General features: G+C 43.3%; 5 protein-coding genes across 10 annotated transcripts; 4 read left to right on the top strand and 1 right to left on the bottom strand.

Moving 5' to 3' along the window:
- The first annotated feature begins 14,862 nt into the window (after positions 1 to 14,862).
- On the top strand, positions 14,863 to 22,016 carry CA14 (carbonic anhydrase 14). The gene is made up of 11 exons (XM_036768568.1): positions 14,863 to 15,265; positions 17,162 to 17,182; positions 18,329 to 18,508; positions 18,911 to 19,053; positions 19,264 to 19,359; positions 19,618 to 19,684; positions 20,420 to 20,577; positions 20,736 to 20,859; positions 21,062 to 21,082; positions 21,323 to 21,407; positions 21,546 to 22,016. Exons 1-11 carry the CDS (start codon positions 15,208 to 15,210, stop codon positions 21,613 to 21,615), a joined length of 1,023 nt encoding a protein of 340 aa, XP_036624463.1. The 5' UTR covers positions 14,863 to 15,207; the 3' UTR covers positions 21,616 to 22,016.
- A 491-nt stretch (positions 22,017 to 22,507) lies between these two features.
- On the bottom strand, positions 22,508 to 26,254 carry APH1A (aph-1 homolog A, gamma-secretase subunit). Of its 2 annotated transcripts, XM_036768569.1 has the most exons (7): positions 25,819 to 26,254; positions 24,970 to 25,140; positions 24,720 to 24,793; positions 24,382 to 24,504; positions 24,040 to 24,167; positions 23,679 to 23,802; positions 22,508 to 23,343 (listed from the first exon to the last, which is right to left on the bottom strand). In XM_036768569.1, the coding sequence occupies exons 1-7, from the start codon at positions 25,929 to 25,931 to the stop codon at positions 23,279 to 23,281; spliced, it is 798 nt and encodes a 265-aa protein (XP_036624464.1). In that variant the 5' UTR covers positions 25,932 to 26,254; the 3' UTR covers positions 22,508 to 23,278. The 2 variants fall into 2 exon arrangements, with proteins under 2 accessions (XP_036624464.1, XP_036624465.1); XM_036768570.1 differs by lacking the exon at positions 24,720 to 24,793 and having other exon boundaries at positions 22,653 to 23,343; positions 24,970 to 25,004; positions 25,819 to 26,090.
- Positions 26,255 to 29,996: 3,742 nt separating this feature from the next.
- C7H1orf54 (chromosome 7 C1orf54 homolog) lies at positions 29,997 to 38,186 on the top strand. Of its 2 annotated transcripts, none has more exons than XR_005010931.1 (7): positions 29,997 to 30,075; positions 32,288 to 32,383; positions 33,259 to 33,317; positions 33,765 to 33,860; positions 36,544 to 36,651; positions 37,081 to 37,232; positions 38,096 to 38,186. XR_005010931.1 is itself a non-coding variant. In XM_036768818.1 (7 exons), exons 1-6 carry the CDS (start codon positions 30,030 to 30,032, stop codon positions 37,177 to 37,179), a joined length of 504 nt encoding a protein of 167 aa, XP_036624713.1. In that variant the 5' UTR covers positions 29,997 to 30,029; the 3' UTR covers positions 37,180 to 37,182; positions 38,096 to 38,186. The 2 variants fall into 2 exon arrangements, 1 of the variants encoding a protein (XP_036624713.1); XM_036768818.1 differs by having other exon boundaries at positions 37,081 to 37,182.
- A 2,220-nt stretch (positions 38,187 to 40,406) lies between these two features.
- On the top strand, positions 40,407 to 43,952 carry CIART (circadian associated repressor of transcription). The gene is made up of 6 exons (XM_036768099.1): positions 40,407 to 40,474; positions 41,120 to 41,581; positions 41,789 to 41,864; positions 42,222 to 42,300; positions 42,436 to 42,550; positions 43,268 to 43,952. The coding sequence occupies exons 2-6, from the start codon at positions 41,213 to 41,215 to the stop codon at positions 43,799 to 43,801; spliced, it is 1,173 nt and encodes a 390-aa protein (XP_036623994.1). The 5' UTR covers positions 40,407 to 40,474; positions 41,120 to 41,212; the 3' UTR covers positions 43,802 to 43,952.
- A 4,230-nt stretch (positions 43,953 to 48,182) lies between these two features.
- On the top strand, positions 48,183 to 66,698 carry MRPS21 (mitochondrial ribosomal protein S21). Of its 4 annotated transcripts, none has more exons than XM_036765822.1 (4): positions 48,289 to 48,391; positions 48,524 to 48,644; positions 48,752 to 48,934; positions 65,924 to 66,698. In XM_036765822.1, the coding sequence occupies exons 3-4, from the start codon at positions 48,852 to 48,854 to the stop codon at positions 66,102 to 66,104; spliced, it is 264 nt and encodes an 87-aa protein (XP_036621717.1). In that variant the 5' UTR covers positions 48,289 to 48,391; positions 48,524 to 48,644; positions 48,752 to 48,851; the 3' UTR covers positions 66,105 to 66,698. The 4 variants fall into 4 exon arrangements, with proteins under 4 accessions (XP_036621715.1, XP_036621717.1, XP_036621716.1 ...); XM_036765821.1 differs by having other exon boundaries at positions 48,524 to 48,648; XM_036765820.1 differs by lacking the exons at positions 48,289 to 48,391; positions 48,524 to 48,644 and adding an exon at positions 48,183 to 48,279.
- Positions 66,699 to 68,886: the final 2,188 nt, after the last annotated feature.

The raw sequence follows: 68,886 nt of genomic DNA, 5'->3' as shown, positions 1-68,886 counted from the left end.
CAGAAAGAAAACAAAAAATTTTACTGTGCAAGCTTTATTAGTATCCTTACCCTCACTCTAAGATAGCGTTAGCTTATCTAAGGTCATTCTCAGGATAATTAGCACCTATACTGAGCAAGCAGTCACCTGAGATAACAACTATCTCCTAAGGTCATGGAATATGTGTCTTTCTTTAGATAATTATGAGGAACTGCCCAGTAAAATCTTTTCATTAATGTAATAGTTATTTGTATCTGTCCTATTAGGGTGTTGAAAGTGAATTAAAGATAAGTTGACCAAAAGACCAATCATAAGTTCAAAAAGTCTGTCCCCCAGGTAAGCCCTTGTTTCAACAATCCAGCTAGCAGCTTCTGTGGGGGTGTAAGATCCACCCACAGCCAGCACCCAGAAAGCTGCCAACAGCACAGGTTCTTTTGATCTGCTTAACTAAGGAAAGCAAGGTGAAGGGGTTGACAAGCTTACTTTAATTCAGCATACAAATATCATTCCCTTAGTTCAGGGGAAAAAGCCAGCACACTGAACTTCAGAGCAAAATATAAACAAATCACAAATATTAACAGACCAAATACAGATTCATAGTTACCAACATCTAGGTTCAGTCCGGGAGTTCAGAACAAGGGCTGGCCCAGAGTCACACACACGACCACTGCTGTAAGGAGGAGCTCCAAAGAACAAACAGCCAACCCCTGGTTTTTATATCTTTTTCAGTGTCAGGGGTGAGTCACTCATGCAACTCACCCACATGACCTAGAATTGTCACAGAGAGGAGGACTTAAATCCACGTGGTCTAAAAGCCTCTGCTCTCCCAGACATGTAAACTAGGCCCTCCCTGGAGTTAGCCCCACCTTGGACCCCACCTTAGTTGCCAATCCACACCCACTAAGGTTTTATACCTAATAGGGGTTTGGGCCTGGGGCTTAGCACCTAGTAAGACACTGAATTAATCAAAGGAAACAAAGGCCAAACTCTTCAAGGGCACTTGTTGAACTAAGTGCTAAGGAGCCCATTTTGATTACCAACACAGCCCTGCATAATTTTGTCAATCTGGATTCCAAAAATCTTCAAGGCAAAATCAAAATGAGACTTTCCTGATAACCATGTCAGAAGCAAAGCTTTTCCTCTACATATGACAGTAATCCAGTTTCAAATCACATTGCAGCTGAAAATGTGGCTTCTTGAGCATTTATTTCTGCCTGCCACCCACAGACAAAGGACCTGATATAGCTCCCATGGGTATAGGAAGGCCGACAAGAAATAATGGTTCATCAGAGACCTAGGAGTTACGTTGGAGGCAGCCACATAGCACCCTGATCCCTCAAATTGGGACCCAGGTAGCTGTGCTATATTCTTTAATATTTTCCTGTAACAATAATGTGGCTAGCAGCTGCTATAGGGGTGTAAGACCCAACAAGACCAGCAACAAGAGCTGCCAGCACAGGTTCTTTGATCTGCTTTTCTAAGGAAAGCCACTTTAAAGGGTTAACAATCTCATTTTAATTAAACATACATATATCATTCACTTAGTTCCGGGGAAAAAGCCAGCACCCTGAACTTCAGAGCAAATACAAACAAATTATAAATATAGACAAAATAAACAGACCAAATCACAATTCATAGTTACCAGAGAAGAACCAATGGGTCTGGGTTAGCAAAACCAGGGGGCAGTTACAACAGCTTGCCCAGAGTCTCAACACTCCTTCCCTGAGTGAGCCCCAAAGGCAAAATGCCAACCTCTGAGTTTATATACCCTGCTCAGGGTCAAAGGGCTTCACAACATGTGACTCAAATCCATGTGACCTTTAAAAGCTTCTGGCATCACAAACATGTGACTCAAACCCATGTAAACTAGGTTTGAGGTAAGCTGGTCATCAAAGACTCCTGATTTAATCAAAGAAAAAAAAGATCAGACTCATCAAGGGCACTTAATTAAATAAATACTCCAAAAGAGAAAAGAGTAAAAAAAAGTCGCACCTCAATTACTGATACAACTCCACTTGGATCCATCCTCTATGCATTGGGTTCTTCTTTGGCTTTTTAGGGGCATATTGGTAACATTTGCCATGAATCCATCTATTTAGAGAGCATTTACTAATAAATGTTGGAGAATGAGCAGGAGATCTTAGTCACCTCTCCAGCCTCTAAAAATTACCCCCTTCAAACTCAGGATAGAAGGCTAAATTCCAAGATTATTATGTCTAGGAAATCCCCTGTCTTCTAATAGGGAGGCTGGGGTTCAGAAACAACGTTGTACAGGAGCTCCTCCCTCCTATGTTCCTAAGGTTAGGGTTTAGGAGGGGAATCAGTGCTCCTTCAGAAAGCTGGAATTCAGGAACTCCTGTTGATTATTACCTCTCTAAGCTAAGACCACACTAAACGTAAGCCACTCAGTACAGTTGTGTAATATCCTCTGACTCTTTTCAGCAGCCTGTGAGGCAGGTGGTGCAAATAATCCAGGACTGTGATTTGGCAAGGAATAAGTAATAATATGGAAAAGGAGGTAAGGGATTTGAGTTGATGACAGTGTAGTGTGGAGCTGGTTAAGTATAGGAGTTTTTAAGAAGGGGAAAATTGAAGTCAGAGCAGGCATAATGACCTGAGAAAGGACAGAGAGATAGAGACTAGAAGTTTATGAGGGTGAATAATATGATTAAGAAGGATGAAACATAAAAAAGAGATATAATAAAAGACCATGGTCATATAGAGCAGAGGCATAAAACTCATGGTGGAAAACTCCTCAATGCCTTGAACTAGATTAAAATGTAATTGGGAAATGTTTAGCAAAATAAATAAAAATACAATACAACATAGATAATGTTAGTTTGTGATTTTCTAAGTCAATATGCAACCCACAGGGATCCCAAAGTTTATGACTGATGAAGTAGAATACTTATGGGTAATAGCGAGATCCAGGATGCGATAATTAAATATTCATTTGTTGTCCTCAGTTGAAAGGTAACAATAATATTTCAAATCCTATTAATTATGTCTCTCTGCAACAAAAACAAATATATATTAAGCAATCCACCACCACACAAAAGGACTGCTCAATCTGGGGGGGTGGTGTCTGGAGTATTCACTCTCTCCTTTACCCACTAAGGGCCCTTCTCCTCCCTGTGGTAATAAACATAGATTCAATTCAGTCCTGGGGGAAACTGGCACCTAAAGAGATTTGACTCTTTTTCTAGAACTCTCCAGTTCTTTACACCCTGGGGAAAATCATTTAAAGGTTAGATTTGGCTCAAGCCTAGAATCTCCCCCCACCCCCCAAAAAATGAGTTGAAGAGCACTAAAGGAACAATGTAAATGGAGCATAGAACAGCTATTTATTTCTACACAAAAGAAAGGCTTAGCACGAAAGACTCACAAGCATGCATTGACAAAGACTTAAACAAGCAACAGTAACTTATAACCACTGTTACACTCTCCTTAGTAGTTGATACATAAAACATTGAAATTTGAAGCTTTGTATAAGACTACTGAGTAGGCTCTGCACTGTGTCCCTCAAGGTCCATAGCTTCTGTCAAGTCAAGATAGGAGTTAGGCTCCTCCTTCTATCCACAGTCATTTTTTTTTCTTCCAAGAAGTGATATAGAAGCTGTAGAGGCCTACCTCCTATAGCTTTTGTTGTTGTTGTAGTTGTTTGTCCTTCGTTTTCAAAGAGGACCATGACATCAGCGAGGTGATGCCATTACTTGCAAGTGATTTAGGTGAGGAAGGGCTGTGCAAAGTCACAGCTTCACTTTCTCCTTCAGATTCATCTGGGTCCAGTGGCAAGATACAGATTAGAATGACTGGAGATGGTAGTGTAGCCAACCTTAATGGAGGGAATCAGGAGCTCTGGAATTCACAAGGTTACCTCCCAGGCTAGAAGAATCTATCTCAGGATTGCTATTCAGTAACCTATGCTCAGGAAATGAAACACAAAGTAAAGAGGCAGCCAGGGACCCAGATCACTTTCTACTAACTGATCCCCTGCTCTAGTGTGTGAGCACAGGCCATTTCTGCTGGGGTGGGTCCTCCCCTACCTCTCAAAGGAAGTCCCAGGAGGAGACAGAGTTAAAAATAATACATTCTGGAGAAAGAAAAGAAAGAAGACAACTTCTTTTAGGGTCTAATGAGTGGGTCATTTGCATCAGTTAATGTAGGTCTTCCCAGGTTTTTCTGAAATTATCTTGCTTGTCATTTCTTATAGCATAGTAGTATTCAATCACAATCATATGTCACACTTTGTTCATACCTTCCGCAGTTGATGGACACCTTGAGAAGGAAAGTTTCAAGGCTGATGTAGTATTCAAGTTAAATGAGTAGGAATTCAATAGGCCAGAAAAAGAGTAGGGAGGAAGGGAATTCTAGGCATGAGGCACAGCCTGAACACAAGTATGGAGACATGAGAGAGTGCATACTGAGGTGGCAGAGGAGAATTCTGTTTAGCTGAAGTGAAGAAGAAAGGAAGGAAGGGAGGAAGGAAGGGAGGAAGGAAGGAAGGAAGGAAGGAAGGAAGGAAGGAAGGAAGGAAGGAAGGAAGGAAGGAAGGAAGGAAGGAGAAAAATAGTATCCTTCTGTCTATATTCCCATTCCTCAGTTCTTTCTCTGAAGGCAGATAGCATTCATCGTGAGTCCTTTGTAATGAATTGTCTTGGATCATTGCATTGCTGAGAATAGCTGTTATTCATAGTTGTTCATCACACAATATTATGTGCATGTTCTCCTGGTTCCGCTTACTTCACTCTGCATCAATTCATGTAAGTCTTTCCAGGTTTTCCTGAAATCATCCTCCTCATCATTTCTTATAGTACATAATATTCCATTAGAATCATATACCTCAATTTGCTTAGCCATTCCCCAAATGATGGGCATCCCCTCAATTTCCAATTCCTAGTCACCACAAAAAGAGCTGCTATAAATACCCTTGTATAAATAGGTGCTTTCCCCCTTTTTTAATCTCTTTGGGATACAGACCTGGTATTGGTATTTCTGGATCAAAGAGTTTGCAGTTTTATGGCCCTTTGGGCATAAGAACTGAGTCTTGAAGGAAGCCAAGAAGACTAAGAGACCTAGAGGTGCAGAGGGAGAACATTCCAGACAGTTAGGATATAATTTCATTACTGATTACAGCTCAACTATAATACTAAGAACACTTAAAATATCTTCACTATTTAAGACAAAAGACATAGGAAGAACTATAATTCCCATATTGAAGATAATTGTAATTCTCTGACAAAAAGATGCAACAAAACCAACATCTCAATAAGACTATTATTTTAAACCTATGTATCATCATTTTAAACCAATATGTAATTTCACAATGGTATGTATATGTAATTAATATTTGAATTATATTAAAGAGATTAGCTGTATCAAAAATTGCAGGGGTCAAAGAGGATGAATACAGAACAGGGGCCATTGAAGTTTATGATGAGAAAAATCACTTGAAGACAGAAATTTCGTTAGCATGGGGACAAAAGTCAAATTGTAAGGGGTCAAAGAGACAAATAGGAAGCATTCAGGGAACATTAGATAACCTTTTCAAGACCTTTTACAGGAAAGGGGAGGAAAGTGATGAAAAGATAACTAGATGAGATAGAAAGAACAAAGTAAGGCTTTTCTTCTAAGGAGAGCTGGATGTTATATAGCAGAGGAGGAGAAATAAGTGGTAAGGAAGAGATTAAAGTTTACATGAGAGAAAGAGGATGACTGCTAGGAGCAAGCTCCCAGAGAGATCAGGAGGGAGTGGGATCAAGGGTACAGGTAGAAGGGTTTATCCTTATTCAAGAATAGAAGCAGGGTTGCATAGGGAATAGAAAACTGGTCTGGGAACCAAGGAGAGTCCTATCTCTGATATATACTGATTATATGACCCTGACCAAATTATTTAACCTCTCAGTGCTCTAGACACTTTCTCTAAAACCAAAAGTTTTTCAAAACCATATCCTTGCCCAGAGAACCTTCATCCCCAATTCACCTTTCACCCTCCATCCACTCCTATTTTCAGCTCCCTTTTGAGTGATTTTTCCCCCATCAGAACGTAAGCTCCTTGAGGACAGGAACTGTATTTCTTTTTGCTTAATTTGCATTCTCAGTACTTAGCACCTAGTGAACTCTTAATAAATGCTTTTTCCTTTCCTTTCTTCCATAAATTGCAGAAAAGGTACTGACCGCCATTGGTGGATAGATTTTCTGCATCTAGGTATTCCTTATGTAAATTAAATCACAGATCCAGTCCATATCACTAAAGGAGAGGGACAAATACTTCTTCTGTGACCAATAGGAAGGAGGACAGAGCAGGTAAGACCTTGTGCTGTTCTGTTTGTTCTTTGTTCTTGAAGAGAACCATGACATCAGGGAAATGATGCCATGACTTGCAGTTGACTTTGATTTGAGTGAGAGAGGGCTGTGTAAGGTCACCAGCCTCACTTTCTCCTCCAGAGCCATCTGGGTCCAGTGGCCTGATATTCACCAGGACCACTGGAGATGGCCCAGGATGCATTGGGAGACCCTGGTCTTTTCAGGCTAAGGTCTTTTCAAGTTCTCACTTTGAGTAGTGAAATTGAAGGAGATGTACTAAAGGAGATCATTAAGAGATGGCCTCCATTGCCATGACTCCATGAGTTTTCTCAGTAAAGGAGAAGGAGGAGGAGGAGGTGGCAGAGGAGGAGGAAGAGGAAGAAGAAGAGGAGGAGGAAGAGGACAATGATGACACACCTTTGGGAAATACTCACATTAAGGGCTCGAGAAATGACCCTGCAAAGCTGAGGAACAGATTGCAGCTCCAGGTAAGAGGAAGATTACCTGTGGTGAAAAAGAAAAAGATCAGCTGTGGTGAATGAGATAAAGAGTTGATGAGTAAAGCAGAAAAATTGTTGAAAGCAACAAGGGTTTAGCTGAATCTATGGACCATGAATCTGTAGCGGTTAAATCATCCCTAGCAGTTATAATCTCCAAGCTAGAAGAGGGGTAGAAACACACATTTCAACACCAGTATTCTCCCAGCAAGAGGCAATGTGGAATAAAGAAAAGAAAACCAGGCTATGTGATCATGAGGAAAATCACTAAACTTCTTGATGCCCTAGGCACCTCTCTAAGCTGGCAAATTTCAGAGGAGTCACTAATCATCAGTGAAGGGAGTTGTTACACTGAGAGTTCTCTAAACCAATAAACTAATAAGTCTGGACCATTCTCTCTTTATCTAATAACACTGTGACTTCATTGAACATCACATGATTCCCAATAGAATCACAGTTGAGAATCCCTCAAAGGACAATAGAACATGGTATGTATAAGTATGCTTCCATGTATCATGCATTATGTATTCAGTGTACAATGGCTTATGGAGCTAGATTCTGGACTTATTTTCCCCAGAGCTAGGTCATCAGCATCTCCCTGTTAGGGTCCTAGGGGTATCCCTGGGAAGTTAGGGAAGTCTTTCTCTTATGCTAATGGTTCAAGCCCCTATTATAATATCTTGTCCTCACAGTTAACCAGGAATGATTAGGCTCCAGATCCAATTAACCAATTAAACGTCGTTTAGCTATCACTGGGGGCACGTTCTCCTCTATGCCACCTCAATCCCTGCAGAGAGTGGGCTTAGATTTAATGCTGTTTTTACCATCACACAATAAGGATGTAGTTACCAAGTTATATATTCTTAGAATAGTGCTTGAGTACGCAGAACAGAAATCTTATTTCTAGTCCTAGTAACCTATGTGGACATGAATGTGTCACTTAACTTAATGGGGCTTCATTTTCCTCCTCTGTAAAATATGTAATCTTTTGAGGCTAAAGAAGATAGAGAACATTTACATAGCACTTTAAGGTCTGAAAAGCACCTTGCATACATTATCTCAAGATAACTTGCAAAGGCATGTTAAGTTCTCTAGAAGAAAGAAAGATGCCAGAGGTATTGAAACAATTGTTAGGATTTTTCCCTGTGTTGCCATTTGTTACTATCTGGAATAAGATTAGATTTCTTGCAAATAAATTTCTAGCAAAAAACCCACCTTGGACATAAATCTGTTGTAAAGCCCACTGCCTCCTACTTCCTTTAGGGAAAATATGCATTTTCTTCTAAGACAAAATAAGAAAATCTTCATTAAAATTAAAGTTTATGGTCATTGGAAGGGAGTGGTTACTGGTAATGTTAGTACAGCATGGTGGGAGAAAGACAATCATACCATATGAACAGCCATGAATGAGGAGATGAGGTGGAGGGAAGATGGCAGCCACCAAATAGAATGAAATGGGCATCCCCACAGAAAGGACAAATTCATGTAATCACAAAATCTCAGAAAGAGAGAGCTATAATAGACCTTGGTGGCCATCTACTCCAGCACACAGAGGAAAGGAACCCTCACTATAATATATCCAAGAAATGGTCTTCCAGCCTATGCTTAAAGACCTCCAAAGAGGAAGAATCCACCATCTTTTTTTTTCTTTTTAAAAATTTATTTATTTTTAGTTTTCAACATCCACTTCTATAAGATTTTGAGTTCTAAATTTCCTCCCCCTCCCCCTGGCTCCCTTCCCCATGACAGCATGCAATCTGATATAGGATATACATGTATAATCATATTAGACATATTTCCATATTAGTCATGTTGTAAAGAAGAATTAGGACCAAAGGGGAAAACCACGAGAAAGAAGAAATAAAAAACAAAAAAACAAAAAGAGAGAGAAAAAATTGTATGCCTCAATCTGCATTCAGATCCCATAGTTCTTTCTCTGGATGTGGATAGCATTTTCCATCATGAGTCTTCTGGAATTGTCTCAGATCCTTGCATTGCTGAAAAGACCAAAGTTGGTCATCATGCAATGTTCCTGTTATTGTGTACAATGTTCTCCTGGTTCTGCTTGCTTCACTCAGCATCAGTTCATGTGAGTCTTTCCAGGTTTTTCTGAAGTCCACCTGCTTGTCATTTCTTATGGAACAATAGTATTCCATTACATTCATATACCACAACTTGTTCAGCCATTCCCCAATTGATGGGCATCCCCTAAATTTCCAATTCTTTGCTACCACAAAAAAATCTGCTATAAATATTTGTGTATATGTGGGTCCTTTTCCCATTTTTGTAATCTCTTTGTCACCATCTTCTTTAGGCAGTCAATTCCACTTTTTGAAAACTCTAATGCTTAGCAAGTTTTTCTTGTCATAAAGCCTAAATTGGTTTTTTAGCAACTTAATACACATCACTTTTGGTTCTGCTGTCTGCGTCCAGATAGAACAAGCCTGATCCTTCCTTCTCGTGACAGATTTTCAAATATTTGAAGACAACTGTCACAGCACCGAGTCTTCTGTTGTCCAAGCTAAATATGCCCACTTCCAATGGATCATCATATCACAGGGACTCAAGGCACTTTGCTATTGAAGCTGCTCTCCCCAGGACCCTCTCCAGTTGTTTGTTAAACCATGGTTCCCAGAATGGAACCCTAGCATCCAAATGCATTCTGATAAGGGCAGAGTGAAGTGGAACTATCCCCTCCCTAATGCAGTCCAAGATCACATTATCTTTTTGATTGCCACATTCTATTGCTGATTCAAACTGAACTTGTTTTCACCTTTTTTTTTGCCTAGCATATTACAAGTGCTTATATAAATGCTTATTGATTGACTGCTGATTGTTTTTTGCCTAAATCTTTTCTTTGTTTCAATGGAAGATTAAATGGGGAGAATGAGGGGAGACGGTTGCAGAAGAAATTATTCTAATGTTTTAAGGTATAAATAAAAGTTACTAATTGGGAAGAGGATAATAGGTTAGTCAATAAACATTTATTAAGTATCTACTATGCTAAGGTACAGACTATTCCTTCCACCAAAACCAGAGGCGCACAAATACAGACTTATGGGGAGTGGTATAACCAGGAAGTGCAATGTTAGTAAGGCCACTCATCAGATTAGTTAAGATGACAGTAAAGGAAAATGACAAATGCTGCAGGGGATATGGAAAAACAGGTACACTAATGCATTGTTGGTGGAGTTGTGAACTAGTCCAACCATTCTGGAGAATAATTTGGGACTCTGCCCAAAGGGCTATAAAACTGTGCAAACCCTTTGACCCAGCAATATTACTACTAGGTTTGAATCACAAAGAGATCAAAGGAAAAGGAAAAGGACCCATATGTACAAAAATATTTATAGCAGCTCTTTTTGTGGTGGCAAAGAACTGGAAGTGGAGGGGATGCTCATAAATTGAGGAATGGCTGAACAATATATGATATATAATTGCTGTCGAATAATATTGTGCTATGAGAAATGATAAAGGGGATAGTTTCAGAAAAACCTGGGAAGATTTAGATGAGCTTAGGCAAATGAAGTGAAAAAACTAGGAGAACATTGTACACAGTGATGGCAATATTGTAACAACAAACTACCGTGAAAGGCTTAGCCACTCTGATCAATACAATGATCCACAATAAATCCAAAAGGTTCATGATGAAAAATGCTATCTACTTCCAAAGTGGGAACTGATGAGCACTGAGTCCAGATTGAAGCATATTTTCTTTCACTTTTAAAAATTTTTTCTCTTTTCTTTTCACAATATGGCTAATGTTGAAACCTGTTTTACATGACTTCATATATGTGTATAGAGTATCATTTTTCTTGCTTTCCAATGGGTGGGGCAGGGTTAGGACAAAGAGAGAAATTGGGAACTGGAAATAAACATTTTAAAAATATAAATAAATAGACAAACAAACAAATAAATAAAGAAGCAAGCAAACAAATAAATAAATGGCAATGTTTGTGAGGGAAAGCTATAAGGAACACATGTGGCTAAGCCAATTCAGGACTCCAGAACTTCAGATCCTTAGTGTTCTCTCTCCAGAGAGTGGGAGACAAGTAGCTCCACTGCTCAGCCCACCCACAACATGCATCATTGCAGCTGGACTGGGGGCTCCCCTGGGCTTGCTCCTTACAGAACATAGTGGTTCCCCTAGAAGAATCTAGCCATGGCACTTGGCCACTCGACTACTTGGTGGCCAGAGATGAATGGCAGCAGTAGTGGCCACCAGAATAGCAGTGACTAATGGCAGTGGAAGCTGCAGATGGATGCAGAGTCACCTGAGGACATTGTGAACTTCCAAGGGTGTGATTCCTCTTGACAAAGTGAAGTGTTAACTTTAGAATCTATAACGCCAATCTTCCAAGCACAGCTGAGAGTTACAATTTCACGAGGACTCTTCAAAAAGAGAAAAGGACTCTCGTGGACAGGAAGTGCCCCTTTATCATTCATGTTACCTACACATTCATCTCACTGCTCCTGTACTTTATGCTTGAGCCCATTCTCCTCATGGACATTTTATCTGTAAGGGAGTTCATCCCCAGGTTTTGGAAAGAATGTTTAGTATTAGTTATTGTTGATAGGAAAGCACATTGGTGGGGCACCAGGAACAACAGTACTGTACTCAGAGTTACCCCTAGAACCCTAAGAGATAGTAGGAGTAAGCCCCTTTAGGAGTTTCCATCTGCCAATGCAAGCGTCCATTTGGGAGAGGTGGCCTGCAGGGGGGAGGGGTGCTACATAGAGTAATCATAGCTTCCTATTACCTTATAAAGACTCTTCAATGAGCCCCAAGTTGAAGGCCCAGAGCAAGAAGTTGCTAGAAGTGCCATAAGGTCTAAGAAGTCAGGAAGGGTTAGTTAAAATAGCCTCATATGTTCTTTGAGAGCGTCTTCCTTATTGGCCTTCTGGGCCCCACCCAGAGACCTGCACCTTTGTCTCAGGTCATCCACGTAAATAAGGGGAGTTACAGTACCTGAACTATATAGCCTAACCTAAGTCCTGGCATGAACAGCTAGGTGGCGCCATAGTGCACAGCATGCCAGGCCTGGAGTCTGGAAGACTTCGCTTCCTGAGTTCAAATGTGACCTCAGATACTTCCTAGCTGTGTGACCCTGGGCAAGTCACTTAACCCTGCTTGCCTCAGTTGCCTCATCTGTAAAATGAGCCCGAGAAAGACATGGCAAGCTACTCCAGCAGCTCTGCCAAGGAAACCCCAAATGAGGTCATAAAGAGTCAGACATAAATGAAAAATGCCTGAACAATACCTTCTGGCCCCGGGATGGGGAACCTGAAGCCTCGAGGCAGGTTCCCCAGCCCCTGAGTCCTGGCCTATCACACCTTATCTTTATACTTCTGAATAAACAACTAGTTTTACACTATTGACAGGAGATGGCGCTAGAAGGTAGCAAATGCCTTGGATTGGATGTTAGGTTCATCTCCCAACGGAAGGAAGGATGGGGAGATCGAAGGGGACAGATGAGAAAGAAAGGGAGAAAAAGGTTCAAATGGAAAACTGGAGAAGGGAGGGGAAGGGGAAGGAGACCCTTTTGTTTTATGATCACAAAGAAAGAAGACCCTCCCAGCTTATTAGTTCCTCCAAATTAAAGCGGCTTTAAAAACACAGAAACAAGTGGATGTGGGCACGGCTCTAAAGATACTTCAAAGAGTTTGTCCTTCCCTTCTTATTCTTTGCTCCTTGGGAGCAGTGCCATTCCTATGAGGCCCAGAATTTCGGCGGAAACCTGAAAAAATGATGGGGCCCAGATTCCTGAAAAAAGGTGCCTTCGTAGAAGATCTTTCGAATAACAATTTGCAAAAATCTAATCCCAAATCCCTGCACTGAATGTTACTTTTAGCAAGTCTCGAGGAATTATTAGAAATGCCAGAAGATGGCGCCCTACGTGGTCCTGAAATTCAGAGAGCTACAGCAAAAAGTTTAATTTCAATCATAACGTCTCCCCTGGGACTCTGACCCCTTGGACGTCTTCTTGTCCATCTGTCTTCTTTTCTTCTTGGTGAGGAGTTGCCTTCTTTCTCCACTATTTTGCTGTGTTTTAACCATCCAGAAACTCAGGAAGCTTTTCTTCGATGAGCACAATAATACAGGATTTTACAGTTTACAAAGTGTACTCATGAGCACTTGGCCCATCTCCTAACAGAAAGGTGATGGGCTCAGGGCAAAGATCAAGACTTTTTTTTATATGACCAATGCTATGCATATTTGTTATAAGTGTTTTCTTTTTCTTTTATGGGAGGGGGGAGATTGGAGGAAAAATATATTTTTGTTAATTAAAAAAATAAGATTACATTTTAAAAAGTGTCTTCATGAAAGTGATCTCATTTGATTCTCAAGATAGACCTGTTCAAATATTATCATTCCATTTTATATATTAGAAAACTGAGATTCAGAGAATTTAATTGAGTTGCCCGAGATCACACAGCTAGTTTATGAGAAAGCTTGGACAAGAATCCCAGGCTCCAGGGATCTTTTTCCATTGACTACACCATGCTTGCTTTCTCTCCTTAATGGGACAAAATGAGAAACTTTTCTGGGAAAATAATGTGTCAGAGAAGAGAGTTTAAATTTTTTTTTAATTCCAAAATAGTTTAGTTTTGCAGCTGATCCACAAGTCCCTATCTAGGTAATGATGATGCAGTATATCTATTATCCTGGTCAGTTTGCCTCCTCAGATTGTTGGAGCCATTCCATAGCTCATTGCATTGACAACCCTGGGGTAGGGGGGAGCAGGAGCAAAGGGAGGACTTTAAACTGATGGGTGAATTTTGCTTTTCTAGCCAAAGGTTTGGTGGGGGAAGAGGTTTTGTTCTTAATATTTCCTTCTCCAGGACTCTGTTCCTTGAGAGGCTTCAATGTGAAGAATTTAGAACATTTTCTGATCTCCGGATTTCTAGTCTCGTGGTGGATTAGACAGCAACCCACATTCCTAGCACATGAGGACTTTTCTCTCCCTTCTCCAACTTCGCTGGCTCCTTTGCCCACCCCAGCAGCCTAGAGGAGTCTGGCCCTTGATGCTGCCCCTTCCCCTTTAAGAAGACCTAGGACCCCCTCCCTCTGAATTTGTAGTGATTTTTATTCCCCACCTCTCTTTCTATTTCTCCTGACAGTCTACTCAATTGTTGAGGCTGTTTCTATCTCTGTCTGTTTCTCTCTGAATCTCTCCATGTCTCTCCCCTGTTTAGGCCTCCCTGCCATCAGTCAGTGTCTTCTCCTCTGACAAAAGCCGCCCTAGATCTGGGCTCCCTGGGGAGGAGGGGGGTGGCTGGGTCTGGCAGTGAGAGGCTGTCTCTTCATGGTGCTACAGTCCCTCCCCCACTGAGCATACAAACGGGCTTTATCCTGCAAACAAACACGCCCCCCATCACACCCCCAGCTAAGCAAGCACGTGGCCCTTGGCCCCCAGAGTGGGGAGAGGGCAGCGGCAGTGACAGGGGCCAAAGCCAACTCCAAACATGTTATATGTGCCTCAGTTTCCCTTTCTTGGTCTCAACTTTAATTTTGCCACCTGAGCTTACAACTCTCGATCCACCTTAATCTTCAGCTCCCTTTTTGTTCCCTCTGTTTCTGAGCCTAGGCATATATCCTATGTTGCCATTCTATGTTCATTTTTATTGCTTCGTTTTTCAAACTAACCTGTAGACATCTTCCCCCCCAAAATATTTTGTTTTAAATATCACATCTCTTCATCTTCTTAGGCCAGAGGAAAGCCAGATGGCTGAGATGAGGATCCAAATGCATGTCTGGCACTAGCTAGATTGAAGAAGAAAGAGGATCTTAGGTGACCCCAGTTTAAGGGGTAAGCTATGTGAATAGGAGAGAGAAAGGAAGAACTCCTAGCAGCTGGAATCCTGAGCCAGAGCCAGGGATCCCTGTGTAACTGATTGCATATACCAAACAGGGTCCATCCTGCATGCCTAATAGGCTATTTAAGGAACTGGCTGCTGACATCCAGAGCACCCCCCCCTTTTCCTCCTTCTCCTCCCCTCCTCACACATAACTCACACCCATCCAGAGCCACCTTAAAAGCGGGAGGCAATTGTGAAGTATCTGGCCAGTAAGTGGAGTTGGGACTGGATAATGAGATAAAGACAGAGGGCAGAGAGAGACAGAAAGATTTGTACAGGGGGGCCATACACACACACACACACACACACACACACACACACACACGTAGAAATAGAGTCCCCTGGAGAGTCCCCAGAGAGACACAGAGAGACACTAAAGGGAAAAAATAGTTGGAAAGATAGATCTATACAGGGCACTAATAGAATTTTTCCTGTGTGTTGCTCTCTCTCTCTCTCTCTCTCTCTCTCTCTCTCTCTCTCTCTCAACACTATCTCTCACACCACAGAGTCTACCTGTCCCTCCACAAACTTCTGTCTAACCTTCTGTACCCACTTCCAGGAGATCATGCTGCTATTTCTTAACTTCTTGCTAGGGCTGGTCCGGATTCTGGCTGCAGATGGGGGTATGTACATTTGTGTTTATTTGTGTCCATGTTTGTGTACGCATGTTTGCAGATGTGCAAAGGAGGAGGAGGGGTGAAGGGGCCAAGATGACAGTATTCTAGAGAAGGAACAAAAGAAGGGAGGAAGCCCCTGATCCCTCCCCCAGTTTTCTTCCCTTATTCCTGATCTTCTGCAGCTCTCCCTCCTATTCTGTGTGGTTTTGTAGGAGTAGAAAGTAAAAGGTCAGGGGTGGCAGGAAAGGTTAGTAATATATTCCACCACTACTATAGCTTCGGCCTCCCAAGCTTTCCTTATTTAAGAAGTCTTTCAGTTAATAGAAACAGCTGCTTTGGAGGGGGAGGGGGGAATGTTAAGAAATGAATGAATAGGGACTGAGTTCTTACTGTAGCCAGAAAAAAACCAGCACCTGCCTAATTCTGTCCCTGAATCCTGCCCCAGAGGCCTCATACCCAGAAGTGTGCTAATGCCTTTTCTTGATTCAAACAGGGGTAGAATCTGACAAGGTATTCCCTCTGATAAAGGACCCAGGGTATATGGAAATAAGTTGGGAAGAGGTCCACAGGGTCTCCAGAACTATATTCCCAAGGGCAGGAAGGGTTGAGTTAGAGGAGAAAAAAGCTAAGCAAATTCTTAGTGGCAGTGTTTGGGAACAGAGGGTCCCAACTCCTCTGAGTTCTACAACAAAGAGAAAAGGGGAGTGTGACGAGGGGAAGAAACAGGGAATCATTTGAGGGAATCTAGGGTGTTTGGGAGAGAAGGGCATCTAGAGGTCTGAAGGATGGAGTGGGGTAGGAAACTAAGCCAGACTAATCAATATTACCAGGGAATCAAAGTCATTAGTGTCCTTCAGAGAGCCACAGGAAGACAGTCCACTGCCTTTCTGGTTGCTCTTTAGAGATCCCTAAGTCTCAGGTGTAGGGGTTAGGGACAGAGGCAGGATGAATTACAAGATTGTTGGATGTTTGTGGAATCTAGGGAAATAAAAGAGGAAATAGGAGCCTGAGCTATTTAAAATTTATATCAGTCTGCAAAATGGAGAATCTAGTATCAGAGAGATTCCACAGGAAGTATCTCCCCTATATCCCCCAACATAATCTAGCCCTAGGTGAAAACTTAGAAGCCAGGCAAGGAGGGCCCCCCTGTGTTTCTCTCCGCTACAAAGATGAGCTGGGTATGATCCCTTCATGTGACTCAGCTGGCAGCTCCCAACTTCACACACAAAGCCACTTTCATCCTGTTCTTGCCTGCCCTGGCTCCCCCTGCCTGCCCACCCTCACCCTAGACCCTGCACCAATTCCTTCTTTCCCTTTACCATCTGGAGATCTGGAAAGTGGGAGAGCAGGGATTGGATCCTTGAGATTATGGAGTTTCCTATTGAGTTGCAGCCCAGGGACCAGAAGTGGTGCTGAGCTGAAATTCGCAGATGTTGATTTGCATCTCATTAGCATTTTATTCATATCCTGTCCCATAGCCAAGGAATCCCTTCAACCTCTGCCTTTCTATTCCATTATCTTTTGGGTGCTTTCCTGCCTCACAACCAGATATTTCATTTTTCTCCCTATATCCCTGTCCCCCTCCTCCATGCTGGGGAAAAGGGAGTTAGACTTATTGTACATTTGCATCCAGATTAATTTTAGCCTTCAGCTTTCCCCTCTGTTTCTACCCCCACCCCAACACATTCAATCCTCAGGGTTTTTAAATAGGTCCCTCTCTCCTACTCTAACCTTTCCCTGCTGAGGTCTCCGGTTTCAAGACTTGCCTAGGAAAGGATGAAGTGGAAGGGGCTGAAAGAAACAGAGGACAAGGGAGGCGTGAAAAAAGAAAGTACAGTGAGACAAGAAGCTTGGGACACTGATTAGGGCCATTGTCACAGGGACATGTTTTTCTTCTTGCAGGTTCACATTGGACTTATGAAGGTAAGGTCAAGATTCAGTTTTCCCCCTACTTGCCAACTTGGTTTCTGGTGGGGAGTAGATATACCCTCTAGCCTTTAGGAGAGCCCAAATCCTCCCCCTGCAGCCCCTTTCCCTCTCCCCTCTCCCACCCCACCCCCACCTTTCCTCTCCTTCCAGTCTAATCTCTCTCATGGTTTCATGGTCAATTTGCTTCAAGAGAAGAGAGTTCCGGGATCACTGGGGACTAAACTTATGAAGGGGGCTCCTAGAGAATGAATATCTCCATTAGACACTAATTCTTCTCCCCGCCCACCCCCCACTCTCAAATAAGCAGAATCTTAGAGATAACCAATCAAACCATCACCCTCTGGCTCAGCAAAAGGCTCAAAATTTATTCTTTCAGAGAGGGATGAGATAGAGGGTACCATGGCATCCAGTAGAGTGGGGCAGGGAGAAGTTGGTGGAGACACCCAGACATCTGACTCCCCATTCTACCATAACCCTTCTACCCAAACCAAACCCATTCCTTAACCTGAATTGAGGTAGTACATGAGAAGCAAGGGAGAGAGGACTCAGGAGCCAGTTGTCTAGTGGACCCTGGGGTGGGCGGAACCTAACTCTGGCTACTCTTTGAATGTTTCTGGTCCAGAGGAAATGTCAAAGGCTCTGGTGAGGGAAAGAGAAGCAGGACTAGGGAAATAGGACACCTGAATCTCATCTCCATTTGGTGGGGAGACATGAAAGGCTTGGTTCACCCCATTTTTCTGGGGCTTCTGTTATTCCTCATTCTCCTCATTCCTCTATTCCTCATTCTGTCCCATTACTTCCATCCCGATGCACCCATGGGCTTCTTTTTCTTTCTCTTCCTAATCCCCATTACGGTTATCCTAGTCCTAGGTTATTGTTAAATCAAGAAGAGCAGCTACCATTTGTGTTTCCCAGAATTGGACCCATCACATACTTGAAGGGAAGGAATTGGGGCATAAGGAGTAGGGGACATTTTGCCTCCCAATCCCTATATAATATAGATTCATTATAGGGGTGGGGGTTAAGTAGAAGGCATATTCCTCAACACATTTCCCTGGATGGGATGTGGGGTCTCAAATACTGAAAATGGCAGGTGGACACAGAAAGATAGGGTAAATGTCCTTGGTAATTCTTTATTAGGCCCACATGGTCAGGACCATTGGCCAGCCACTTATCCTGAATGTGGGAGCAATGCCCAGTCTCCTATCGACATACAAACTGAAAGAGTGCCATTTGATTCAGAGCTGCCTGCCCTGAAGCCCCATGGCTATGACCAGCCTGGCACAGAGCCCCTATCTCTGCATAACAATGGACATACAGGTAAAAGAGAAGACAGGGTACCTGGGCCTTAGATCTAGTCATGGAGGGTTACCTAAAAAGCAGGAATCACTAAAATGTCCAATATTCCTGGGTTCTCTAAAAGTTTCATCCTTATATTTGGGGGAATGAGGGTGGGGATCAGGACACTGCATCTTTCAGTCAAAATAGGGTCAGTCCGTCTCCAAGCAAACCCTGCAGATTGGTTCATAATCTCTCATGGTGTCAACTTCTGTTCAGATCTGGGAAAGGGGGAAATGCGCTGGAAAGCAAATCAGCTAACCAGAACTGAGTTCCATAATGGGGAGGGAAGAACAAATTGGCCAGGACTCCCAGGAAATTATGGAAATACCCAGGGATGAGAAGAATCTACCCCAACACTAGATGTTCCCCTTATTCTCACAGTGCAACTGTCGCTGCCCCCCACTCTATACCTGGTGGGGCTCCCCCGAAATTACGTAGCAGCCCAGCTCCACCTGCACTGGGGCCGAAAAGGGCAGCCAGGGGGGTCAGAGCACCAGGTCAACAGTGAAGCCACAGCTGCAGAGGTACTGGGAGACAAGAAGCATGGCCTTGGGCTGCTGAAGGGACAGGGTTGGGGAACTCTGGAGGGGATGAAATCAAAGACCAAGGATGCTGGGAGATAGGGTTGGGGAAACATTGGAGGGGTGAAGCCAGGGAACTAGGGGTGCTGGGAGCTCAGGAGACAGAAACGCTTCGCTAGAGACAAGGAGAACATCAATCCCCTCTCCCCACAGCTCCACATTGTCCACTATGATGCTGATTCCTTTAACAACCTGAATGAAGCTGCTCAAAAGCCTCAGGGACTAGCTGTTCTGGGCATCCTCATTGAGGTCAGTGGTCCCCTAGGTCCCCTCCCTCCCACCTCCTGTACTTTTCTCCCCTCAATCTTAATCTTTCATTTATTTCATTTCTTATATTAGCTCTCCTTCTTCCATAGTGTGGGGAGGAGAGGGTGGTGGGCACACAGTGATCACCATTCTCTTCAAGGAAGAGATAAAAAAATGTCAATCCAGAATAGCCTAGAATTATCCCTGGAATGTCCATGACCCTAGACTCCTTATCCTCAAACTATCATCTCTCCATCCTAGGTAGGTGAGAACCAGAGCCCAGCTTATGAACACATCCTGAGTCACTTGGAAAAAATCAGGTATAAAGGTAAGCCCCAAAGAAATTGTAGGATGGAACAAAGTTAGATCTCAGAAAGACTTAGAATTGTAGAATTAAAGAACTTCAGATTTGGAAAGGATCTTAGAAATTAGTAAAGCAACTCCTTTCTGATGCATAAGTAGGTATCCCCACAAGTAGGTATCTAGCTTTGAACACCTCCAGGGACAGGGAACTCATTATCAACATGAGACAACTCATTCTAGTTTTAGATACCTTTAATTATAAGTTCTCTCCCAGATTGAACCAAAATGTATCTCCTCCCTGCCCCATAACTTCCACCTTCGATTCCAGTTCCTAATGGTAAGAGCAGCTAGGGATCAGGGAAGACTAAGTAGGACTGAGCTATCTCATTATTCGGAAAGCACAGAAAATTCATGTTTGGTTAAGGCAAGAGAACAGTAAGAGAGATTAATTTTGACTGGTGCTCCTTCCCCTGACCCCTTCCCTTGGGGCAGCTGGATGGTGAAGGAAATAGAGTGCTGGGCTTGGAGTTCAGAAGACCCATCTTCCTAAATTCAAATCTGGCCTTAGACACTTACTAGCTGTGTCACCCTGGGCAAGTCACTTAACCCTGCTTGCTTCAGTTTTGTCGTCTGTCAAATGAGCTGGAGAAGAAAATGGCAAACCACTCCAGCATCTCTGCCAAGAAAACCTCAGATGGGATCACAAAGAATCAATTGATATGACTGAATAACTCCCTCCTTTACCCTCTACCTTCCTTAGGTCAGACCACCTTGGTGCCACCCTTTGATGTGGGGGAGCTGCTTCCTCCAGAGCTGGGGGAGTACTACAGATACAACGGCTCACTCACTACCCCTCCCTGTTACCAGAGTGTCCTCTGGACTGTCTTCCACAGAAAGGCTCAGATTTCCATGGGGCAGGTGAGATGAAGAGGTGGTTTGAAAGGGGTGAAAGATTTGGCCATGATCCTATCCCCCAATACCTGTCTCTTCCCACCAGCTACCCCTCAACCCTTCTCCCTTTCCCAGCCCTTTACTGTATACTCTGCCACCCTCAGCCCCTACTCCTTTTCCCTTAGTTGGAGAAGCTACAGGAGACTTTGTTCTCCACAGAGGAGAGCAGCCCCTCCCAGTTACTGGTCCAGAACTACAGAGCCCCTCAGCCCCTCAACCATCGACTGGTTGTTGCCTCCTTCATCCCAGGTGAGGGTGCAGAGGGTAAGGAAAAGGGAAGGGGCCTGAAGGGTAGGAACAGGGAGACCACTGGAGAATGAAAGGCAGTTGGGGAGTCAAAGGGCTCCAAGATGGCCACTAGTTCTGAGAGTTCAGTGCTTGAGTTGCTACCCTGAAAGATGAAATCAGATTGGTGAAAAGAGGATCTGATCTGTCTGCTCTTCCTTTGCAGAAGGAGACTTTTACACCACAGGTAATGTAACCCTTACCCAACTTCGAATGGATAGCGTGTGTGTGTGTGTGTGTGTGTGTGTGTGTGTGTGTGTGTGTGTGTGTTTGGTCTGACCTAACTTCACATGGATGGCCCCTATGGGTGTGTGTGTGTAATGACCGACCCAACTTCACATGGAAAGCCCCGATGGGGTGTGTGTGCATGTGTGTGTATATAAGGCCCAACTCAGTCCATGGTCTAACAGTTCTTTGGCTCTCTCAGGTGAAATGGTGGGTCTAGGCCTGGGAATCTTGTTTGGCTGTCTCTTCCTCTTGCTTGCTGTTTACTTCATTGCCAGGAAAATTCGGTAAGACTCTACCTTCCAACCTCCATAGCAGAGCCTTTTAATAATCCTTTTTTTTCCTGAAGCGCCTCCTATCCCAGCTCGAAGCTGTTGCCTGAAGATAGGAACAAATCCCCCATAATTCATCTGCTTCTTCCCCAGGAGGAATCGGCTGGGAGAACAGAAGAGTGTTGTCTTCACTTCATCCCGACGTGCTACCACAGACGAGTAGAAACCCTCCCAGACATCCCTTCACCATCACTTTTCAGCGAGCCTGGAGGATTCAGTGCTGGGACTTGGCAGAAAATAGCTGTAGCACTAACAGTTGACTGTCCCTTCTTCCTCCTGACACCTCCTTGGGAAGCAAGCTTGGACTCTAAGGAAAATAGCTTGGAAAGCTCTTACCACCAATGGAGAGATGGGAAAAGTCAGAGGATTTGTTTTTGCAGGCAGGACAATGTTTTTCCCTGAGAAGGGGGAATTAGTCATACTCGAGAACTCCCTCTCACCTTTCAGTATCTTCCCTGGACAGTACAGATAGTCCTTGGAAAGACGGCTGCCATAGGAGAATCCACATTCAAGAATCCACATTCTGAATGTTTTGGAAATAAAACATTTTTGACTACACCATAACTCTTGCCTTTGTGGCTACAATGAAAGAAACCTGCCTGGTCCATAGTAAATGCTTAATGTTTCCTGACTGAAAGACAGGAATAGCACAAACATAGATTTCCCCAAACCACCTTCTATTTTTAGCAAGCATTAAGTGACAGAGGACCCCTATTCAACCTGGGTTCTATCAGATATTTGAGAATGTTGGGAGGATGGTAGGGCTGGGTAGAGGGAGAGAAGTGAAATGTTTAGGGCAACTGGAGTCTGTGAACTTTTTTTAAAAAATATTTTGATAACTTCATTTTCATGAAATTAGTTTCCTTGTAATCTTTTGTATTTTATTTTATGCATTTAAAAACATTATTCTAAGAAGGGGTCCATAGGCTTCACCAGACTGCCGAAGGGGTCCATGGCACAAAAAAGGTCCAGAACCCCTGGGTTGGGGGGAACCTCCACAGAGGTCAAAAACACTATGTAATGTCTCACCTACTCCCCAAAGCCAAGTCCCCATACATAGTTATAAAATCCTTTTATTAGTCAAAAATCACACTTACTTTGATTAAAAGGATGGGATATGCCACCCCCAGCAGAAAATAATACATTTTATAGAAAAATCATTCCCTCTCTTCTCCCTCCCCATTCCCCCTCCCCCCCCATTAAAAACTACAAAAAAATTCCTGCTGTCCCTCCACAAATCCTTACAGGCCATAACCCTCAGTGGCACTGTGGCCCTATAGTACTCTGGGCCACCTCAGCTCTCTCACCGTAGGGTAAAAATTATTAAGTTCCAGTCATCCCAGTTGCTGGGAACAGAGAGAGAGAGATGAGGAGCAGAAATTACTCTTTCCCTAAAACACTCCTCATTCCACTCCCTAGGATCTCTGGCCAATGGGAGAAAAGGGAAAAGATGGAGGACAGAGGGAGTAGAAGAATTGGGAAATAGGCTAAGAAATTTTGGAAGAAGCAGCTCCAAACTCCCCTCCCCCCAAAAGGCAGTTCGGAGTCTTTGTCAAACCAAAAATGATTTCCCTCAGACCTGAGAAAAAGAGAGATACCCAATTGGGGTGGGGGGGAGGGAAGAGGGCAGAAGGGACAGACAACAGGGAACTTCTCAGATCCCTGAAAACCCCAGTAACCTCTTTACCCTTAGGTACCCCAATTTCATCTCCTGGGTAATGACTAAGCTAGGCCACCTCCCTTAGCAGCTGTCCATAGTTGGAGATGGAGAGAAAGACAGGAGACAAAGAGGGTGCCCTGGCCCTCAGGGTTTCCCCCAGGTCCCCTCAGTCCTCGGGTGGGATGCGCAGGGCAGAATACACCATCACCCGACTGTCCTCCTGCCGTCGGCCTGCAGAGGGGAAGGGACGTGAGTCTTGGACAGGATGGGGAAGTGGAAGGACCCAGGGCAACAAGGGGTCCTCAAAGGGTGGGGACAGAAGGAGTTTCAAGCCCTCTAACCATTGACCGGCCGTCCCTTGGCAGCTCCCACTGTGGCCTAGGGAGCAAAGGTCAAGAATGGACAAAGTGAAGCCCTTGAGGATGGGGAAGGGGAAGTGGATGGAAGGGAATTGTACAGAAGAGTAGCAGGGGCACTAAGGTGGGATTGGGGCTGGGCTCGGTCTTGGATAGTGGGCGGGCAGGTGGTGGTCAGGCAGGCGATCAATCCAAGTGGTCAGTCCTTACACGAGAGGCTGCGCTGGATACTTCGGAGGGAGCCTCCAGCTGTGATGAATGCCCAGATCCCCATGGACAGAGTAACTGCATAGATGGGCAACAGGCTAGCTTCATACCAGGGATTCAGAAATGTCTAGAAAAAGGGAATCGTAATGGAAGAGGGGAAAATATCCTCTCCATTGCAACCCCAGCTACCTTCTGAGCCTATAACAAAAACTTCTCCAGAACTTTCACTTAAAGCCCCCAGGTGTGCCCCAACAAAACAAATTTTAGTACCATGCCTCTCTAAACTCTAAATGTTGCTTTTCCTCTTACTTAGGCCCTCAAGTCCCTGATTCTTTTCTCCCAAAGAACCCCATTCCTGACTCACCAGTCCTGATGTCAGTAGGTGACTACCAACAACCAAGCCCAAGGCCCAATATCGTCTCCTTTCACAGGCATCAAAAAACACAATCCCCCAAAAGGTATGAAGCAAAATGATGGCTGCTGTCAGAAATGCTGGAGAAAGAGAAGAGGGTCACCTGAAGTACCTCTCCAACCCCCATTCCCTGCTGACTTCCTCCCAGTACCCCTGGGGGAAGCAATCTAGAGAATTTTCCAGGGAGAACTTAATAGGGCATTTCCCCCTCTGGGTTGGACTAGATCTGCCCCACGAAGCCAAGTGCTGAGGGACATTATGGTCTGGGATGGAAATTTAGGGAACAGGTCTTACCTGAGGTTAAGAAGTAATAGGGTGAATCTCCATGAATACCAACCACACCTGGCCCAAGGGCATCAGCCAAGATGTTGATAACAGAAAAGACGCCACTGATGATGCCGAAAGATAGACCAGAAACTGGGAAGATGGGCAATCAGCAAAGTTAGCAGGGGCAAAGACCACTCACCTGACTTCCTACTTACTCCTCCCACCCAGTCATTCATCCTCTCAAACCCACTGCCCCAGACTTTATGTGGGAGGGGCTGGTAGGGAAAGAGGAGAGATGAGAAGCCATTGAGACTTTCTCAACTGGGGGCCCAAGTTACTTGGCTAGTCACCCCTCCCTGGCTCACCATAGGCCATCTGTCGGATGGAGATGGGAGATCTTCCGTCCTCACTCAGCGATGCTAACCCCTCATCTGCCTTCCTGGTGGGGATATGAGGGAGGGTGGGGGGGCTCCTTTCCCCCAGGGCCCTCCCATAGCCCTCTCCCTTCAAGACCCACCCCAACGCCTGTCCCTGTCCCCCCCACAAATGACTTTCCAGCCCCTTCTGTGCTCCTTCCGGTGCCTCGACCCCACCCCAAGTGTCCTACTCCCTTACTTAAGTAGCTTGTAGTAGGCAAATCTGAAAACCTCCTGAAGCAGGACAGAAACGGCAGCACCAAAGATGAGGAGGCCATATTGGAGTCGGGTGTCTGACTGATCAGTCACATGGACCAAGATGAACCAGACCACAGAGGCCAAAAGTAGAGAGACCAGCCAAAAAAATGCCCTGAGAGAAAGCAAGGGGGGAAATCAGAAGAAAAAGGGGAAGGTACGCACAGTCAGAAGGCTTAACAAAGGGAGATCATTTATTGGCATAACAAGAGAAGTGGAAGTGCGAAGGATTTTCATATGCTGGGAATAGGGAAATGAAGTGCATGAAATAAGGTTGGCTTTTCTTTCCAGTTAAAGCCCTCAACTGTAAGAGCATCGAGATCAGGCGACTAACAAAGGTCTGGGCAGGACCAAAGAGGAGGTAGAAGTGTGTGTGGGTGTGCCCATTTAGGGGGAGGGAAGGAGAAACAGAAAGACGGGAAGGGCTGGATTCTTGGACCCTCCTTTGAGGCGTGGCTCCTCTGGGGTCAGCGCCCCTATCCCCAAAGACTCATCTCAGCCTGGGCTGGGGGGCGGGGGTCCTGCCCACGGAAGGCTAGGGGGTCCTTCAGCTTCGGAAAGCCAAAGTCAAGACACTGGGAGGTGGGAATCTCTCCCAAATGGGAAGACAAGTAGATAAGAGGGAAGGGATAAACCGCCCACGGCCCCCAGACTAGTGGGCCACGTACCCTCTCCCCCGCAGCCCATCTTCCTCCCCATCGGATCGTCCAGGGCTCCCTTTCTTCCCTAGCCTCCGGCCGCCGGCCCCGACCCCCCACCCTCCCTCCTTCCTCCCTTCCCCACGCCCACTCACCCGGCCACCAGGATGATGACCCGAAGCGGGTCCCCGGCCACCGTGACCAGAAAGAGCGAGAAGGCCGGGCCGAAGGCCACGAAAGTACATCCGAAAAAGACCGCGGCCCCCATGGCTGGCTGGGCCTTAGGGGTGGGCTGGGGGAAGGTGGGAAGGGGAGCAAGGGGAGGACAGGAACCTACAAGGGAAGGGGGTGGGGGGCACTGGCCAAGTGGGGGGATCGATTTCCGCCCCAGTAGGGGCACGGCGCAATGTCACCCCCAGGCCCCGGAGAGGGGGGAAGGGGCGGGGGGCGGGGGAGGGGGGGGCACTGACGCCCCAGCAGCAGGTCCGCGCGACTTCCCCTACGGAGGCCGAGTTGGGGACATTCCCAGGCCCCAGCCCAGCCCCATCGCCCTCCCTTCTTGTCCCCACCCCCAAGACCAATGGTGAGATTGTGGGAGGCGTGGCTACAGTTGGAGTTTTTTTTTTTTAGGGGGGCATGTCATATGTTGCATCCCGGGAGTTGTAGTTCCTAGTCTCTCCAGTCTCTACGCCTCCCTAGGGTGTGGTTTAGTAATTTACCCCAGGTACGGACAAAAGGAACTGAGTTGATCTTGAACTGGGCTTGGAGCCAGGACAACTAGGTTCCGCCTCCAACCCCCTTTCTTCTGTCTTATTCCCAAGCCCTCTTGGGGTTACAGTTGCAATCTGTAGCAAAGAGTGGTTGAGACCTCCACCGCCTCCTGATGGGCTGAGGAAAGGTGGGGGGGGGGGGGGGGGGGGGGGAGAACGCTTGAAAAAAATACCAAAGGCTAGGGAGGGGCGGGGGGGGGGGGCGCAGTAGGGAAGATGGGGACGCGCATTGTTTTTAGTTGAATGGAAGGAAATGGGTCGGGGCTACAGCAGAAAAGATGAAACAAAAGCTCCAGTGAGAATTTACCGTCTTACATGAGACCTGGAACCCAGGAAAGCACCGGGAAGACCTGGATCTGTAAATGGGTAGGAGAAATAGAGAAAGAGAGAAGGATGCTCCTTGAAGGGACTGACTTCAAAAGAAGTGGTTCTTATGAAGAACAAGAAAGTTTTCAGAACTACTGTACTGTGTTGTCTTTTAGTTGACAGCTAACAAAGAAACTCAGCCCCTTTCCTTCCCCCACCCCCACCTTTTGTGTTACACTTCCTTTATTTAGTTTCTGAAGATGTATTTTTGTGATATCTTGTTCTCTAGACTGATTGATGGAAGAACAGAGAATCAGGAACCTAGTTCAGATGGCTTGCACAACCGCATTGGGATGGAGCACAGTGCCTGGCAAATAAATATTTATTGACTGATTGGAGACACTTAAGATCTTCTAGGGGGACTTTTCAGGTGTTTAAAGGAACCTAGGGAGGAGGGGGGAACCGAGGGTGTCATTTTTCCTGGAATTCATGCGAATCACTGTTGCCCCTAAATACAAAGTGTAAATGAGGATATAGAATGAAGAGATTAACTTCAGTCTGTACAGAACATACAGCTTCAGGGGGTTGGACCAAATAACTTGGGGAGTGAGAGGTCCAGTGTCTGCAGAAAGAGGCAAGCAGGCCTGCTCTTTGCTCCTTCTTCCAATCTGTGAGCAGAAACTTGAAGCAGAGTTAAAGTGAGGTAATCGGTAACTGGAGAGCCAGGAAGGAAGTTACAACTGTGCCCAGGAACTTTTATGAGAAATGCTTTGGGATCTAAACAGTAGAACCATCACCACATGATGGGTAAATAAGGTAGAAGAGAGACTCGGTCTTCAACCTAGAAAATCTCTTCCCCCTCAGCCTCCCTCATCTTACCCTGCTCCTCATCTGTTTGTGAGAAGGGAAGAATTTCACTTTTTCTGGGAGTAATGAGCCTTCAATTCCTTCAATGGCAGAGACTCCAAATTGATAGTCAAATAAAGGAAGGGAAATATCCCCATTGTTTGTGACAGTGAGGCAAGAAGATAGGATAAATCCATATTGTTATGGACAAAAGCGTAATAATATATGTTAGGGTAAACTAAAGTAAATCTGTAGAACAAGAACCTTATATACATTGACTACAACTGTGTGTAGTGCCACTCTTGGTTCCTGAACAAAACCAAAAGTCACACCAGGTAGCAAAAATTTAGATGGGTTTTGTTATCAATAAAAAAAAAACCTCAAGAGTTTCTAGGTAATTAATAATAAATTGATTAATTAGGTTTAGCCAGCAATCAATAAATTGATGGTCAGTGGGTTCTCTCCATAACTGAAGCCAACCAATGGAGACACAGAATGCCTTTGTATTAGGGAATGCCTCTGACAAGAGAAAATCAACCCTTATTGGTGGACACTCAGTGAGGAGATGAGCTACAAGTCTTCAGCTCTTCCTGCTGACAATGTGGTATTTCCAGCAATCTGGACAGGGAATCAATCTCCCTCCAGACCACTCTGGTTAGTTTTCTTCTTCATGAGCTGAGTCACCCTAAACTCTAATGGAGGAGTATAAGGACAGGGTTCCTTTCCCTGGGGTAAGAACTCACCTAAACCGGATTCTGTTTAGACTCCAGACAGAAGTTAGGTCTCCTAGTTGGGTGGGATTCTACCCAAGATTGAAGACCACTTTCCTTGAGGACTGAGAGCAATTTCATCAATCAGGTCATGTCCTTCAGAGACTGAATTTTTACAGGGGCTGGGCCTTAAACAAGGAAATAAAAGAGCCTGGTTCCCAATTTAATAATTGGTTATTAAAATTATAGTACATTTTGTTTGCTTGTTTTTTTGTTAATTCATCTCGTCATTAAATGCTGAGGGTTGTCTGTAATATTTTATTCTCTTTTGATTTGTTTTTGTCAATGGTTATTAAATTTATAATAAAAATAAATGTGTTTATAAAAAAATAATGGCTTGTTGATTATTCAGTGAATTATTCTTCATAAATGGAAGGAGAGTCTGAAGTAGAGGATAGAGTGTGGCTTGGAGCCAAAAATTTGGATTTGTATCCTGCCTTAACTGTGTGATAAGGGATAAATCATTTAACAACTGAAAGTCTGTTTCTTTTTAAAATGAGGATAATAATGCTTTTTCTACCTACCTTGAAAGGTTGTTGTATTAAGAAAAGTACATTGCAAACCTTAAAGCACCATATAAATGTTAGTAGTTACTAATTATAGTATTGTTATATAATTGACATGATTTATTGTGTTAATAGAATGAGTTAACTGGAATGAGTTAATAAGTCTCATCCAGTTCCATTGAAGTAAAATGTAAAATACAGAGGTTGTGTGTAAATGAATTACTAATGTTACATGGAGGAAAATTCAGCAAATTTCCATAAAACCTATAAAGAGGTCAAGCTTCTGGTAAGGTTATTACAGACTCTACCCAAAACATCACATTAAAAGAATATCAAGGCTGAAGATAACCACCCCACCAAAAAAAACCCCCACCAAATTTTGGCATTCCATCAAAGAAGGTGACACAAACTTCAAGGTGGGGTGTACCAAGCAACATCCTTGGACTATTTCTATAAATGGAACCAGTAAAAATAAGCTAAAACACTATTTTGGTGGTGGTAAAGAATTCCTTCGAATACCAATAGGAATTGCTGAATTCTGGGGTGACCTCTGATTTCTCAGTGATGTCATTAAAGTTTGCCTGCCCCAAATCTCTGATAGCTGTGAACATTATTGTGTGCAAAAATGTGTGAATTTGTATTTTTTGAATAATGTTTTATTTTTTCCAACTACAGGCAAAAACAATTGATTTTGTATTTTTTTTAAATAAGTGTCTCCAGGTATATTTGTAATGTGTATATTTTGACTAGGATTGATGAAGCTTCTTAACAAATAGACTCTTGATAGTCAAAACATTTTTTTAAAGTAGAATTCTGCTCCTATGAGTGATTTACTCTAGTTTGGATCAATGCTGATTTGGGGGTTTGGGTAGTGAGGGGGTGGGGTTAGTCCCTGCTAGGACTAACCTATGTACTCCTACTCAAATCCAGGAGTCTTTATTTTAACCCCACCTAGCTGGGACAGTCCTATTTAAGGATTCAGCTAGTTTGTGACGGACCAAGGAGCTAGGACCCTATCAAGGAAAAGTAGCTTCAGTTTTGATTGCTTCCTGCTTGAGAGGACTGGGGGGGGGGGGGGGGGAGAGGATGAGAAGTGGGAAGAGAAGTACAGATGTAATTTCCTTTCCTTTTTTTTTTTAAACTTCACTGCTCTGAGTCAGAAGCCAGAATGGATGTTCTACTTGTAGTCATAGCTGCCATGCCGCTCATCTTGGGTAAGACCATGCCATTTTCTAGTCCTCACCAGAATTCTGTGTGTAGTAGTTAGGGAACAAGGTGGGGAAGAAGATGAAAAAAAAACAAGGAGAGGATACAGGGAGAGAAGAGTAAGACAGGAGGAGCAATTCCAGTTCTCATCACTAGCTGGTGTTTGTTCTGGGTCCAGAATCTAAGTGGAGGACACGGGAATAGAGCAAGTAGGAGATCCAACCTAGAAAAGAATAGTCTGAGAAGGGTCAAAATTACAGACTTGGGGAGATTTCAGAAAAAAAAAAAGGAAATCACTGTTCTCTATGTCCAAGGAAGGCAGAGTAAGAAAAGGCAGCTAAAACTGCATTGGAAGAGGAAACTCCATTTTATGATTGGGGAAAACTAGGAGCAGGACATTAGGTAGGTTGAAGTAACTGTGCTGGAGAGTAAGAGAAAGACTCCTTTTTAAGGGGGGCTTGGGACTCCTAGAGAAGACTAGCAGCCCTCAGGGGCACTGTTAAGAGAACAGCTGTCTGATAGAGGGAATTTTTCAAGGTGAAATCAAGTAGAAATAATCTGAACATGCAGAAGGAAATACTGACATATTAGATAGTTGGAGGGTAGATGAATGTGATACAGAAGAGGAGAGGAGCACCTTTGAGAACTTGGTTTTATAGTAATAAGTACAAAGTTCTTCCTGTGGAAAAGAGAATGCATCTTCTTATATTTCTTTTACAATGAAAATGTATTTAAGTGATTACTATGTGCAAAATATTATACTAAGTAGTGGGGAGATAAAGAAAAAATAAAATAGTCTGTGCCTTCAAAAAAAAAAAAGAGAGAGAACAGCTGGCTCCTTCCCTTCTTTGTTCCCCAGTCAGCCAGGTGTGTCTCAATGTTTCCTTTCCTCTTCCTCCAGATTCCTATGTTATTAATTTGGCTAGGATATGGGGATTTGGGTGGATAGCAAAAAACATGGATATGCAGACTAAGTCATAGAAGTTAGAGCCGAAAGAAATCTTACAAATCAGCTAATTCAGTTTCCTCATTTTACAGTTGAGGAAACTGAGTCCCATAAGGTTAAGTGGCTTGTTTAGGCCACACAGATAGATAGTGGCAGAGCCCAAATCTCCTAATGTCCATTCCCTAAACCTTCCTTGGCTATCTGTTGTTCTGTGTGTGCGTGTCTCAAATTAAACGCCAGTTCTAGAAAGGAAGTGTGGCAGAGTAAATAGAATGCTGGACTTAAGAGTCAGGACAACTTGGATTTTAATTTCAATTTTACCTCTAGCATTTACTAGCTCTGTAGCCATGAGAAAGTTACTTAATCCTCTGAACCTCAGTTCTCTCATCCATAAAATGGGGATAAAAATGCCTAGCACCTACTTCACAGAGTGATTATGAAGCTCAAATTTGCATAATATTCTTTACAAATCTTAAAGATAAATATGTGCATATATGTGTGTGTGTGTACATGTATGTGTATGTATCTTAGTTATTAGAACTGTTAGTTTTCGGAGTGGCCAGGATTCCATAAGAACTTAGCTTGGATGGAAGATTTGGATTGCTTTGAGTTTTTTTTTATCTCAGTCCATTTCTACTCCTCCCAGACTATTTCTTCATCTAGATTCTTGGCAAATAAGAGAGACTATGTGGAGCAAGGTGTTTTCTGTTCTGCCGTAATAATAACAATAATAATAATTTATACAGTGCTTTAAGGTTTTCAAAGTGCTTTACAGATATTATCTCATTTTATACTCCAAACAACCTTGGGAGGTAAAAACTATTATTATCCCTATTTTACAGATGAGGAAACTGAGTCAGAGAGAGGTTAAGTGAGTTGTTCAGATTCACACAGTTCATACGTGTCTTCCTGACTCCAGGTCCAGCGCTTTATCTAATGTACCGTGTAGCTGGGAAAGAGAATCACAAGCCCCACCTCAATCCTTACATCTCAAACCTGGGACAATTTGAGCCAGGGGTGCAGAATATGAGGCTTGGGAGGAGGACTCTGAAGAAAGAGTCCTTGGTGAAGTAAAGGGGAGGGTGATCCTATGATTTTTAATTCTACTGGAGGCAAAACATGGAGAAGGGATTATAACTGTCTTTTGACAAGTTGCTCCTTAGGGAAGGCAGCAAAATGGGAACTTCATGGGCTGAGTATTATTTCCTGATGACTTCAGACTCTCAGTGGATTGTGCATATACCCTGTGACCTGCTCACATTTACCCATTTTAGGACAAGAATATGAGGAAGAACAAATATATGAAGATATATATGAAGATACATATGGAGATTATCAGGTGGTCTATTATACAGTCACTCCATATTATGGTGAGCATGGGAACCTCAAAATACAGAGGGACACAATCTGGGCTAGAGCTTTGACTGCCTTTGGTGCAGTGGCCAGGCCAAAGAGAAGTTAGGCAGTAGATAAGTGAGTAACATTATTTCTTTTGGGGGAGAACCAAGACCATTAACCTAACCCACTTCCCATTCTCATTTCCAAACTCTGAAACAGGATCTGATTTAGTTCAATTGCTTAATAGTCTCCTGATTAACCTTTTGGGAGCTGTGACATCATACTCCCCTTCTTAAAGATATTTGTAATATCTATTGCGCATCCGTATATACATAGACACATAGACAACACATAGACACACATAGATATGCAATAGCTATGTATGTGTATATATGTACACATATATCTATATGGACACATACATGTATCCTTATAAAGAGTAGAAGACTTGTGAAAATTTAATCATTTGTCAGTGCATCATACAATTATACCCCAAGTTGAGAGGGGAGGAGGAAAGTAGTTGGGGCTGATCTAAGGAGAGGCTGGTTAAGCGCATTAGAGGTGAATTTTTAAATTAAAACATGGATGCAATTATTTTTAGGGGGATATTACTGTGTATCTATCTCCATGTTTTTGCTTATTCGCATGTTTTTAAAATTAAAGTGAATGCAAATTACATAATGTGTTCTTGCATTGCCCATGGGACATGCCAAGAGCACTTGGAAAATTCCCATCTCATCTTTTCTCTGATTTCTGCATCCCATGTTATACTCCTCCTCTGTTCATTAAATTATGAGCTCCTTGAAGTCAGGGATTATTTTCTCCTTTCTATGAATTCCTAAGCCTTAGAGAGTCTTTGCTCTATAGTCAGCACTAACAAATAATTGACCACCTTTCTCTCTCTCAGATGACTTCGCAGTCAACTTTACTCTTGACTATTCCCAATTTGAGGTGGAGGATAGAATGGTGAGTGACCTACTGACCTGGGGAAGCTCTATGGAGGGGTTTGAATGGAATGTAATTTTAAAAAACCCCAAACATAACTAGTTATTGTGTTAAAATAAAACTAGTTGTTAGGCCTGAAATGAATCAGGATAAAGAGAAACTGGGCAGTCAGCCAAAAAGGAATAGGGAACCTATGGGGAATTAGTGAAGAGGAAGCCAGAATTTAATTAGTTTGCTACAAATACTATAAGAAAGGGTTAGTCCCTTATCCAAAGGATGCAGGGAACTCAAAACATGTGTTAATGGTAGAGGATAGGCAATTTTTTTTTCATCGAGGGGTTGGGGGAAGAGTGGTTTTGAACCTAAGTCTTGGGGGATACTGAAAAGATTCTTTGGGGAGGTTGTATGAGTGGGTTGGGAGGGGTGAGTGGAGGAGTTAAACCTGTTTTCCAATCATACTGATGACAGAACATTGAGAAAGAAACTACAGCTGAAACAGGAGACAGGCAGGTTAATCCTGAGAAAGAACTTCCAGACAATGGCATACAGAAGACAACAGAACAAGTGAGTAAGGATAGAGAGGAAGACCTCATAGATATATTTACCTCTCTTGGATAAATTACAGGCTCTCTGGGGTTGGGGAATGAAGACAGAGGAAGGCTTGTGGTCAGTCTTGGGATACTGAGGGAACCAAGTCCTCGTATCAAATGAGATATATGTAAAACACTTAGCACAGTGTCTAGCACATACTGTGTACTTAATAAACACTAGTTCCCTTCCTTTTTCTGGTTCCACAAAGTACTTAGGATCTTGCTGACACTGATTTTCACCTAGCCAATAGCCCTTTTGTGTCATATTTAATGCCAATGTTATGTGGAGATGAGTAGGGGGACTTACTTCAATTCCATTTCAATTTAATTAGTATTTAAGGAGAGTCTAGTGCATGCTGAACACTGTACTAGGTGTTGTGGGATGTAATAGACTATGCTACATGTTTTTTCCACTTTAGAAATTTACAATCTTATTGGAGAGACAAAAGTTGCATACATAAAACAACAGAGAAGAATGAGAGAATACATATAATTAGATGCCAACTTAACATAATCAAATTTCAAGATACACGATGCAGACAATAAGTGTCATAGGTGGAAGGAGAGAGAAATCATAATTGGCTAGAGTTTTACTGAAGAGAGTGGGACTATAAAAATAGGAAGAATTTAAAAAATGGAGAGTAGTGGAAAAGATATTCCAAGGGTAAAAACAGCAAGGAGGAGGAGGTGAAAATGAGTGTGGAATATCAGGGGGTCAGGGAGCAGAGTATATATGTTGGAATGTAGTGGGACATAACATGGGGTAGGGAGAATGGAGCTGAATTATTTAAGGTCTTAACCATCGGGCTGAGGACCATTGTAGCTTGAGCTGGAAGAGACCTTAAATATCATCATTTTGGATCAGACCAGTTGTTCTGTTGACTATAGTGTTGTATAGACTTAGTTCTGTATCTGTAAAATGAGCTGGAGAAGGAAATGGCAAACCACTCCAGTGTCTCTGCCAAGAAAACCACAAAATAGGGTCACTAAGAGTCAACTGAAGTGACTGAACAACAAACAACAAACATCATAAACTCAAGATAGCCAAAACTAAACTCACTTCCCCAAAATCATTCCCCCTTCCAAACTTTCCTACTACTTTCCGGGGTATCACCATCCTGCCAGTCTCCCAGACTTGATACCTAGCTGTTACGTTCTACTCTTCACTCTCTCTCATCCCCCATGTATAATCTGTTGCCAAGGCCTGTCGGTTTTTACCTTCATAACCTTCTTTGCATGTGCCTCTTTCTCTACTTCAACATTGTCACCCTGAAGCGTAGGCCCTCCTCTCTTCATGTCTGGACTACTGAAATAGCCTGCTGGTTGACCTGCCTGCCTTAAATCTCTTGTCACTCCAGTCTTTTCTCCACTCAGCTGTCAAAGTAATTTTCCTAAAGTGCAGGTCTGACTGTATCACTTCCATATTCAATAAACTCCAGTGACTCCCCATCATCTCAAGGATCAACTATAAAATCCTTTGTTTGGTGTTCAAAGCTCTTCATAAGCTAACCCCTCCTCGTACTCCTCCCACCTTTCCAGTCTTCTCGTATCTTACATCCCACCACATACTTTTCAACACAGTGACACTGGTCTCCTTGCTATTCCTCGAACAAGTAACTCCATTTCTGGACTCCATGTCTTTTCACTGGCTGTCCCTCATGCATGGAATGCTCTTCCTCCTCACTTCTGCCTCCGTGCTTCCTTCAAGTTCTTGCTAAAATCCTACCTTTTATAGGAAGCCTTTCCCAATGTCTCTTAATCTAGTACTTTCCCTCTGCTGATCGTTTCCTATTTATCCTGTGTATAGCTTGTCTGTACACAGTTGTTTGCATGTTGTTTCCCCCATTCCACTGTGGGCTCCTCAAGGGCAGGGACATTCTTGCCTTTCTTTGTATCCCATGTGCTAAGCAAGTGCCTTGAAAATAATAGGTGCTTAATAAATGTTTATTGGCTGACTGAATTGATAAAGTGTGGATTAAGGTGATAGCAGTGGGAATGGAGAATGGATAAATTCAAGGGAGGATTCAAAGGAAAAAATGATAGGACTTGGAGATCTATCTTATATAGGGATGAATTAAGGTAGAGAGAGTTGAAGATGACTTGTACATTTTGACCCAGGCTGGTTAATGTCTGAGGCCAGATTTGAACTCAGGTCCTCCTGACTCCAGGGCTGGTGCTCTACTCACTGCACCACCTAGCTGCCCCAGTGCTGATAACTTTGAATTGACAAAACGTGGGAGTGTGGGAGTGGGGTTAGTTTAGAAAGGGGGATAATGAGTTTGATTTTGGACAAGGTGAATATGCACTGATGAGAGGGGAATATTTAAGTGGAAATGTCCTAAGAACAATGGAAACAAAAGTCATGGTATAGATATAGATCTGGAAGTCATAAGCATGGGGTGATAGTTAAAGGCATGAAATGAGTTTGCCAACAATAAAAGCTTATATTTATGTAGTATTTCACAGATATTATATCATTTGAGCCTTTCTACAACTTTATAAGGTAAGTGGTATAATGATTATGATTTCCATTTTATGGATAAGGAAACATGCTTTGGATATTTAGAGAGGTTGAAAGAGGCTAAGGAATGGCCTAGCTATCATGTAGAGATTAAGCAGTGGAGTCAGGAGTTAAATTCAGATCTTCTATATCCCAGGCCAGTACTCTGTCCACCACACCAAAGGAGAGATTATACACAAAGAAGAACGGGGGCCAAGAAGGAAAAGAAGATGGCCCCAAAAACAGAGAAGGATCTACTACAGAGGTAGGAGAACAGAGATAATGATGCATCCCAGAAGAAAAGGGAGGGCAGAATTTTAAGCAGAGAGATGTTCTGTAGTATCAGATGCTACAAAAAGACTGAGATTAAGAACAGAGAAAAGGTCATTGGAAGGAATTCATTGGAGATTGGAGATAGTGGTGGAAGCCAGACTGTGGGCCACTGAGGAAGAAGTAGGTTGTGAAGTAATATAGGTAGTGTACATAATAGAAGGCCTATTATGCAGAAAGACTCATTTTAGAGGGGATAAGTGATACATCTTCCTCTGGGCCCAGAAGAAAGGAGAGGGTGAGTATCGAGAATGCAGCACGTTGAGGTGAAGCTCTTCTCCCAGGGTGGTGAGCCTCCCAGCCCATGTGTCTGCCAGTAGCCAGGCAGGGTAGAGTGTGGAGGGATTATATATCTGTGTTTTAGGAACCCTCACCTAAGGATGTTGCTGTGCCCACCTGGCAGCATCACCTCCCACTCCTCCTTTTGCCCTGGGTTCTGCTGAGGTGGATATTGCTACTTTAGAAGGTGAGAGGTCAAGATAATTATGCTCAACCACCTGCTTGGGAGAAAACAGGGTAGGTTAAAATAGCTCTTCCAATGTTCTCAGTATAACATCTCTAGGGAGGGGATGGGAGTGTGTGGGGGGGGAACCAGGGACCTGGGGAGAAGGGGTAAATGGGAGGAGTAGACTAACAACAGGAGTATGTTTAGAAAACAGGAAAAATTTCTTGTTTCAAGGAAATAGCCTTGGAAGAGTGTCATGAAATGAAACTCAAAATGGGGGCTTGGATGACTTTAGGACTTCCTGGTCCAGATGCAGGAAATAGGACAAAATAACCTCTTGAGTGCCCTTTTCCAGCTTGGAGAGTTAGAGCCAATTTCTAGCTGGTTCTGGCCCAGACATGACAGGTGCACATAGGCAGTGGGTGAGGCTCCTAATGAGTTGGAGAGTTAAAGGGCAAAGTTCAGTAGCAAAAGAGATTCCCTATTGGTTAAAGTAGGGTTGAAGGAGGTAGAAAAAGAAAGAGGAGAGAAAACATTACAGAAGAGGAAATTGCAGCTAGGGAGTTGGAGGTGAAATTCTGATAGGAGTTAAGCTGAAGAAAGGAATTCCTGGTACTAAGGAAACCATGGAAATGAGAGTTGAGGAGGACATCTTCTCTGTGGACCTCCTTTTGCAGGAGAAATTCTGTTGAGGATGAGGGAAAGGAAAGTTGCATGTCGAATGTGTATTTTGGAGTGAAGAAAGGGTGCCTGGGCCCTTAATCCTGTTCCAAAGACCAGAGTTCTTATTACCTGACCTTATTAGCTGTGAAACACCCCAGCAAGGCACTTAAAACTCTCTAGGCCTAAGTATTCTCACCTGTAAAATGAGGGGTTGGACTAGATGAACTCTAAGAACTTCCAGCTCTAAATCTTTTCCTTCTTTCCTTCCCAGGAGAGAGAAGGCTGCCATGACTTCTTTGAAAAAAGAGTCTGGGGTGGGTGCAGAAACTGGAAGAAGAAATAAAGAATAACTGAACCACAAACATTATCTGATTGTCCTTCCATGTGATCTTCCCTTGGGGAATCACCATATTGCTCCTTGGGCCATTGGGGTGGGTATTGGCAAAGGTAGGAAAGTGAGCTGTGATTTTTTGGCATCTCTTTCTCTTTGGAATTGAAAACAATATATAGTGTCTGTCTGTTACAATCTCTATTCTTTCCCATATTTTGAACTTTATATATACAGAGCCCTAACTAGGGCAGGCCACTAAAGCTTTGAATGCAAGCTCTGAAATTTTGAGGGATAAAGACGGCACTTTTAATACAGCAGTTTAGAAACCACTGAGTTTAGCATCTATTTAGCAAAAATATTGAACTACCAGGTGGTAGCTTCCTCCCCATCAGTAGCACCCAAAGTGAGCTCTCCCTACCCCCATTCCCTATGCTACTCACTATCCTCAAATGATTTAAGAACACATTTCTTTCAACTTGCTTGCCTGCAAAATGATGTTACAACTCTGGATACAGAGTCTAACTTTCACCCTCCCTTTGATTCCAATTTGGTTACTAAGTCAGGGGTGGGGAGCCTGCGGCCTCGAGGCCACATGTTTCTTTCATCTGAGGTTAGGTTTGTGTGTCTGGGTTAGGGAGAGGGACATGGTTTTAAAACGCAAACCAATTCCCTTTTCCCATATTGCCCCCTGCAAAGCGTTTGATTTTTTTTTTTTAAACATTGAGAAGTGGATCGTCAACATGACAAAAGTCGATGTCCCGCTCTCCTGGCCTTGCAGAATTTTGTATTTCTTTTTAACCTCTTTATATACTCTAAGGGAAACCGTGCTTCCCCCTTGTGGCTGCTTCAGAAACTGTCACCCCACTCGACTTCCAACTCAGAACCCACCCGTGAGAATACAAGATTCGTATAATCTGAGCCGAAAGGGACTTTAGAGATCATCTAGTCCAGATTCTTCATTTTACTGTCGAATAACTGAGGCCAAGAGAGGTTAAGTGACTTGCCCAGGGTTATACAAGTGCTGAGTGTCAGAGACAGGATATGAACCCGACTCCTTCTGACTTCAAGTCCAGCGCTCCATGCGCTGCTGGCGGGGAATGGGGAAATGGCGTGCAGAGTCTCCTCTTAACTTCTCAGCGCCAGGTGGCTGCGCACCTTCACACAGGCCATCTCGCCTCAAACTGCCTCTCTAAACGCACATCCCAAAGTCATACAACATCCTCGGCACCCGGACAGACGAAAGCATGACCGCTGCCCCTCTCCCCCACCAGCGGAAAGCAGCCGGTTTGGGACGGGGCGGGGGAAAGGGATCCGGCCCAGGTAATGGGCGGAGGAGTAAAACCAGGAGCGTGAGAGGCCTTCTGGGGCTCTGACGAGGAGTCTGAGGCGGGGCAGGCAAGGCACCAGTGTGTGTAACGTGTGCTCTCTCGGGTTATGTAAGGAAAGCGCCGTAACTGCCTCCCTGTCCGGGGCCTGCGAGAGAACGCCGTGTTCCCGGCACTAGTCCCCGCCCTGCTCTGCCCGCGGAGCTTGACTGGGGGAGGGGGGCGGGTTAAGGAGACTTGGGGAGTCACGAGTCCGAGGCCCGAAAGTGTGACTATATACGCCCAGCACACAGTGTCCCACACAGTCGGCCGTTCCCACACGTTGCAAACACTGGGCTGTTTCGGTTCCACGTGCACATCCGACATGCACACAGCCGGGAGGGGGGGGCGGAGGGAGGGGAAACAATTCCGTGGGCGGAGCCTGGAATTCCAGGCGGCTCACCTCGGCTACGGAATCCCCCCCTCCCTCGCCCACCCGCATGGCATCCTTGGCTCCCCTAACCGCCCTCCTTCCGCCCCCAGGCATGTGCACGCTCTTTCTCTTCAGGCTCCACACACTCAAGACTCTCGGGCCTGGGCCTTTCACTTCCCCACCTAGGTTTGGCCAGTCCAACTCCTCCTTGCCCTCCTTTTCGGTGTTTCCTACTTCCCCCTCCCCTTTCGGCCACCGGGTCCTCTTCCTAAGCCGCATGTAGGGGCGGAGCACGGTATTAGTCTCTCCAGGCCAATTGACGCTGGGCCGTTGCTCCATTGGCCGAGCCCCTGTGAGCTTAGCCAATGAACAATGGATGTCGTCATGGGCCGGCGAACAGAGGTCACGTGTTCCCGGCTCTCCAGCCAATAGGAGGCTAGCAATCTGGTGCGCAGGGGAAGGCACGTGCGGAGCCGCACGTGTCGGGATGGGGGTAGGGGCGGGACCTGGCTAAGGAGAGGCGGAGGAGGGAACGGTAGACCAGGTGCGCTAGTGAGAGTCTTGGACTGAGCCGGAGCGTTGGTGAGTACCTCGCGGGCCCTGGAACGGGCCGCTTTGGGGTGGTCTCGGAGAGAAAGGGTCTAGAGAAAGGGGGAAATCAGATAATGACTCTGGGTGGGGATGCATGATGAGGCTGAGACGGACTGGAGGAGGTCAATGATGAAGAACCCGAATTTGGAGGAGATTTACGGGCGGCGGGGGCTAGCCTTGTCCCTCCTTGTGCCTTGGAGGGGCCGCCGGGGGTGTGAGTGGAAGGCACTGGGCGTAAGTCTGCGGATCCCACCTGCTCACACTGCCCTGCACCTGGCCCCCACCTGGCGAGGCTGGCGCGGGCTTGACCAAAAGTCAGAGTAGGAGTGACAGCCTCAGTGGACGTGGGAGGACAGAAAGTGGTGGTGGATCGGATCAGAAATTTTCCTTTTGACTTTGGAAAGAGGATAGAGAAGTCTCCATCATTCTGGAGGCGGCTGCTCCGCGGGAGCTTTTGAGTCACTCCCAGCCCCGTCTAGCATAGATGACAGGGTGACTTTTCTGTTGCCTCAAGGATAGTTTTGAGTGGAGGGCGGGGGGGGGGGGGGGGGGGGTGGGGCAATGTCCTAATTCCACTTTTTCCACCCTTCATCAATTCCGCAGACCTGAGATGCAAACTCTTGCTTTGTTCTTAAGTTGCAGGTTCAGATGTACTACAGTTTCTGCTCTTAATTCAACTCTAACCTCCCCGCCCTTTGCCCACCCCCCCCCCCCAGCTTTCCTGGAAGCATGGAGTCCCCATCTAGTATTTCCTTCTACTCCTCTTCCTCCCTCTCTTCTTCCTCTTCCCCCTCGGGAGTGGACAGTGCCCTCAGCGACTTTGGCTTTCCCTCAGATAGTGAGGGGGAATGCAGAGGGGCTCATGGGCACAGGTCAGAGGCTGGTTGGCAGAGGGGAAGTCAACGGCCGGGCCCTCTTCGATGTTGCCGACGCCCCCTGAGTTCCAGTGGTCGTCAGGCCCCATCTTGCCTGGAAGGACCTGGCTTGGCTTCTCCCATGGCTGGTTCAGGAATGAAAAGATCAAGAGACAGTGAGGAAGAAACATGTCTGAACATCCAGAACCTTAGTACAGAAGGAGATCGGCTCTTTGCTCAGAAGGTAAAAAAAGAAGGGGGGGGGGGATGGCGAAGAACTGGGAAAACTGTAGGCCTGTTGTTTTGTGTATGTTCTGAAGTGGTTTAGTGATTCTAATTGGGTTGTGTTACTGACCATCTTAGGTCATAGCCCCTAGATTTGAAAGAAGAATTTGTATTGTGGTAGGATAGCTTTGGGTCTGCTTACAGTCTCTGATCTCTTTCTCTATAGTGTAAAGAGCTCCAAGGATTCATTCGCCCCCTCACAGACCTGTTGAATGGGCTGAAGATGGGCCGCTATGAGAGAGGTGGTTATCTATTTTTGACCATCTGTTCTGCTATGTAACTCATTCAGGCTGTATCCATATCTTTGCCAGGATGAAATTAGGCTAGTGTGGTTTCTTCCGTTTTGTCCCTGGAATAATTGCAATACTTGAAAGTAAACCTACCCCATTCTTTCCTTAAGTACTTTAGCTTCACCAGGCTACAGGCCTGGAAGTCCGAGTTTCTTAGTTCTCTAAAGTCTTTGTTATGGAATAGAAGTGTCCTCCTTTCCCCCTTCCTAATTTTCTCCCAACAAGCCAGAAATTTATTCCATTCCTCTCTCTTCTCTAGCCTGGAGTTTTTCAGCTTTTGGTATTTCTTTCTCTCTTATTTACATTTAGGATTAAGCAGTTTTCAGCAGAGTGTGGCAATGGACAGGATTCAGCGTATTGTAGGTGTCCTGCAGAAGCCTGAGATGGGGTAAGTTGCCCTGCTTTTTCTTTCTCTGACCCAAATAGAAGTGCGATGTCTCCCTATTCTTGTTTCCTTTTTTTCTTCTACTTCTGAAATCTCTAACCACTCTCCTTTAATTTTTTTTTCTTTTTGCCTTTTCAGTGAGCGTTATCTAGGGACCTTGCTACAAGTAGAGGGTATGTTGAAAACCTGGTTCCCTCACATAACTTCCCAGAGCTTGCCCTCAGAGGATGGGAAGCACCGGTTTCTATCCAAGGTGAGAACTTAAAAGCTATAGGATAGGGTGGGAGGACTATATGTTGAAGTGGGATCCTGTCTTATCCCTGAAACTTTCTTGATATAAGCATCTTCAGGAAGAGAGCTGCTTCTTTGTCTCCCTACCCCTAGTTTATGCATTGGTTTATATTTATCACTGGGAAGTTTTCTGATGTCTAATCTTCTCCTTCCCATTACAACTACTGATCCTGTCTCTTGAGTATAGAGATAGAAAAAGTCTTTTCCCTAGTCAGATGTCCAGGCAAAAAGATGATACTTTTTTTCCCTCTAATCTGATTTTGTGTAAGAACAGATTAAGCGTTGCGTTATTGCTTTTATTAAAATAAATGAATTTACCACAGAATTCCTTTAAATAATATGATTCTATAGTACATTTAAAAATAAGACTTAGATTGCAAAAATTTGGTTTATCATGCTGTGTAATCTTGGACAAGTCATCTTAATTTCCTTAGGTCTCACTTTCCTCATATATGAAATGAGGGGTTTGGTCTAGGTGACCTGTGAAGTTCCTTCCATATTTAAATCTATGTTTGGGGGGAGGGTGGGGGGGGGCAAGGTCAGGGAAGCTATGTTGCTTTTTAGAGGGTTGGGGACCTGGCTTTAGGGTCTCCTGTTGCCTCTTTCTATCTCCAGAGAAAAACCAGTTCTTTATGGCTTAGTCATTTATTACTTTCTCCTCACTCCTTCTGATTCCCAGCGTTTGGCCAGCAGCCAGACCTACCCAACCGGTCCCTCAGCTGATCTCCCCAGAAAGGAGATAAGCCAGATTAAACTAAGATACCAGGATCAAGGGAAAGAGAAGTTGCATTTTCAAGAACAAGAGTTGCCTCAACTCCTCCCAGAATGGCCAGCCATGAACTTGACATGGATCCATACATCCCCCATTTGCAACCCACCTCTCAGTTCCCTTAGCTCAGCTGCTTTCAGCCATGGTCTCTTGGGTCCTGGAGCCAGCTTTGGGGTTATCCTCTTCCTTCAGCATGGAGCACAGTCTTTTGCATATTCAGCACCCACCACTCCTGTCCCTGATGCTACAGTATCTCCTGTTGTCTGTGATGGTCCTAAGAATCTCCCTGAAGAAGGGCCTCGTTGCTACAGTTTGCCAGTTTCTCTAGCATCCACCCCACTGACCTCAGAATGGAGCAATACCACATCCTCATCCTGTTTACCCATTGTTGCCAGAGGGAAGACAACTAGGATGGATGAGAAACAGGCCCTTCATTTCTGCTGATGTCCCATTCTCCCCATCCCAGCTATAGGACTGTCCTCTCTGCTCTGGTTTCTATTTTATGTGCGTGTTTTTTGATTTTATTTTTTGACGTGTGTATATTTGTGCTGAGGGGATAGAAATCCTCTCTGATTAAAGTAATTTTACACCTGAATTATTTGTTCATTTGAGGAGACAGAACACCTTTGTACTAGTCTTTGCTACCCTATGCAAAGGCTTGAATGTGAGAGCACTTGAGACACACACACACACACCACACACACACACACACACCCCTCCCCCGCAACCTTTTATTCTTAACTGGAAAGTAGAAGCAAAAGGAATTGAATTGTTTAGATTGAGATGCTTCTCCTTGTTTTACCACTCCCTTCAGAGACATCTTCTTGGGACAACTCTCAGTTACATTATGTGTTACACTGTTTGGTTTGTTTCTAACTTACTCCAGGACTACTCATTTTTGTTATTCTACACTGACCCAGATAAACAGCAGCTTCTACTGTGGGCTGGCCGTTTACAGCAGGCTGTTGATGCATTGGGGTGTGTATATGTTGGGGAGGTGAGTCTCATGTAATTGCTGCCAAGGTAAGGACATAAGAGCTTAGAACACCCACAGCTGGCTGCCATTTCCTAAAGAGGGAGGAATGATCTTCACTTGTCAGGGCTGGGGTTCCCTCAGGCATGAGCTTTAAGTGCTAGTTGTGGGAAGAGGCAAAGGCTCTCTATTTTGTTCAGTTGTGTCCAGTTCTTCCTGACCCTGTGGACTCTAGCATGCAGTGCTATCCTTGGGGTTTTCTTGGCAAAGATACTGTAGCGATTTGCCATTTCCTTCTCCAGTGGATTAAGGCAAACAGAGGTTAAGTGACTTGCACAGGGTCACACAGTTAAGGAATATCTGAGGCCTAATTTGAACTTGGGTTTTTCTAATTTGGCCCAGCGCTCTGTCCACTGAGCCACCTAGCTTATGCTCCCCTCCAACTTAGAAACAGAAGTGTAGTTATGAACGACTACATATCTACTTTTCTCACCCTGAGTTCTTGTATCAGGTTCAGCCTCCTGTTGAAGGCTGCCCTATGTGAACATTCCTCATGGTAGCACTTCAAAGTCTAGACTAGAGTAAGAAAAACAAACACAAATCTTTCATTTCCCCCTGCCTTTCTTGTCTGTCCTCTCTGTGTTGTAGATGACCGACAACTATTTGGTTGAAAATCAAGGGTGGAATAAGTATGCCTCATCCTCTCTGAGAATGGTGGCTTTTTTCCCCATTGCCTTTTACCTTGGGGTACCTTGGTCCATCCTGTTACTCCTTCATTGCCTTTCCTGGATTTTCAGTTTTTTCTCTCATTTGCTCCTCCCTCACTGCCTGAGCAAAGGGGATGCCTTTCTTGGAAGGCAGGAAGAATCTTAACCTTTACTATCTCTCCACTCATTCAGGAAGTCAGTGTCCTCATAGAATCTTGAGTTGGAAAGGCCCTCAAAGGTCCTTTAATCAAACTTCCTCGTTCAATAACTTTTTTAAAAAATCATTTTTCTTTATCTCTACTATTCCATTTCTATTGACCACTCCTTTTAATTCAATTTTAATTTTTGAGCACTTCTTGACATCTAAAAGGTAGTGATAGTTTGGTTCTCAGCTCTCTGATCATTCTTGTTTTGTTTCATGATTCTACTCCCTTCTCCCAAAAGTGGGGACATCCCAAGGATCTTTTTCTAGACTACCTCAGATATTCACTTTTTTACTTTCAACTCTCACCTCTACGCAGATGAATCTCAGATCTTTATCTGACCTTCTTTCTAAATGCCGATCCCACATTTCTGACTGCTGAATATCTACACGTGGATATCTTCCCTTCCACTGAAACTCAAAGTACAAAATTTTAGAACTGGAAGGGACTTTTAAGTTCATCTAACTCAATGTTGGCATTTTATAGATGAAAGACCTGAAGCCCAAAGAAATGACTTGTCCAGGTAACAGGGTAAAATTGGAACCATAATCTATCTCTTGGCTTCCAGTCCAGCATTTTCTACTGTACTACCTAGTTATGATTCATGGCCCTCATATGATACTTGGCACTATCTGTCATTATTTATCTTTTTATGTATAGACTTGCCTGGGTAAGGTCTGTCATATATCTTTATGACTTTAGTAGGTAGCATAACACCTTGAAGAGCAAATGTCCAATAAGTATTTATTATATTGATGCCCTGGCCTGGAAAAATTGATTGGCATCTCTTTGTATGTGGGGCCTGGTTTCTTTGGAGAGTCAAAATTTGTGTTTTCTGGCATGTTTGTCTAGGGTTAGTATTTTCCTAGGTATACTCATTATTCTAGCTTTACTTTCCTGAATTGTGACTTTGCTCTAGGCTCTGGTAACTTCTGGAATTTGTAGAGCTTTCTTTGATCCTGATCTGTGTTAGCGGGACTTATGAGGGCTGTGTTCATGGACCACTGGCTATCCTGCTGCACAGGCCTAGAGTGATCTGATATCTGCAGGCTTCCCCTAGTCTGGGGTCCAAGTAACACAACAGCAGGCTAGGAATCCTGACTAAGACCCTGGCCTGGTCTCCCATCTCTCTGTCCTCAGGACATAGCTTCAAGCTCTAGGATTCCTTGGTGTGTTGGTAAGCAAAATAGGCTCCTTAGCACTTAGCTCAACAAGTGCCTTGAATAGTTTGACTTTTGTTGCCTTTGAGTAATTCATTGAGCCTTACTAGGTGTTAAGCCCCAGGCCCAAACCCCAATTAGGTGTAAAACCTTAGTGGGTGTGGATTGGCAACTAAGGTAGGGCCCAAAGTGGGGCTAACTCCAGGGAGGGCCTAGTTTACATGTCTGGGAGAGCAGAGGCTCTTAGACCATGTGGGTTTAAGTCCATCTCTGTGACAATTCTAAGTCACATGAGTGAGTCGCATGTGTGACTCACCCCTGATGCTGAAAAAGATATAAAAAACAGGGGTTGGCTGTTTGTTCTTTAGAGCTCTCTTACTCACAGCAGTGGTGGCTCCAGTGACTCTGGGCCAGCCCTTGTTCTGAGCTCCCAGGCTGAACCTAGATGTTGGTAACTATGAATCTGTATTGGGTCTGTCTGTTGATGTTTGTACTTTGTTTGTAATTTGCTCTGAAGTTCAGGGTGCTGGCTTTTTCCCCCTGAACTAAGTGAATGATATTTGTATGCTGAATTAAAGTAAGCTTGTCAACCCCTTCACCTTGCTTTCCTTAGTTAAGCAGATCAAAAGAACCTGTGCTGTTGGCAGCTTTCTGGGTGCTGGCTGTGGGTGGATCTTGTGGAACCACTTGGCTTGCTCCTTCCTGATCCCTGAGATGGAAGGCTTCTGTGAGATGAGCCCCTAGGCAGAGCCTTTCTGTACTGACCTTTCCTCTATATCCATAAGATCCTGGTTGTTTGTATGGAGTTGAGCTGGTAAAAATGAACTTAACTGTAGTTTCTCTTTGGACTTTTAGAAAAATCATTACTCTGCCCTAATGCTATTTTTAAAATTTTTTTTTGCTGGAATAGTTAGGGAACTTGGCCATTTTGCTTCCCGATTTGCCATCTTGAGACCCCCTGCTATGTTTGTCTACATCTGTGCAGAGTAGATCTCTGCCCTGGTAGGTGCATTGTGTTTATGCCTTAGGGGAGGTAATAGTCCTTGTAATTAAGTGGTTGCTTTAGGGAGGGAATCTTTTTATCCTCCCTTCTCCCATTGACTTTAGAGGGCCCCTTTGTGACCCAGTAACCCTCGATGGATTTGTAGAGGTGGAGTTTGAATGCCATAGAGGCAAAGTTTTCTGAGAGAGAGAAAGAGAGAGAGGGAGGGAGAGGAGAAGCATAAGCAGCAATTCAAAGACTGTCCAAGAACTAAGAGTCAGATGGAGGGAGAAAAGGAGCAACTGTCAGAACTGATTATTTGGTTCAAAATATCCCTGTTTTGGGAAAAATGCCGAGAACAGGCTCATCGTGGGCATATTACACTGGATTCTTTGGAAGAGGACCTGTTTCTTTGTACTTGCAACCCTGGCACACAAATTAGGCGCCTAATAAATACTCGACAGAAGTTGAGGGCAGCGCTGGTGGGAGATGAGATGCCTGGCATGCACTACTTGGCTTGATCACTCAGACTCCTTTCTGAGGCTAAGGAGGGTGACAGAGGAGGTCCCCGCTCCTTCCCGGGTCCTCTCATCTTCCCCGAAAGAGGGGAAGAATTGGGTAGAGACAGTAGAGAGGGCAGGCAGTCTCCCTGAAGACGCGGGCCAGGACTGCGGAGGGACTGGCGTCTAGGAGCGACATTTCGTCTTCGCGCTCCTCTGGCTAGGGTCCTTGGAGACCTGGGTACCAGGAGGTTGCCATGGTTTCGGCCGGCGCGAGCGCGCGTGCGCAGCTCCGCTCCGCTCCCCGCCCCTCGCGCGCTCCAGCCGCTCCTTTTTTTCCGTCTCACCCTGCTGGGAGAATTCCAGTTTCCGCTTCCGGTCGCGCCGCAGGCCAGAGGTCAGTCCCCAAGGACGCGGGTCGAGGAGCTATGTCCCTGGGGTGGAATAAAATGGGGAGGACTAAGGGGGCCCCGAGAGACCCTCCCTTTCCCCTTACACAAGCAGACCAGGTCCGGGCTGGAGAGTGGGTTACTGGAGTTATAAGGGGTGGTCGCAATCATGGGTGCGCCTTTCGGCCGTGGGGTGGAATTCCGTCACCATGGAAACCCATCTCTTCTCCTTTCCCCCTCTTCCCCTATTAGTAAGCTCGGCCGAGCTCTCGGTCTTGCTAGAGACCTCACGTCCCAGGCTTTCCCCAGCATGTGCGGACCTCCACGTGCCCCAGCCCTCAGGCACCCATCTTTAGACCGCCCTTCGGTTCTGGTTTGTAAGCATATCCTGTGATTATGCCTTCCTCCCCCCTTTTCCGTCTATTTCAGCCCCCAAAGGCCTGATGAACACTGACTGGATTTCATTTTCCATTTCTCCAGCTGGCAGTCGTCTCCTCACCGCCCCCGCCCCACACACCCACCCTTCAGCTGCTTTAGTCGAAAACTCCTTTCCTTACAAGGACAACTTTGTCCCAAGATCATGGCAAATCACCTGAAGTTCATTGCCAGGACTGTGATGGTGCAGGAAGGCAATGTGGAAGGTGCATACAGGACCCTGAACAGGTAACCGCAGGGAGATCCGTAGCTGCTCTCCCAGACTTTCGGAAAAGCGTGTAGGCAGTAGAATTCTTGTCTTTGTCCCTAACACGTATCTGGATAATTTCTAAACCTGTCCTAAAGAGGTTTGGGGAAGAAGTTCATCTAAAGTTCAACTGTGAATAGTGTTTATTGGTTGTAAGTACAGCCCAGTTGTATGTGATATAAAATAAGTTAAACATGATGTTCTTGTCCTCGTGGATCTTGCAGTGTAATTGGAGAATTAAGACATAACCTCATAAAACAGTTTGAGAATATGAACGGCATGGCCTGTCTTAGTGGATACTCTGCCTGCCTTGGATTCAGGAAGACCCCTTTTCAAATCTGGCCTCAGATGCTTGCTTGCTGTGTTACCATGGGCATGTAGCTTAACCTCTTTGAGACTCCAGCGTGCAAATCTTATCGATTAGAGAGATGTGTGATCTTCTTTAGTGGAAGGAGTTCCTATTGACAAGATGGTGTATGCATTTCAACAATTAAAACAACAAATCTTAAACACTACATAAATATTATTAACAATAACAATCCAACATTATTATTAAGCACTTAGATGCTTGGGCATACAAAAACAAAATCAGATCCGAAAGAAAGGTAGCTTTCTGCTGGAGAGGATATTGCATGTAAACAAATAAGAAAATAAAAGTAATTTGAAAAGGGAGAACACTAATATTTGGGGAGAATCAGGAAAGGCCTCCTGTAGGAGATGGCATCTGAACTGTGCTTTGAAGAAGAAAAAGGGATTCTGAGAAGAGATGGGGGTGGGGGATTATATTCATGCTCTATCCACTGTGCCACCAGCTGCCCCAAAACTAGTTCTAAATATGCGATATCCCTTAGTGCTAAGGGAATGATTCATAAAAGATGAAGTTAGTCATGGAGAGTTTTTTTTTTTGTTCTCTTTTTTAAAGACAGTAAATTTTGATGTGGCACTTGAAATAAATGAGTGTGGTGTAAAAGACAAGATTGGACTTCAAGCCAGGCAATACCTGGATTCAAATTCTACTCACATACTTCCTAGTTGTGTTACCAAAGGCAAATCACTTCATCTAAGGGCTTCAATTTCCTAATATGTTAAATGAATATAAAATGAGGGAAGCAATTTGCAGACCTTAAGGTGCTATGAAAATATCAGTTGTCATTAATGAAGGACATAGGCAGACATTGGAGGTTGGAGTAAAGAGATACAACAGACCAAAGTACAGAGGTAGAAATGAAATGGGAGGTGGTAAAGTTAGATTAATAAGTGGAGGGCCTTTGGTGGCTTTGAGAAATAAAGTTGGATCAGTATGGGGGCAGTTGATGAAAAGTCTTAAATGACAGGCGTGATGATTAGGTCTTTTAATAATTGCTTATGTTTATATAGTGTTTTATGACTGAAGCATTTTGAACAACTTCTGCTATACTGATCACAAAATCTTAAGTTTTGGAGCTGGAATAGACTTTAATAAAGTTATCTAAGTGACATTATATCCATTTTATATGAAGCAACTGAATGTTAGATTAAGTGATGCCCAAGACCAGGGGTAGGGAACCTGCCGAATACCATGAGGCTGGTGACTGGGGAGGAGCAAAGAGAGGAGTAAAAACTAGGTCTCTTGCCTTCTAGTGAATTGCTTTTCATAATTCTGATTAAAACTGCTTTCTTGTCTCAAATGGAAAAGTGTAAGTACATAATTATAGAATGTTAGAGCTAGAAAAAAAGTCTTAAAGATTATCTCATTCAGTTCCTTTTACAGATGAAGGAAAGATGAGGAAAACAGAGGATTGAAGTGACTTGCTACAGCTAGTAAGTGGCAGAGCCGGAGCTTGAATTCAGATCTTCTGACTCTCAAGTCCAGGTTCCAAGTCCTTAAAACTATACTATGCTTATTCCCCAGATCTCTAGTTAAGAGTCCTTATATGATAGTATTTAAATGTTAGAGAGTTTCTTGGACTCTCCCTCTCAGAAAGGGGGACTTGGAGCTGGAAGGGGTGATGGTGAGAGAGGTGGTGGTAATGAGGAGTGGTGGTGAGAGAGAGAGGAATATAGGAATAGAGTTGTCGTTACCTGCCCCTGGGCCCCCCCCCCCCCCCAAAAGAGGGTCAATGACTTTTTTTAAATGCACAGAAGAGGAAAGCAGGCAAGAAGGAATCACAAACAAGTAGGGCAGCTTTGAAAGTTATATGTTGAATTTTTTAAAGAAAAACAAGGTAGACATCACAGAGATTTTTAATTTCATGTACAATTCTCTTTTTGTTCTATGTATATGAAAATACTCATTTGGTGTTAAATTCAGAATAAAAAAAATAGGGAGTTAGAGGTGGAGAAGCAAGGAGTACCAGGTTGGAAGGTGGCAGTAAGAGAAATGTGACTGGAGAGGAAAAAGAGGGTGGCATTGACAAAAGTGCTATCAGAGGCTATGAAAATGAGAGAAAATTAATGTATGTTTTCATGAAGCAATTGAGGACTATGGGTAAGTCTTTGAACACACTTTAGAAATTTCTATCCCCTGCCCTCTTTGTAGTGAGGCTTTTGTTGAAGGGAAGCTTATTTATAGTAAATGCTTGGTCAGATGCCTTGCTGCCCCACTCCCTTTTGCTCCTACCTGGGGCATACCTAAAAGGCAGGATTCACTGACTTATTCAACTTGGGAGAAATTAATTTGCTCTGAGCTTTGAAAAATAAACTCATCAAGGTTAAGGGTTTGGGAGAAATGGCATTACAGGTACATGGAACCATTAGTAAACATTTATTAAGTGCCTACTATGTGCTAAGGCACTGGGCTAAGCACTGAGGAAACAGAGTCCAAAGAAAGTCCTTGACCTCAAGGAGCTTATGGTCTAGTGGGGAGACAACTAGCAAACAAATATATACAAATAAGCTATGTGCATAAATGGGTAAAGTGAATAAATAGGAAATAACTAAACAAAGGAAGGCACTGGAATTAAGAATGATTAGGAAAGGCAGAAGTTGGGGTTTTAGTTGCAACTTAAGAAGCCAGGGAAATCAGTAGTCAGAATTGAGGAGGGAGAGCATTTCAGGCATGAGGAGCCGCCAGATAAAATGTATCCAGTGGAGGGATGGGGTGACTTGTGTCACTGGATTGAAGAGTCTGTATTTGTGAGAAAGGTGTAAGAAGACTGGAAAAGTAGGAGGGGATTCCCTTATTTCATTGAATGTCCATCTCCTTGCCTGGAAAATTATGCTCAATTTTGCTGGGTAGTTGATCCTTGGTTGTAGTCCAAGCTCCTTTGCCTTTCGGAATATCGTATTCCAATTTCTCCTGTCATTTAATGTAGAAGCTGAAAGATCCTGCGTGATCCTGATTGTAGTTCCGTGATATTTGAATTGTTTCTTTCTAGCTGCTTGCAGGATTTTCTCCTTGACCTGGTAGTTCTGAAATTTGGCTGTAATATTTCTTGGAGTTTTCAGTTTGGCATCTTTTTGAGGGGGTGATCGATGGATTCTTTCGATGACAATTTTACCTTCTGGTTCTAGGACCTCTGGGCAATTTTCCTTAAGGATTTCATGGAAGATACTGTCCAGGCTCTTTTTTTCATCATAGCTTTCAGGTAGACCAATAATTCTTAGATTGTCTGTCCTGGATCTTTTTCCAGGTCAGTTGTTTTTCCAATCAGATATTTCACGTTTTCTTCTATTTTTTCATTCTTTAGATTTTGTTTGACTGATTCTTGATGTCTCATAGAGTCATTAGCTTCTACTTGCCCAATTCTAATTTTTAATGTTTTGTTTTCTTCCTTTGTCTTCTCTATCTCCTTTTCCATTTGGTTGATTTTACTTTTCAATGAGACATTTTCCCTGTATATTCTGATTTTCCTTAACCAATTCCCCAATTTTACCTTGTAAAGATTTGTTTTCCTCATTGAATTTTTTTCCATTTTTTCTTTTACCTCCCTAATTTGGTTTTTAAAGTCCTCCTTGAGTTCTTCCAGGAATGCTTTTTGGTCTGGAGACCAGTTCACTTTCCCTTTTGAGGTTTCAGATGTGGGTGTAGTGTCCATGCTGTCTTCTTCTGAATTGGTATTTTGATCTTCCCTGTCTTCGTAATATGAATCAATCATCTTTGAAGGCTTCTTGCTATTCTTTTTCATGGTGTTTTTTTTTCTCCTGGTTTCTGAAGTGGATCTCTGCTTCTGGGGTTCAGGGGGCTCTGTCCCAAGTTTCTTATGTTGGGATCTAGCTTTATGTGCTATGGCCTCTGGTTTCACAAAGTGTGGGGGAGGGGTGGTCTGGCTGCTGGGAGTCTCTTCTTCCTCAGGACTGTTCTACAGCATGGGTGGTCTCAGCTCGTGTCTGTGTTGGTGTCTGCCACTTCCTCTGGCTGTGCAAAGCCAAGTCTGGGGTCCTGGCGTTGACATTTCTTAGCTCCACCCCTTGAGGCTCAGTTACTCTCCTTGTTCTGCTGAGGTGGTGGCTGCTGGGACACTTCTCCGCCTGCACTAGTCTTCTTCCGACACCACAGGAAGTGCCCTCTCCCCCACTTCTCTTGCTACTGAAGCCCCCCTTCTGGCTCCTCTGTTTCTCCTGAAGTATTATTCTCTCAGTTTATTCAAAGGAGGGATAAAAGCCGTTGTGGTATATGAAAGTAATGGAATACTATTGTGCTATAAGAAATGGGGAAAATACGGACTTCATAATAACCTGGAAAAACCTACACAAGATAATGCTGAGTGAACGTAGCAAAACCAGGAGAATATTATACACAACTACAGATATATGGATTCTGAGATGACTAACCCTGATAGACTTCGGTCTTCTCAGCAATACAAGGCAACTCCAGGGGACTCATGATGGAGAGAACTGTCTACATCTAGAGAGAGAACTATGGAGTCTGAATGCAGATTGACACACATTGTATGCTCTCCTTTTTTTTTCCCTTTTGTTTTTGTTTTTGTTTTTTTGGTTTTGTTTCTTCTTTCTCTGGATTCATTCCATTGGTCATAGTTCTTTACAACTTGACTATTGTGTAAATAGGTTCAATGCAAAGTTATATGTAGAAGATATATTGGATTCCATCCATCTTGGGGAGGGAAGGGGGGAGAGGGGGAAGAAAGTCAAAATTATGTGGGACTGAGTGTTGTAAACTAAAAATAAAAAATCTTTTGATTATTAAAAAAAAAAGAAAAGTAGGAGGGGGCTAGGTTTTAAAGGGCTTTGAATGATAAAAAGAGGATTTCATATTTTATCCTGGAGGTAATAGGGAACCACTGAAGTTTTCTGAGTAGGAGAGCTATATGGACCTGTGCTTTAGGAAAATCATTGGTAGCTGAATGGAGGATAGATTGGAATGGGGAGGAACTTGAGGCAGGCTGATTCTCCAGCAGACTGCTGCCATAGTACAAGTGGGAGGGGATGAGGGCCTGCACCAGAAAGGTGGAAGGGTCGAAGGAGAGAAGAGGTTGTTGCAAAGGTGAAATCAGTTGGCTCAGGCAATGGCCAAGAAATTGGAGGGTGACTCATTGCTTGTGAGCATGAGGGACTGGGAGGTTGGGGTTACCCTCTACAGTAATAGGGAAGTAAGGAGTATGGGAGGATTTAAGGGGAAGGATAATGAGTGTAGTTTTGGATGTGGTGATACCTACTGGACATTATCCAGGACATCTTGTTAGAGATGTCTGAAAGGCAGTTGGAGGCCATCAGAGAGGTTGTGATTTATGAGCTCCTAAATAACACTGAGTTATGAGAGCGACTTCATCTCATCACTTAACTGAAATTGCTTCCTTTCTAAATTGCTTTATTCTGTGGCCTTTTCTCCATTCTTATGCTTCTTGACCTCTCTGTGGCATTGACACTGCTGAATTCCTTCTCTTTACTGGCTTTTCATGATGCTGTTCTCTTCTGAGTTTTGTTCTGCTCCTTCTTCAGTTGGCTTTGCTGGATAACATCCATGTCCTACCCCCATAACTATTGTTGTCTCCCACTCCCTGCAGCTAGGTGGCGCAGGGATGGAGTGCCAGCCCTGGAGTCAGGAGGACCTGAGTTCAAATGTGGCCTCAGACACTTACTAGCTCTGTGACCCTGGGCAACTCACTTCACACTATTTACCTCAGTTTCCTCATCTGTCAAATGAGCTGGAGAAGGAAATGGCAAACCATTCCAGCATCTTTGCCAAGAAAACTCCAAATGGAGTCATGGAGAGTCAGATACACCTGAAAAAAAAAAAAACAACAAATTCCTTATTGCCTCCAGGATAGTTAAGATTCAAAGTTCTTTCCCTGGACTCTCTTCTCTATACTTTTCTCTTTGTAACTTCATCATCTCCTATGAATTCAATTATCATTCCTACACAGATGACTCCAGATCTAGATAACTAAGCCATGGCCTCTTTCTTGAGCTCTAGCCCTGCCTCACAAACTGCTTTGTGGTCATTTTGACCTAGGAGTCACATAGCATCTCAAATTCAACGTGTTTAAAACAGAACTCATCTTTCTCCTCAAACCCACCCTACTTCTAAATTTCCCTATTTCTATTGAGGATACTGCCATATTTCTATTCACCCAAGTTTGAAAGCTGGCATCTTGATTCCTGCCTCCCATGCTACACTTATTCACTTATTCACCACCAAGTCTTGATTCCACCTTCACAACACTTTTGGCTCTATCCCCTTCTCTCAGAGTCCACCACGCTTGTTCTGCACCTCACCTCTCCCTTCTATAATTGCAATAACCTTCCAATTGACCTCCCTGTCTCAGAGACTCATTTCAGTCTTTCATTCACACAGATAGCAAAGTGATGTTCCTAAAGCACAGGTGGGTTATAGTCACTCCCTTTAATAAGCTCTAGTGGCTCCCTATTGCCTCTAGGATAAAATGCAAATTCTTTTCTTTGGCATTTTAAGCCCTTCCCAATCTAACTCTTGCCTACCTTTCCAGGCTTATTATATGTTATTCCCCTTTACAAACTCTTTAGTCCAGCTAGTTCTACCGCCTAATGATGAAGTAATAGCGAAGAGCTGAGAACTATTAACCCACCTCCTCGTTAGAATGTCCACCAATCAGAGTTACATTACATCTGCTGTGTTTGAGTGTGTGTGCACACCCCTGCACCAGCACTCACCCAGCGGACCATATTACGACAGGCTCTACTATCTTCCACTATCTTCTAAAGTCTATCTAAGATCATGTTTGTTGTTTCCATGGCACTATCCATCTCTTTCTCTGTTGTTCCCTTTTCCTTTTGCCTTCAATCTTTCCCAACAAAAGGGTCTTTTCCAATGAGTCCCATCTTCTCATCATGTGGCCAAAGTATTTAAGCTTCAGCTTCAGTATTGACTTTCTAGTGAATAGCCTGAATTAATTAAGTACTGACTGGTTTGATCTTCTTGCTGTCCAAAGGATTCTCAAAAGTCTTTTCCAGCACCACAATTCAAAAGTGTCAGTTTTGCAGTGCTCAGCTTTCCTTATAGTCCAGCTATCACAGCCATACATTGTTACTGGAAAAACCAAAGCTTTGGTGTTCGGCCCTTTGTCAGCAAAGTGATGTCTCTGCTTTTCAGTGTGCTGTACAGATTTGCCATAGCTTTTCTTCCAAGGAGCAAGCATCTTTTAATTTCATGGATGCAATTACCATCTGCAGTGCTTTTTGAACTTAAGAATATAAAATCTGACACTGCTTCCATTTCTCCCTCTGTCAGGAATCAACTTGCTAAGATCTTAGTTTGTTGATGTTAATCTTCAAGCCAGCTCTTCTTTCACTCTTATCAAGAGACTTCCTAATTCCTCTGCACTTTCTGCCATCAGAGTAGTGTCATCTACATATCTAAGATTGTTAAATGTTTCTTTCAAGCTTTTGACTTCTCTAGCCTGGCATTTTGCATGATGTACTCTACACATAAGTTAAATAAATAAAGTAACAATATGCAACATTGTCTGCACTCCTTTTCCCATCTTAAACCAGTTAGTTGTTCCATGGTCAGTTCTAACTTGGTTCTTGGCCCACATATAAGATCTTCAGGAGACAAGTAAGTTGATCTGTTATTCCCTCAGGACTTACCACATTTTGTTGTGATCCACACACTCATTGAAAAAAATTAAATTTTTAAAAAGGAGGGAATTGATATAATGTTTTTTAAGGCAAAACTGACTTCTCACACTTTAGAGGCTTGTGATGAAGAAGAGGAATGATGGCTTCATGGCTGAGAGCCAAGTTTGTTATCAGCTTGGATGCAAGTTTTGAGTCCTCATTCTTGGAGATTCTCATTCTTTGGCTTCTAGTACACTGCCCTATCCTAGTTCTTCTGTTTACCTGACACCCTCCTTTTCAGTCTCTTTTGCAGGCTCATCATCTACCACTTGCTCCCTTTTAAGCATGGGTGTCTCTTGAGGCTCTGTTCTGGATCCATTTTTCATTCTAAATCTCTCCTTTGGTGATCTTCTGAGCTTCTGTGGTTTCATTTATCATCTATGCAGATGATTTCCAAACTTGTACATCCAGAACTAATCTTTCTTCTGAACTCTAGGCTTAAGACTTTAAGCCTTTTAAACCTAATCCAGCTTGATGTCCCACTAGCATCTGAAACTCAAGATTTCCTAAATGGATTTTTTCCCTTTAGCTCTTTCCTTCTTCAGATTTTTCTGTTTCTATAGATGGCATTACCATTCTTCCATGTACCAGGTTTGTAGTAAGTGCTTAATATATATTTGTTGATTAATTGAGTCTTTCCTTTTGCTTTCCTTTTCCCTCTCCCCCCAGTTCAGTTAACTGCTAAATCTTATGGGTTTGACCTGTTTGTACCCATCCCCTTCTTTCACTCACCCACAAGCATAGTTTTAGGCCCTTGTTACCTCTTTCTTGGATTGTTGTAACAGTGTCCAAATTGATCTCGTTGCTTTGAACCTTATCCTTGCCTTATCTTCCTAAGGCAGAGGGCTGATTTTGTCATTTTTCTGTTGAAAAGTCTTTATTGACTCCCTATTGTTGCTAAAATAAAATACAAACAGCCTAGCATTTAAAGCCCTACACAATATGCCTCCAAGCCGACGTTTCCAACTTTTTCTCATATTTCTCTGCTTCACACACTTTAAAGTTTCAGCCAAATGGACTTTTAGATGTTTCCAGAATTCAATATTCTATCTCCTGCCTCTATGCCATTGTTTGGGCCATCCTCCCTACCTGAAACTCTCTCTCCCGCTCCCCCTCTCCCCCCACTTTGCTTCTCTTCCTCTCACTCACCCTCTCCTCATATCTACCCTTTGGTATCTTCCAAAGTTTATTAACTTATAAACCGTCTCTCCTATCAAGCCTTCTCTGATTATTCCTCCAATTGTTAAAGTTTTCTCCATCCTCAAAACTTGTATATATTTGTCTGTATATACATTGTATCTTCCCAGTAAAATGGAGCTTCCTGGATACAAGTATTGTATTTTTGCATTTTGTATCCTTAGGGCCTTGTACTTGGTAGATGCATGTTAAATGTTGATTGACTAAGCCCTGTTCCAGAGGAACTCCAAATAGTTTTTTGTAATACAACTTTGTTATAACTAAGATATTGTTACGACTTTACTGTTTGTAGAAGGTGGTGTAGGAATTACTTTCATTATGAGAAGTGACTTACTAGACAAAAGACCAGAGAAAATAGTTTGTTACACAAGCTTATTTGCTGTGGAGAATTGTTATAATCAGATTGACTAGAAGTTGGCTCTAAATTAGCTTGTCCTCCTCATAATCCCCCTCAGCAGAAAGTATTCTGGCCTTCCAAAAATTTTTCAAGGGTACTTGGTTTAGATTTTTGCTGTATCCATTACATTCTGTCTTATATCAATCATGCTTAGGCATGTGGCACAGTGCGTAGATCACTGGGCCTGCAGTCAGGAAGACTCATGTTCCTGAGTTCAAATACAGCCTCAGACACTTAGTAGCTGTGTGACCCTGGGCAAGTCACTTCACTCTGTTTGCCTCAATTCCTCATGTGTAAAATGAGCTGGAGAAGGAAATGGCGAACCAGTCCAGGATCTTTGCCAAGGAGACTCCAAAGGGGGTCAGAAAGAATCGGATGTAAGTGAAATATGATTGAAAAACGACAGAACATCAGCAGCAATCCACTGGTCTTGGTAAGTGATTGTTGGATTGAGTCTGCCCTGTTCTTAGGTGACCTGACCCTGACCCCTGTGGCCTGAAGTTGGAGAAGTGAGAGGCTGACACTGTTGTTTCTCCATACGATCAGTAATCAGTTTACTTTGCAGAGGCACTTCCTGTTCCCTATACTTCTGTCACTTGAGAGAAGGAGACATATTCTTTGTGGAAAATTATTGATCTCCAAACCATTATAGTGCTGTTTCTAATCTCTTTACTGTAAAAAGCATGAAGCCAAGGTGATTTGGGGGGTTCATACATTTCTTGTATTCTTGATTGTTATTTAAGGGCCTCCTAACTGAAATATGAAGTGTGATTATAAAGTATTGTTTAATGATGGATAGGGCAGTCCTCTTATATATTTTTTTTGCAACCACCTCCCTGTTTTTCTCTGATCTAATTTCCCTTTAATCAACATTTTTCTTTTTTAAAATTATTTTTATGTATTTCATTAAATATTTCCCAGTTACATGTAAATTTAACAATCATTTCTAGAAATATTGTGTTCTGAATTCTCTCCTGCCCCTTCCTTTGCTTTTGAGAAGTCAAGCAATTTTATTTTTTATTTTTTATATATGAGGTCATGCAAAACACATTTTCATATTAGCCATAGCATTTGTTTTTCTGATACCTCTGCCAGCTATACTGTTTTAAATTCAACTTAAAATATTCTTCACTCTGGGATGGATGGAGAAGAAAGAGTGAGGGGTCAGCAATGGATAGAATAACATTTGGACAATTCCTGCCACTCTGCCTAGCCTCCCTCTGTCTCTGTCCTGACACCTCCCACTTTCTTCTCAATCTCAGGAGGCAGCAGAGAGGCTGGAGAAGGAGCCCAAGGGTTTTCAGTACCCTTCAGTCTCTATAGGTGAGACAGTGTGACAAAATACAAAGTGCTGAATTTGGAGGCAGCGAAGACTTGGGCTTGATTTTTTTTTTTATCTCTGATAATTATTAGTCATGTCAAAGCCCTCAACCTGTTTCCTTATTTGTCCAGTGGCGTTACAGATACCCGTGGCATTGAAGTGGTATATAACTGCCAGTTATTATTGACTACTGACAAAAGGGAAGTTAAGGCAAATGGCATTTGGTCCTTTACCCCAGTTTATCTTTTATTTAGTCTCGTTTTAAAGAATACCATAGAATTTTATTGGTCAGGACAGCTAATTTTGAGAGAATATGCCATGAGCAGCAAAAAAAATTAGGTATAGTGAGCCCTGAGTAGCTTTCCCTGTCTGCTCTTAATGTTGTGGTTACTTTCCTTAGATAATCTTGAAAGTTTAAGCTAAAAGTCTGGGAGCATTTGTCTTTTGGAGCATCAAGGAAAGTGCTGAAGGAAGAACTTGTTGTGTTTTTTTGTTGGGGAAGCTATTGCAAAGATCTTGTTCTGTTTTTAAGGTGGCACTCTTTAAGTGAACCTTGTTATGGAGTCGTCTTCCCCCAGCTCTATCTTGGATTGTCAGAGTGCTCTTAACACCAATTTCAAGCCCTTCAAGAAAAACTGAATGGAACCAAACCTGTTAAAGGTTCTTTCATAAGAAAGGCCTATTGAGCATGTAATGTGAGCAGTTAGTATTCTGGCATGTTGAGACTTCAGCATCTTTGCGCATTTTAGGGGATTCTTTCTGCTTTCCATATTCCTTATATGCTTGTCTTCTGAAGTACCATTTTAGTCTTGTGTCAGATTTGAAAAGATCCTTTAACTTCATGTCTAACTAACAATCCATGACCAGTTTCTTTCCTCCTTACATCTCTCTGATCTTATAGTTGGCACTTTAAAAATTGGTTACTTACTCTGTGTTATAATTACATAGGCAGTTGGTGTTAGCTCAGTAACTGAAATGGTTGAGAAGGGTGAGGGAATGAGAGAAGGAATGGGGCTAAATTCCTAGAATTTTTGGAGCACACTGGTAACTAGACAAAGGAAATGTGTTTTTAGGGGGTGCTGTCACAAAACCTGCATGTATTATGTAACCATAGGCCCTTATTGGTCAGCTAAGCTGAAGGGGAGGAGTATGTGTGCTTGTGAGAGAGTTTTTTGGAGGTGAGGGATGAGGTGGTCTAAGTTGAGAGCCCTGGCTGAATGGCTGGCTGTTAAGCAAATGAAAGGAGGGAGAACTGGGAATGTGCCCATTTGGGCCCCTTTTCCCTTGGTGGCCCATTGAGTATCTCGTGCACACATTTGGCTTTATATGAGCTGGCTGTGCTGACATGTGAGCTTGCTCTCTTCCTCACTCAGGCAGCTCAGCACCTTTTACATAATCTGTTGAATTCATTAAAACTGGTGACTGGTTCCTTCAGGGGTTGGTTGCCAAGTATCTGCAGTACAAGTTTCTATCCGTTTACAGAAAAGCTCATGGGGCTAGTACTTCAACACCTTCAGCACCTCTGAAGGCAGGCATGTCAGTTGCAGTAATCTATCCTTCTCTAGAATATTTTCTCTACTGCTTCTGTAGTCTAGACCCTTGTTATCTCCCATCAAAAATACTGCAAGTGTTCAACGCTACTGTAGTACCTTCTTTAGAGGTCTACCTGCACTTGTACTTCTTTTCCCCAGTACTTTTTTTATGTGACTGTCAGGTTAATCTTTATCCATTCTGTATTCTGATCATATTTCTATCCTTCAATAGGTCTGTGATTGCTTTAATGGGTACTCCCTCTGATGAGGTGGATCACAACCCACCCTTGGTGTTTCATTATGTGAGATTTTTGTCTTTGCCCTCCAGTAAACCTTCCTCGGGGAAGCCACCCAATGTGCTGGGGATCATTTTCTAGTTCTCCTGACATTGTGTTGCTGCTGAAGTATGTCCAACAGCTATTCCATGTGATCAGCCTGATTTCTTTTTTTCTTTTTTAAAAAAGTTTGGGTTTCCTCATCTTGTCTGGGCAACTCACAAGCCAGGTGCCACTATCAATTGGCACAAGCATTTTGATCTCTTCTATTTCCTACCTGGTGGCCCTTCTTCCTGGTCCCAGGGGCTCGTCATTTTAATGCCAAATTTAGTGCAGAAACCCAGTTGGCACACTCCCCTGCAGACATAACTCCCCAGATGAAGAGATCTACCCAGCCTCAGCCTCCATATGCCACTATGCTAAGCCCCCTTTCTTTTAAGGGCCACCCTTCTCTGACATCTGTGATTTCTCTTCTTTTATGTACTTCTTTATTGGTAATGTGTTGCTGCTTGTTCATACCTACCATGCCTTTCCTTTGCTCTTTGGGTGACCCTCAGCTTTATTTGGAAACTGTTATACTCCATGATCCATAGTGATACACCATCACTAGAAGATTAGTGGTGTTAAAAAGATGGGCCTTTTTTTTCTTCCAGAAAAAATCTTGAGGCCCATGAAAGTACTGTACAGTTTCCTAAAGGCAATCTACTCTGCTTGCCTACACTTTTTCTGTTCTGAGCTCAGCTCAGTGTCTATCCAAGAGAATATGAACTAATGGACTGACTCAGTAGGTTAATTGTCCATCCAGCTACATAACATGGTCTAGAGACTAAACATTCATCACCAGCTGGGTTTTTCTAATGTGGATAGTTATACCACACATTTTTGAATGATTATGAATCTCATTTAGGAGGCTCTTCAGTATTCTCCGGTTGATGCAATGTCATCAGCAAACAGCATCTAGAAGACTTATCCTTATATAATTCCTTCTCCATTTGGATCCTGTGTTGGACATCCTCCATGATATTGGCAGACACCCTTGGCAAGCATATAGCTTCCTGTTTTGTGCCCTTTTTTTGATATTAAGAATTAGAGGGTCATCAAGCAAAAGTGTCTCTGTTGTTTTATCTTTAAAGGATTTAAAGGACTTTTATATGATTTCAGGATATGCCTGGGAGACACACCTGTAAGGCAAGGTTTTCTCTACCAAATCAAATGCCTTTGTTTAAAAAAATACAAGCTAAGCACAGTAGGCTTTTGTAGTCTATGTACCTTTCAGCCAGTTACTGTAAACGTGTAGTTTGCTTCAGAATAGCATGTGTGAAAGCATGACTCTGTGTGTGTGTGTGTGAGAGAGAGAGAGAGAGAGAGAGAGAGAGAGAGAGATCTGGTCCTAGCATTCAAAAATCTTAAGTGGTTTCTTATTGTCTACCAGACTTTTTTGTATGGCAATCAAGACTTTTCCTTTCCTACCCTTCTTGTCCTACCTTATCTTGTACTATACCCTTCCACTGAAACTGAATTACTCTCTTTCCTAGACTCTATAGTTTTCCATGTCATTGAGAATGTACTGGTAAATATTTAACAACTGGCTTTCCCTAAAAAAGTGGATACAACATTGTTAAGTTTAATCTGCATTATTAACATTTCCTCCATCACTTTCTTAAGTCTAGATAAACAATAAATCAAGCCCTGATCTGGAGCATTTACTGATGTCTCAGGTGTAAGTGCTCCCGATGAAAATTTAACAATTGGCTCCACTCCCCTCTGTGTCTGTGATCTGGAAGAGTTCTCTTATTCTATTTCTAACTACTTTCTAAAGGCCAGCTCAGTCACTACTTTTTGTAATGACCTATTTCCCCTTAGACATCACAAAGGGCTTTGTTTTACACCTTTAGGTTGCTAAATCTGGAAAAGATCTTAGAAATGATCTAGTGCCTTTTTATTATGATGAGGAAAATGAGATCCAGAGAGATTGTCATTTGCCCAAGGTCACACAGCACCAAAGCTGGGAATTGAACCCAAGGCTCCTGACTCCTAATCTGGTGCTGTTTCTACTACACAATCTGACTCTCTAATTAAGTATAATTATATATTATAGTTATTTTTGTCTTGTCTTTTACTAGATTTTAGGTTCCATGAAAGCAGAGACTTGTATCTTACCCAATCTTTGTACTCCCCATCTCCCAATACCTACCACAGTACTCTATGTACAGTAGATAATTAATGTAAGTTGAATTGAATCATAGGCAATCATTTCCTGTCAGGGAATCCTATTTGCAAATTCATCCAGATTAATGGAAGGACTATTCAACTTTTCTTTCTCTCACCCTTGTACCATGTATTCATTCACTTGCTAGACATTTCCTTACAGTCTTAGGATCCACTGAGATAAATGTAAAAGCACTTGCAAACCTTAAAGTAGTACATAAACCTATGTGTTGGAGGACAGATTCCTTCATAATTTCTCTCTTACACTCTTTTATTCTTCTCAAATTCCTCTTCCTGCCTGTTCACTGGGTCTCTGGGGTTATAGAATTTCAGAGCTGAAGGGGACCTTAGAGAGCTGTTAATTCATAATCTCTTCTAGAGTTTGTTCTCTTGAATTATTTTCTCTTTCGTTATCTGATCTTACAAAACACTGGTCCCCAGTATGGTATTTGAGGACTTTGAATGATGGTAAACCCCATCCCTGAGAAACACAACTCTAGAAGCACCCTTACCCCCAAGACGCAATTTATGCCATGCGGAGGTATGAATACCAGGATTATCACCATGATGTTGCCAGCATCTTTCTGGGTTCTAATTAATGTACATATGCCCTAATTAAAGATCCTGCTGTGGAGAGGAGAGCATCATAATACAGTGGAAAGAGTATTAGCTCTGGTGACAGAGAACTTGGGTTCAGATCCTGCCTTTGATGTGTGACTTCCAACAAGTCATTGAACCTTCCTGGGCCTCCTTACCTTTCAAATGAATGGACTGTACTGGATGGTCTGTGAGGTTTCTTCTAGCTTTAGATCTGTTGTCCTGGGGTCCTTGGTCCCATTGGAATGGGATTTGGGATTGTGGTTCTCAAGACAATCTAAAAATTGAAGAGAGACCTCTATGAGATAGGACCTTTTTAGAGTAGAAAGGAGTGTCATTTCCCCAGCTAATGGCTCTTATACTACTTGAGGTCTGAAAATGAACAAATGGGAATGTATGGAATCCCTTGTAAACCTGGAAGGACTTGTCTAAAGATCCCATGACCTTTGAGTGTTTATTTTCTCCTTAGTTCAGGTTAATCTCCTTCCCACTATATTGAAAGCTTGAAGTGCCCCACTTTTACACAGCTCTGTTCAAAAGTAATTCTCCAAATTACAAATTGTATCTGATAATTAAGCAGCAGGAGCCTGGGTGGGGCAGGAGAAACTGGGTACTGGGTAGAATCCACTGGGTAAAGTTTCACAAATATATTCACATTTGTAATTTACCTAGTAGAATTTTTATCTGGCTTCTGGGCATTCAAATAACTACTTTCCAGAGCTTTATGATGTTGATAAGGAATAGCATCAATGAATAGGACTTCCCACTGAGCAGAATTGGTGGCAGTTTGTGTACTTCTGCTGCTTTATCCAGCCTAATTCCCACCCCATCTTCTCACTGTAATAACCATGTTTCAGGCCCCAAATCCTCAATCCTTACTTATTAGATACAGTGAATTGACAGGGCAAACTAGGAATTGGGCTAGGCAAACCAACCCAGTTATAGAGGGCAACAGAAGAATGGTGCCTTCACTGCTCCAGAGCACCAGCTGAGATATTCAGATATGGATAAGAGGGTCAGTGGCTTTAGGGGGAAGCTTCCAGGAATTACAGGAAGTTATTGGTTGGCCTAACTTGTCGTGGGGGTTACACTCAATGTTTCTTTTTTCACCTGGCTCAGTGAGGAGGGAAAGCTAAGAGATAGATCATAGGCTCAAGGAAAGAAGAGATTTTCCCCAGGCTACCTTGCTAAGAGCTTGGGGGTGCAGAGGACAGAAATCACCCATAATCCTATTTATATCACTGCTTTGATAGAGCCTTTGATAGAGCCTTTGCAGAGCCCAGGGATAATTAGAACCTAATTCCTGAGAGCAGGAACAGTATCTTCCCCTTCCTTTGCATTTCTCCACATTGGGAGTGTTAGGAATTGTCCAAGGCATCTAACCAATTTGTTTTGTCTCTATGAAGAATTCTTACTGTGGATGGGCTCATCGATGATATCAAGCGGCGGAGATACTATGAGAAGCCATGTCGCCGACGACAGAGGGAGAGCTATGAGACTTGTCGGCGCATCTACAACATGGAAATGGCACGAAAAATTAACTTCCTGATGCGCAAGAATCGCTTGGATCCATGGCAGGGCTGCTGAAGCCAGCGGGGATAAAGAGATCCAGTGTGAAAACTCCCTAGTAGGCAACAGCTGTCTCTACAGGTTTCTTCTAAGAATCTAACAATTGGGGCATTCGCTTCCCTCTTTTTCCAGCCCTGCTTTCTCTTGCCATCTTTTCAATTCCAATATATTCAGATACATAAATATATGCATGCATGCATGCATACCAGGTATTCACACACACTTTACCCCTCTGCCAATGAATGATATCATTAAATGTTCCTCCTTGCCACCATGTCTTCCTTGATGAATGGAAAACCCCACAGGACCGTGTCTTTGCCATTCTGAAGAAACTGGGGGGCAGAGACTTCAAGATCAAATGAGTGGAATATAACACTTTATTCCATTCCTTGACCCCTAATAGTTCCCAGTAAGGAAAACTAGGGACTACAGATAAGAAAGGACCTCTACTATTGTTTGAAAAGTCATCTCTTTTCTTTTCTGAATAATTTCCTAAATTGAAGAAGGGTAAGGCTCATGTAATTGTAATAAATTCTACTTCTGAAGCGTCCAACCAAACTATTGTGCTGAAATCTCTCCCCATGGGAATTCCTGTAAAACAATCCAACTTCATTCCTGTTTTCTGTCTTTTGTTCTGGGGTGTGTGTAAGGGAGGGAGGGGGGGGACAGGGCTGAGTAGGGGCGTGGCAAGACCAGACATGAAATTGAGATGGGGTTATGATAATACGCATAAAGATGAATGGGGAGCAGCTGAAACGTGGAAAAGATGAGAAGATGGAGCACACATGGGACAGACATGAATCAAGGAAACAAAGTGGAGTTTTCCACCCCACCCCCATATTCTCTTCCCCCAGCAGGGACTATTGAGATTGTGACACTGACAGCTTGTGGCATCGGGCCACTGTGGGGAAAGCCAGCTGCTTTGCTTCCTCTCCTGCTGTCTGTTTGCTCTGGCCATGGTCCCCAGATAGCTGTGTTGCTGATATTAGGTGAGTAGGCGCCAACCCCTGCAGGGAATGGTGGGCAAGGCCAAGGTGGGCAGCCTACCCTGCTCTTTCACACAGGCTATAGCCTGCTGAAGCCTTCTGTAGCTGCGTGGTTTTCAAAAAGGAAATAAACAGGGTGCAAACTGCCAAGCTTCCTTCCTCTACAGTCTGCTGATGTTCACATGTCTCCCTCTGGTGGTAAGGAAGGATGGCTTTGGGTTGCTTCTAGCCCTACTCATCTATCTTCTTTTTAACCCCTTTCCCTGAGGATTCCCATTTATAGTAATGTCCTTACTGATTAATTAAGCTGGGACTATAATGAGAGAGGATCTAATTCATGTTTTCCTTGCCCTCTTGAGCTTCCACCCTTCTATTAATGTCAACATTAAGAGTACTTGAGGGATACTAGAGAAATAAAAGGTATCCTTGGCTTCTAGAAGTTGATAATCTAGCTGAAAAGACTATATAAATGTAAAACAATTTGTTAAAAAAAATCACAATTTTATGTACAAGTAGTCACTCTTAATGTAATTTTTTTCCCGGAAATGTATTTTGTGTGTTCTCCCTTTGTCTCCTGTGTCAAAATAAGATTTACCAATAGGAATAAATCAAAAGCAAGAAATCAATTATACATAAACTCAGAGTGGATATATTCCACAAACATTAAGTATCCACTGTTAGTAGAATACCCTTGTGAAGGGTAAGGAGAAATACAAAGCTGAGCTACCTTAATTCTTGTCCTCATGAATTTACCATATAAGGGGAATGAATAAGATACAAATACAGATAAATAGGATACAAAAGATTTCATAAGTATCAAAGTGCTATTTGAAGGCCACAGTAAAGAAGGAATTACTTTGATGCAGTTGATAGAGAAAATTTAGGAGTTGGTTAAATTTAGCACCAAGCTCTATAGGAAGAGACATTCAACATGTCTAAAATAGATGTGATTTCAATTTCCCCTCTTTGAAGTCCATCCTCCCTCAGCAGCCAAAATTAACTTCCTGAGACATAGATGTGACTGTCAAAGAGTCAAGAAGCATTCATTGAGCATTTATTGTGGGCCTGGCAGGCACTGCACTAAATGCTGGGAATATAAATACATGCAGAAAGACAGTCCCTGTCTTCAAGGAACTTACATTCTAATGGAGGAAGACAACATCACAAAGAAGGTGGGGGAAGGTACCCGGGAGTGTTATGGTAGGTACAGTCCAGAGAGAAATGAAGACAAAGCTGGCCTAGGTCCTTTACTTTAAATGGAGGTTTCGAAAGGAACTGGCCAATTAGAAAGGGGCAGAGTGTGCTTCCAGTGTGAGAAAAGCAGGTGGAATGAAGTTTGAGGATGAGGAGGCTGCTGTGGCATGATGGAGAAAGTACACACTTGAGTGGAGCCTGGCAAGGAAAGAAGATAATAGGTGGCCTGAGCTCTTTCCATTCACTTTACTGCTGCTAGGATAAAATGGAAGCTTCTCAACCTGGTAGGTATGCTTCTAATAAATCTTTCAAGACTGATTTCATTTTAGTCCACTTTTATAATTCTCATTCTAGCCACATTTAGCTGACCAATGTTCCTGAATACCACTTGCCATCTCCCACCTCCATCCCTTTGCCCAGGCACCTCCAGGCCTGACTGCATTTCTTCCTCACCTGAACCTCCTAGAATCCCTAGCATCTATTACAGTCCTTTGTACATAGTGTACACTTATAAACACTTGTGCATTAAGAAATTTCAGACAAAAACTGTGAAATTGAGAGGTGTGGGAACATTTTATGATCTGATATGGAGTGAAATAAGGAGAACCAGAAGATGAAGA

This window comes from Trichosurus vulpecula, chromosome 7 (assembly GCF_011100635.1).
Source record: "Trichosurus vulpecula isolate mTriVul1 chromosome 7, mTriVul1.pri, whole genome shotgun sequence".
NCBI classification, from domain to species: Eukaryota; Metazoa; Chordata; class Mammalia; order Diprotodontia; family Phalangeridae; genus Trichosurus; species Trichosurus vulpecula.
The sequence above is the reverse complement of the archived record's forward strand: the minus strand, read 5'-3'. Positions and strand labels throughout refer to the sequence as shown.

Excerpts from the sequence above, each read along its gene's own strand:
- CA14 (XM_036768568.1), top strand. The coding sequence starts at position 15,208 with ATGCTGCTATTTCTTAACTTCTTGCTAGGGCTGGTCCGGATTCTGGCT. Across the intron at positions 17,183-18,328 it reads TTCACATTGGACTTATGAAG|GCCCACATGGTCAGGACCAT; the intron begins GTAAGGTCAAGA and ends ATTCTTTATTAG. Across the intron at positions 21,408-21,545 it reads TTCATTGCCAGGAAAATTCG|GAGGAATCGGCTGGGAGAAC; the intron begins GTAAGACTCTAC and ends CTTCTTCCCCAG.
- APH1A (XM_036768569.1), bottom strand. The coding sequence starts at position 25,931 with ATGGGGGCCGCGGTCTTTTTCGGATGTACTTTCGTGGCCTTCGGCCCG. Across the intron at positions 24,505-24,719 it reads CATCCGACAGATGGCCTATG|TTTCTGGTCTATCTTTCGGC; the intron begins GTGAGCCAGGGA and ends CCATCTTCCCAG. Across the intron at positions 23,803-24,039 it reads ACCTACTGACATCAGGACTG|ACATTTCTGAATCCCTGGTA; the intron begins GTGAGTCAGGAA and ends CCCTTTTTCTAG.
- C7H1orf54 (XM_036768818.1), top strand. The coding sequence starts at position 30,030 with ATGGATGTTCTACTTGTAGTCATAGCTGCCATGCCGCTCATCTTGG. Across the intron at positions 33,318-33,764 it reads TTGAGGTGGAGGATAGAATG|AACATTGAGAAAGAAACTAC; the intron begins GTGAGTGACCTA and ends TACTGATGACAG. Across the intron at positions 33,861-36,543 it reads TACAGAAGACAACAGAACAA|GCCAGTACTCTGTCCACCAC; the intron begins GTGAGTAAGGAT and ends TCTATATCCCAG.
- CIART (XM_036768099.1), top strand. The coding sequence starts at position 41,213 with ATGGAGTCCCCATCTAGTATTTCCTTCTACTCCTCTTCCTCCCTCTCT. Across the intron at positions 41,582-41,788 it reads ATCGGCTCTTTGCTCAGAAG|TGTAAAGAGCTCCAAGGATT; the intron begins GTAAAAAAAGAA and ends CTTTCTCTATAG. Across the intron at positions 42,551-43,267 it reads AGCACCGGTTTCTATCCAAG|CGTTTGGCCAGCAGCCAGAC; the intron begins GTGAGAACTTAA and ends TCTGATTCCCAG.
- MRPS21 (XM_036765820.1), top strand. The coding sequence starts at position 48,852 with ATGGCAAATCACCTGAAGTTCATTGCCAGGACTGTGATGGTGCAGGAA. Across the intron at positions 48,935-65,923 it reads GCATACAGGACCCTGAACAG|AATTCTTACTGTGGATGGGC; the intron begins GTAACCGCAGGG and ends GTCTCTATGAAG.